At 43.7% G+C, this 72,089-nt stretch overlaps 1 protein-coding gene across 1 annotated transcript; it reads right to left on the reverse strand.

Moving 5' to 3' along the window:
- Positions 1-13,653: 13,653 nt before the first annotated feature.
- On the reverse strand, positions 13,654-38,358 carry TSPAN7 (tetraspanin 7). Its single transcript, XM_018043684.1, has 8 exons — positions 38,336-38,358; positions 37,925-38,153; positions 33,633-33,707; positions 30,771-30,866; positions 28,720-28,875; positions 23,269-23,352; positions 14,867-14,939; positions 13,654-14,618 (listed from the first exon to the last, which is right to left on the reverse strand). Exons 1-7 carry the CDS (start codon positions 38,356-38,358, stop codon positions 14,871-14,873), a joined length of 732 nt encoding a protein of 243 aa, XP_017899173.1. The 3' UTR covers positions 13,654-14,618; positions 14,867-14,870.
- Between the last annotated feature and the right edge of the window lie 33,731 nt (positions 38,359-72,089).

The following is a 72,089-nucleotide window of genomic DNA, read 5'->3' on the forward strand; positions in this document are numbered from 1 at the left end:
TGTGGTTGATTTCTTAGTGGTCCCCTCCTGCATGGGGCCTGTCACACTGCCGAGCCTTCAAATAATTATTGACTGGATATGAGTAGGAACTTGGGTGCTTCTAGCCTGTAATCTGAGGTCCTTGTCAGAGCTTCCTACCATAGATGGTTTCTTCTGACCATTTCTTCTCTGCCTCAGCCTGGTGACCCATGTCCTCCACCTATCCCTTCAACCTTGGGGTTCTCTGACCATTCAGTCCTCGCTCTTCTGGTCTACTCGTCCTCAGGAAAAATCTCATTGACTCCATATTTTCTGCCAGCAGTGACAAGAGGCCTAGCCAACCTCTGGAGTTCAACTCAGGCTCACCTGGCTTATAGTCACGGGTTCGTCAGACTTCTGCAGGTGGACAGCGTGGAGGCACCTCCAACTCAGCCCATCTGAAACCGGACTCCTTGCTGTCTCCCAGCCCTGTTTGTGCATTCCCTATCTCTGCCAGGGGCCCCACTGCCCTCCTAGTCATCCAAGCTAGAAATCTAAGTGTCATCCATGATTCTTCCTCACATATCAAACCCTGCCCATTTGAATCCCCTAGTGTCACCCTTCCCACCCCAACTCTCAGTGCCTTAGCTCCGGACAATTGTAGCCTCTTAACTAGCCTGTCTGACCTTAATCTCCTGCTTCTCAATGTCTTCCAGAATGATCAAATTTCCCCCATTCAAAACAGTTCCCCAGCTCTCTGTTGCCTACAAGGTGAAGTCCTCAATTCTCAACCAGTTGTATAAGCCCCAGAGAGCTCTGTGCCTCAGGACTCCCGCTGCACACAAAGCTGATGCTATCTGCTCACCCACACCACACCCACGCTATTCTTAGCTGTCTCTTGCTCCAAATGCCTGCCTCGGCGCCGACCTTCCACTTCCTCTTGACCTGACCAGCTCTGTTTGTCCTTTAGCACTGGTCTCTGGGCACTCTTCTTCAGGAAGTGCAGCATTTGTTTATATCTGATCCCTTGTGTTTCAGCCCCCTACTCCCAGCTAAGCAGTGCCCCATCCAAATCACTGTGATTTCACATAAAATGCAACTTTCTGTTTATTCACGCGATCTTTCTTTTTCTGTATCTGGCTTCCCACTTGATTGTGAGCTCCTGAGGACAGGGTTTGTATTTTATGCATCTTTAATCTGACATACATTAAGCACCCACTCTGCTGAATGAAAAAACAACAGTGTTTGTTTCTCCTCAGGATATAAACAATTGCCAAGAGTGATATATTGATGGAGCCGTTTATGGTGCTTTATAAATCCACCTTCTACTGCCTTACAGAACATATGTCTGTGAGTTTATGTAGGATAAAGATTTTAGAACTGGTGTCAATGCCATGTTTTATTACATATATTGGGTACTTGTTTGTTCAACTTTTTCTGGCTAAACACAGCATGAGAGAGTGGGAGGCGTGAACTCTGTGCCTGTTATGAAATGACCGTGGTATAGCTTAAATGTGTGTGGCAATAGGTTGCTTATATAATCAAATTTGTCTGGACGTTGCTTCTGGGATAAGAGCAAGTTGCCAAATGTTGAGGGGGTAACCACGAGCATAAGCCAGAATAAATCAAGTGGCTGTCAGGATAAAGAGGACTATAAAACTGGCAATGGAGAGGGAGAGAAAGCAAAACAGTAGTGCCTTGTATTCATGGGGCTGCTATCAGGGCTCCTGGGTCAGTATTTCTTATCAAGTAGTAACTCTAGCATCAGAATAGAGAAGAAAGAATTAGGCAATTTAATCTTGGTTTCAGGTTCTTAGTAAGGAAATATGATAAATTTTCAGATGCAGCTTAACATATAGGATGCAATTATCAGCAGTCTTTCAAGTCACTCCAAGTGTGAATGGGTTCTCAGGGGAACCTGTTGGTCAGCTTCTGTCTGCTTCTGCCCCCTAGTGGTTCATTTGGAGTTGTTGACATGCTTAACCTTGAGCAGTTTGGGGCACCTTGTGCAGGAAAGGGAAGACAGTTTTGCCTAGAAATGAGGAGAACAGTATCTCTGTATATAGACCCTTGCATTTTAAAAATTAGAATTTATAGAGTTTATTTCTTTTGTAACTATCCAGAAATCACCCACTCCTGAAAGCCTAGTTTAACCTATAAAAAAACAGTATTAACCCTTGCATAAGCCTGACCATGCCCTCAAAAAATATTGTGGCTTCTTGATTCTTGTAGAATGATTGACACATTGATTTTATTACCTGCATCTTGTCTAGAATTATTAATAGTTCATTGTTCTGCTTGATCTTCCTTCCCTGTTAATCTTTGTGAGATTTGTGGTTTGTAATCGTTTTGTAGCCAGCATTCTCAAATAATGTAGTTTTCATTTTATATTAATCTGAAATGGAATGTTATTGGGTATAATACCCCTTAGGAATATAATGAAAAGGACGCATTAATTTTCAGGGCAAGAGGGCTAATAAGTCCCCTCTCCCTTAAATCTGTATTAATTGCTAATAACTTTTAATAGAATGCGGTACATGAAGCTAATTTCGATTACTTCTTTTCAATGTGCAGCATATCTGAAATGCTTGGCCAGAATAAGAAAAGAAACTCTAGAAGGTCGAGTACTTAATATGCTTTATGATACTGCCGTTTGTAAATGAGCCCAAATTGAAAGAAATTTGGGGCTTCAAGAGGGAATGCTCGTGTTTTTAATTAAAGGGGCATGTAATCCAGAGACTTGAACATTTTATGAGCACACACGAGCAAAACTTCATAGGATATACTTACCGCAGGGGTCCCCAACCTCTGGGATCTAATGCCTGATGATCTGAGGTAGAGCTGATGTAACGAAGACAGGAATAAAGTGCAAGGCAAACATAATGTGCTTGAATCATCCTGAAGCCACCATCCCCTCCCCCAGTCCATGGAAAAATTGTCTTCCATGAAACTGGTCCCTGGTGCCGAAAAGATTGGAGACCGCTGCTTTATAGCATCATTATAGAAAACAAGCAAGAGGTAGCATAGCACGGCGGAGAAGGCGATGGCACCCCACTCCAGTAGTCTTACCTGGAAAATCCCATGGACAGAGGACCCTGGAAGGCTGCAGTCCATGGGGTCGCACAGAGTCCGACACGACTGAGTGACTTCACTTTCACTTTTCACTTTCATGCATTGGAGAAGGAAATGGCAACCCACTCCAGTGTTCTTGCCTGGAGAATCCCAGGGATGGAGGAGCCTGGTGGTCTGCCGTCTATGGGGTCGCACAGAGTTGGACATGACTGAAGCGACTTAGCAGCAGCAGCAGCAGCATAGCACGGTGGCTAAGTGTGTGGTACTGGTTCCAGACTGATTGAGAGTCCCAACTCTACTGGGTGACCTTGAGAAAGTTGCTTAACCTTCTCATTGCTTAGTTTATTAATCTGTAAAATGGAGATAATGAGAGTGATTTCTAATTCATATTGTTGCTGTGAAAATTAAATGGGATAAAGCCTTTAGAACAGTTCCTGAGATGAATATCATCAATCAACATTAGATATTTTTGGTACCAAAAGACAGTCTCCTTTTGCATGCCCATGTTCACTGAAGCACCATTCACAATAGCCAAAAAGTGGATGTGATCCAGATGTCCATCACAAGACAAATGGATAAACAAAATGTGGTCGACCCATACAATGGAATATTATTCAGCCTTATAAAGGAGGGAAATCCTGTTTCATGCTACAAGATGGATGAACATTGAAGAAATCAGGCTAAGGGAAGGCAAAAAGGCAAAGCACTCGCTCAGTCGTGTCTGACTCTTTGTGACCCCATGGACTGTAGCCTACCAGGCTCCTCCGTCCATGGGATTCTCCAGGCAAGAGTACTGGAGTGGGTTGCCATTTCCTTCTCCGAGAGATCTTTCCAACCCAGGGATCGAACCTGGGTCTCCCGCATTGCAGGCAGATGATTTACCGTCTGAGCCACCAGGGAAGCTCATGCTAAGGGAAGCCAGTCACAAAAAGACAAATACTGTGTGAATCCACTTACATGAAATATCTAAAATAATCAAATTTATAGAAACAGAAAGTAGAATGGTGGGGGAAGAAAAAAAGAAAAGATTTATTTAATGTGTGTAGCATTTCAGATTTACAAGATGAAAATTTCTGTAGATTGCACTACAGGGAAAATATACTTAATACTAATAAAATGTACACTTAATAGTTAAGATAACTTTTATGTGGTTTTCTACCACAGTTAATTAAAAAAAAAAAAAAAAAAACCTCTTCTGAACAAGAGTGATTTTCCAAGAAGCTGGGAAAGTTCTATGTCTTGATCTTGGTGCCAGTGATACGAGTGTGTTTACTTAGACAAAAATCATCAAAAACATGTTTATGATAGGAGTACTTCCTGTTTGTGTCTTACACTTCTATGAAAAGTTTAAAACAAGGATACTCCCTTCAGAGACTTAAGCTTGCAACCTCATAGCCAGGCAAAGCAAACAACTGCTTATGGAAACAGAGTTTTAAAATACTAACATCTACAGCAGAAATGACTATTCAGTCAAACAGAAATGACTGTTTGGCAAAGGAGGTAAGCTCAGAATTCAAAGAATTAAAAAAAAAATCTTTGCATAATGTTACAGCCAGAAGAAACTTAAGAAAATGTGGCACAAGGAAATGGAGAAAGAATTCTTGCTAATCTGTACGAGGATTTCATTCACTTTTCCAGTCACCCATACTTAGGGGAAGACTCAGAAGTCAGTGACACAAAATCTACCTTTTTAAAAATAACAAGCACTTATGATAAAATTTGCCTATTTAAAGTGTAAAATTCAGTGATTTTAGTATATTCAGAGTTGTGCAACCATCGCCACAATCAAATGTAGAACATTTTCATCACCTCAAAAAGAAACCCTGTATCTTTTAACACTTTTAGTTTCTCCCCAACATCCACGCCCTCATCCATCCACCCATAGGCAACCACTAGTCTACTTTCTGTCTCTGCAAATATGCCTGTTAATTACATTTATATAAAGAGAATCATACAACATATGACCTTTTCTGACTGGTTTCTTAGTGTAATGATTTTGAGATTCAGCCATATTGCAGACACATTTCTTGTGTGATTGTTCTGGCTAGAACTTTCTAAACAAGGTAGAAGAGAAGTGCTGATTCCTGGGATAAAGTACTGAGTTAAAACATTGTTTTTATATATTGTTGGATTCGCTTTGCTACTGTTTTGTTTAGAATATTTTTCCATGTTCTTTGGGATATTGGTCTGTAGTTTTCTTTAATATCTTGTTCAGAATAAATATAAGAGGAATAAGGAATAGGAATAGGAATAAGGAATAAGAATAGGTATAAGAGTAATATTGTCCTTGCAGAATGATTTGGAAATTATGCCCCCCCTTTTTTTTCAGGTTTATGGGATATTTTGTGTAGAACTAGTATTATCTCTTTCTTAAAAGTTTTGCAAAATTCACCAGTGAAGTCATCTGGACCTGGAGTTTTCTTTGTGGGAAGATACTTTTTCCCCTCCTGCACTCTATTATTAACTTACTGACTTATTTACCTACTTAATTTTTGTGATAAGAACATTTAAAATAAGATCTACCCTTAGCAAAATTTTAAGTAAACTGCAGTACTGTTAACTGTAGTCTCTATGCTGTTATTCTAGGAGTTATTCATCTCATCTAACTGAAACTTTTTATCTTTTGACTAATCCCTCGTTTCCTCCTTCCCCTAGACCCTGGCAACCACCATTCTACTCTGCTTCTGTGATTTTGACTCTTTTAAATTCACAATAGCGGTGATATCATGGAGTATTTGTCCTTCTGTATCTGGCTTATTTCACTTAGTATATTGTCCTCCAGGTTCATCCATGTTGTTGCAAATGGCAGAATTTCTTTCTTAAGGCTAAATAATATTACACTGCTTGTGTACATCACATTTCAAAATCCAAGCATCCAATGATAGGCATTTGGGTTGTTTCCAGGAATTGGCTATTGCGAGTAATGCTGCAGTGAACATGGGAGTACAGATAGCTCATTGAGATCCTGATTTCAATTCCTTTCAAAACAAACCTACAAGTAGGATTGCTGGGTCATGGTAGTTCTATTTTTAACTTTTTTAGGAACATTCGTACTTTTTCCCATAGTGACTGTACCAGTTTACCTTGCTACCAATAGTAGGCGAGGGTTCATTTTTCTCCACACCCCTGGCAAAAATTACTTCTTTAAAAATAATAGCCATCCTAATAGCTGAGATGATATCTCATTGTGGTTTTGATTTGCATTTCTTGGGTGATTAGTGATATTGAGCACCTTTTCATATACCTGTTGGTCATGTGTACATCTTCATTGGAAAAATTTCTATTGCGCTCCTCTGTCAATTTTTAAATCAAGTATTTTGTTTTTTTGCCATTGAGTTGTAGGTGTGCTTATATACCATATATTTGGGTATTAACCCTTTATCAGATTTATGGGTTGCAGGCATTTTCTCCCATTTCATAGATTGCCTTTTCTTGTTGCTTTGATGTACTCCCACTTGCCAATTTTTGCGTTTGTTGCTTGTAATACTGGTATCATATTCAAGAAATTATTGCTGAAGCCATTGTCAAGAAGCTTTTTTCTGTTTTCTTCTAGGAACTTTACTGTTTTAGGTCTTACATGTAAGTCTTTAATCCACTTTTTATTTGACTTCTGAGTAAAGTATAATAGTCCAGTTTCATACCTTCACATGTAGATACACAGTTTGCTCAACACCATTTATTGAAGAGGCTATTCTATCCCCATTTTATACACTTGGCACCTTTGTCAAGTATTAGTTGACCATAAGTGTGTGAGTTTATATCTTGGCTCTCTATTCTGTTCCATTGGTCTGCCAGTTCCACACTATTTTGATTACCACTTTTTTTTGAGGTATAGTTGTAAATACTATACAAGGTTCAAGTACACAATATAGTGCTTCACAGTTTTAAAGGTTGTACTTCCTTTATAGCTATTATAAAATATTGGCTATATTCCCTGTGTTGTACAGTATATCATTGCAGCCTATTTACTTTATACTTAGTGGTTTGTACCTCTGAATCCCCTACCCATCTTTCCCCTCCCATCTTCCCTCTCTCTACTGGTAAGCATAAGTTCATTCTCTAAGTCTGTGAGTCTGTTTCTGTGTTGTAAATAAGTTTATTTATATCATTGTTTTTAGATTCTGCATGTAAGTGATAACATGTGATATTTGTCTTTCTCTCTCTGACTTAGTTTGATAATCTCCAGGTACATCTGTATTGTTGCAAATGGCACTATTTCATTCTTTTTAATGGCTGAGTAATAGTCCATTGTAGACATGCACCACATCATTTTTATCCATTCATCTGTTAATGGACATTTAGGTTGCTTCCATGTCTTGGCTATTGTAAACAAAACTGCAATGTACACTGGGGTGCATGTATCATTTTGAACCACGGTTTTCTCTGGATATACCCAGTAGTGTGATTGCTGGATCACATGGTATTTCTATTTCTAGTTACTTAAAGAACCTCTGCATTGTTCTCCATAGTGGCTGTGCAAGATTCCATTCACTCCAACAGTGTAGGAGGGTTCTTTTTTCCCCACACCCTCTCTAGCATTTGTTTGTACACTTTTTGATAATGGCCATTCTAACTAGTGTGAAGTGAGGTCCTATTGTAGTTTTGATTTGCATTTCTCTAATTAACGATGTGGAGCATCTTTTTATATGCCTCTTGGCAATCTGTATGTCTTCTTTGGAGAAATGTATATTTAGGTCTTCTGCCACTTTTGATTATGTTGTTTATTTTGATATTGAGCCATATGAGCTATTTGTAAATTCTGGAGATTAACTCCTTGTCAGTCAAATTATTTGCAAATATTTTCCCCCATTCTGTGGGTTGTCCTTTTGCTTATGGTTTCCTTTGCTATGCAAAAGCTTTTGAGTTTAATTAGGTACCATTTATTTTTGTTTTTATTTCCATTAGTCTGCTGCTGCTGCTGCTGCTAAGTCGCTTCAGTCGTGTCTGACTCTGTGCGACCCCATAGACGGCAGCCCACCAGGCTCCCTCGTCCCTGGGATTTTCCAGGCAAGAACACTGGAGTGGGTTGCCATTTCCTTCTCCAGTGCATAAAAGTGAAAAGTGAAAGTGAAGTTGCTCAGTAGTGTCCGACTCCTAGCGACCCCATGGACTGCAGCCCACCAGGCTCCTCCATCCATGGGATTCTCCAGGCAAGAGTACTGGAGTGGGGTGTCTAGATGTATCAAAAAGGATCTTGTGGCAATATATGTCAGAGTGTTCTGCCTCTGTTTTCCTCTAAGAGTTATATAGTATGTGGTCTTACATTTAGATCTTTAATTCATTTTGAGTTTATGTCTGTGTACGGTGTTAACCTCAGATATGCAGATGACACCACATTTACGGCAGAAAGTGAAGAAGAACTAGAGAGCTTCTTGATGAAATTGAAAGAGGAGAGTGAAAAAGTTGGCTTAAAACTCAACATTCAGAAAACTAAGATCATGGCATCTGGTCCCATCACTTCATGGGAAATAGATGGGGAAACAGTGGAAACAAACTTTATTTTTCTGGGCTCCAAAATCACTGCAGATGGTGACTGCAGCCATGAAATTAAAAGACACTTGCTCCTTGGAAGACAAGTTATCACCAACCTAGACAGCATATTGAAAAGCAGAGACATAACTTTGCCAACAAAGGTCCATCTAGTCAAAGCTATGGTTTTTCCAGGAGTCATGTATGGATGTGAGAGTTGGACTGTGAAGAAAGCTGAGCGCCAAAGAATTGATGCTTTTGAACTGTGGTGTTGGAGAAGACTCTTGAGAGTCCCTTGGACTGCAAGGAGATCCAACCAGTCCATCCTAAAGGAAATCAGTCCTGAATATTCATTGGAAAGACTGATGCTGAAGCTGAAACTCCAATACTTTGGCCACCTGATGTGAAGAACTGCCTCGTTTGAAAAGACCCTGATGCTGGGAAAGATTGGGGGCAGGAGGAGAAGGGGACGACAGAGGATGAGATGGTTGGATAGCATCACCGACTCAATGGGCATGAGTTTAAGTAAACTCCGGGAGTTGGTGATGGACAGGGAGGGCTGGCATCCTGCAGTCCACGGGGTCACAAAGAGTGGGACACAACTAAGCAACTGAATGGAACAGACTAGATTGTGTTAAAGAATGTTCTAATTTCATGTTTTTTACATGTAGCTGTCTGGTTTTCCCAGGACCATTTATTTAGGAGACTGTCTTTTCTCCATTGTATAGTCTTGCCTCCTTTGTCATATATTAATTGACCATATGTGTGTGGATTTATTTCTGGGCTTTCTATCCTGTTCCATTGATCTATATTTCTGATTTTGTGCGAGTATCATATGCTTTGATGACTGTAGCTTTGCAATATAGTCCAAAGTCAGGGAGCCTGATTCCCCCAGTTCCATTTTTCTTTCTCAAGATTGTTTTGGCAATTCAGGTTCTTTTGTGTCTCCATAAAAATTGTAAGATTTTTTTGTTCCAGTTCTGTGAAAGGCCATTAGTAATTTGACAGGGATTGCATTGATTCTATAGATCGCCTTGAGTAGTAGAGTCATTTTGACAATATTGATACTTCCAGTCCAAAAACATACTGTGTCTTTCCATGTGTTTGTATCATCTTTGATTTCTTTCATCACCATCTTAATAGTTTTCTTATTACAGACCTTTTGCCTCTTTAGGTAGATTTATTCCTAGGTGTTTTCTTCTTTTTGATGTAATGTTAAATGGGATTGTTTTCTTCATTTCTCTTTCTGGTCTTTCATTGTGAGTGTATAGGAATGCAACGGATTTCTGTGCATTACTTTTGGATCCTTCAACTTTACCAAATTCACTGATGAGCTCTTGTAGTTTTCTGGTAGCATCTTTAGGATCTTCTATGTCATGTCATCAGCAAAGTGACAGTTTTACTTCTTTTTGAATTTGAATTCCTTTTTAGTCTCTGATCGCCATGGCTAGGACTTCCAAAACTATGTTGAATAAAAGTGGCAAGAGTGGACATCCTTGTCCTGTTTCTCATCTTAGAGGAAAAGCTTTCAGCTTTTCACTGTTGAGTATATTAGCTGTGGGTCTGTCATGTATGGCCTTTATTATATTGATGTATGTTCCTTCTATGCTCACTTTCTGGAGAGGTATTTTTAATCATAAATAGATGTTGAATTTTATCAAAAGCATTTTCTGCATCTATTGAGATGATCATATGGTTTTAATTCTTCATTTTGTTAATGTGGTGAATCACACTGACTGATTTGTGAATATTGAAAAAACCCTGGCATCCCTGGGATAAATCCCACTTGATCACAGTGAATGATCCTTTTAATATATTATTGGATATAGTTTGCTAGTCTTTTGTTGAGAAATTTTGCATCTATGTTCATCAGTGATATTGGCCTATAATTTTTTTTACTTTGTGGTATCTTTGTCTGGTTTTGGCATCAGGGTAATTATGGCCTCATAAGATGAGTTTGGAAGTGTCCCTTCCTCTGCAATATTTTGGAATAGTTTCAGGATAAATGTTAACTGTTCTCTGAATGTTCAATAGAATTCACCTGTGAAGCCATATGGTTCTGGGCTTTTTGTTGTTGGGAGTTTTTAAACCACAGTTTTCAATTTCAGTACTTGTAATTGGCCTATTCCTATTTTTTATTTCTTCCTGGTTCAGTCTTGGAGATTGTACCTTTCTAAGACTTTGCGTATCTCTTCTACATTTTCGTTTTATTGGTATAATAGTTGCTAGTAGTAATCTAAGATCCTTTATTTCTGTGGTGTCAGTTGTAACTTTTTTATTTCCGATTTTACTGATTTGTGCCTTCTCCCTTTTTTTCTTGATGTGTCTGGCAAAAGCTTATCAATTTTATCCTTTCAAAGAACCATCTTTTAGTTTCGTTGATCTTTTTTTTTTTAGTATATTGCATTTATTTCTGCTCTGATCTTTATGAGTTATTTCCTACTAACTTTGGAATTTGATTTTCTTTCTCTAGTTGCTTTAGGCATAAGGTTGGGTTGTTTATTTGAGATTTTTCTTATTTGCTGAGGTAAGATTTCATCAGTATAAACTTTCCTCTTAAAACAGCTTTTGCTGTGTCCCATAGGTTTTGGATACTTGTGCTCTCATTTTCATTTGCCTCTAGGTATTTATTGATCTACTGTTTGATTCCTTCAGTGATCCATTAGTTGTTTAGTCTCAATTAACAATACATCAGTGGATTAAGTCATCAACTTGTACACTTCAAGCCTGCTGCTGCTGCTGCTAAGTCACTTCAGTCGTGTCCCGACTCTGTGCAACCCCATAGACTGCAGCCCACTAGGCTCCCCTGTCCCTGGGATTCTGCAGGCAAGAACACTGGAGTGGATTGCCATGTCCTTCTCCAATGCGTGAAAGTGAAGTAGCTCAGTCGTGCCCAACTCTTAGTGACCCCATGGACTGCAGCCTACCAGGCTCCTCCGTCCATGGGATTTTCCAGGCAAGAGTACTGGAGTGGGGTGCCATTGCCTTCTCCGCACTTCAAGCCTATACAATATCAAATACATCTCAGTAGTCTATGCATGCTCAGTCATGTCTGACCATTTGTAGCCCGCCAGTCTCCTTTGTCCATGGGACTTCCCAGGCAAGAATACTGGAGGGGTTGCATTTCCTCCTTCAGGGCATCTTCCCAACCCAGGAATTAAACCCGTGTCTCTTGCACTGCAGGAAGACTCTTCACCACTTGAGCCACTGGGAAGCCCATAAAGCTGGAAAAAACTAATTGACTATATGTGAAAAGTCAAATGATAAGCTGAGAGAAAATATTTGCAATAAATATTGATACATGCAGGTAACGACAGAATACATAAAGAATTCCTACAAATCAATTAAGATAACTGAGTTTTTTAAAAAAGCACAAGACTTGAATACCTCATAAAACAAAATATTGGGAATTCCCTGGCAGTCCAGTGGTTAAGACTCCATGCTTCCACTGCAGGGGGCACAGATTTGATCCCTGGCCAGGGAACTAAGATTCCACATGCCACACAGTGTGGCCAAAAAATAAATAAAGATATCAAAGTAGTCAATGACAAAGTAAATGTTCAGTATTACTAATTATAATGTGAAGTCAAACTGAGATACCACCACACATTCAGAATGAAAAAAAACTAAGTCTGAGAATAACAAGTGTTGATGAGGATATGAACAAACTGGAACTTTACTGCTCTGTGGTGGGAGTTTGAATTGGCATAATGACTTTGGAGTAATGTTAGGCAATACCTTTTAAAGCTAAATATACCTTATTTCTGAACAAGGTTGAAACATAAATACTTTATAGTTTTAAAGTCAAGTAAATCTTTGTTAAATGTTTCACACTGAAATTATATAATGGTGAGATCCAAATTCAACCTAGAAAGTGTATAGATTTCTTGTTTACCAAAGTATAACAGTATTAGTATACTAGTGAATGCATAGTTTGCAAAAAGGTGAACCATGGATGGGGCTCTATTTAGAATTTTACAGAAAAGCCTCATTTTATTATATAACAAAAGAGAAATGTAAATGAAACTTTGAAAAGTTTTGGGCTATAGAGAAGAGATCTCTAATTCTCTAAAAAAGCCGACCTTTTGAAGAGGGAATATCTGAGGGTGTGGGTCAGATACTGTAAGCCTTTTAGGGTTTACTTCCTGTAGAGTTCAGACTAATATGTGGATATAGTTAGAACACCACCTCCATCAGAGAAGATCCACTTATTTGGGAAAAGATGAATAAATGCTTTTACTAGTTTTTAAGGATGATCCATTAAGGAATGGAGAAGGGAATGGCAATGCACTCCAGCATTCTTGCCTGGAGAATTCCATGGACAGAGAAGCCTGGAGAGCTATATAGTCCATGGGGTCACAAAGAGTCAGACATGACTGAGTGACTAACACACACACACACACGCATTAAGAAGGAAAAAAATAGACTGCAGATAATATATACTGTACCTATTGCTAAAATGCTCTTTAAATCAAGTATAAGGATTTCATACTTTAGTATTAATATAAGCCATGGCATTGGGACAACTAAATGGTATGATGTCATCTCTTCTCTAGATTGAGTTTATTCAATCCAGAGAAGAATGAAGGAAGGGAAGAATACATGATTGTTAGGAACAATAAAGGGGAAAGTAGATGTTCATTTCCTTTTTTAAAGTGACATTCAGACTTGAAAACTCTGAAATCTTTCTGCTTCTAGCCTGAAATATGAAGATTCTATTTTTACAGCCAACAATACATCCTGTTTATGATAAATGATTCAAGTTCCTGGAATGTCCATTAAAAAAAAATCTACCCCTTCAGTTTTTATACTGTTCAGTGCTATTTAGTGGAGTTGGAGCTTGTAAGGGGGGATGTGTCAGTGTGTAAGATGGTCCATCTTCAATCCCCTATGGTAGTGGTCCCCAACCTTTTTGGCACCAGGGACCAATTTCATGGAAGACAGTTTTTCCACAGACCAGGGGGAAGGGGGGGGGGATGGTTGGGGATGATTCAAACGTGTTACATTTATTGCATACTTTATTTCTATTATCATTACATCAGCTCCACATCAGATCATCAGGCATTAGATCCCGAGGGTTGGGGACCCCTGTCGTATGGAACAAAATGGAATAGAAATGTGTTTAAAAACTTTAAGAACAAGGCCAGAACACAGTAATTTGTAATGACTATTTATTAATACATGTATCACAAATGTTCACAATATCAATGCATTCTTGTTGGCATGCGAGACAGAGGCATTTTTTAAGATCTTTTAAAAATATCTTGACTTTTGTTCCCCCTTCACACTTATTTTTAAATTGATTTTGATGAGGTCCTCGACGTCTGTAATGTCAATGCAAAGAAAAATTATAGAAAGAAGTAAAATAACACAATAGCAATTAATTGGGGAAAAACAGAAGTAATTATTTCCTTCAAAGGAAGCAACAATACAGCTTTGTAACAGGGTTATACAGGTGCACTAAACCCTCTATATGTTCCCAGGCATGTAACAGCAAGGAGCAAGGAGGCCACCCAAAGCTCGATAATCTCCTTCGCGCATGACATATGCGCTTTTCTCCTCAAGGACAATCGCAAAGTATTACATGCCCTAGGCAGCCTGAAGAAGGTAGGAAAGAGCCTTAGTAAAAGGGAAAACCCAACCAAAGGAGATTAAGCCAAAAGAACAGATAGCTATCTGCTTATCTATATCTAGGGGGTGTGCAGCGTTTATCAATCATGATCAAGGGCTAACAGGAGCCTCCCACACTACATGCAGGGCCCAGCAGGGCCAGTGATGGTGTGGAGAACCAGTCACCTACAATGAGCTGCAGTTGGACCAAGTACAGATGGAGGAGCTGGCACGCACAGGGCCTTGGGTTGGGTCCCCCAGGACTAGATGCAGGGAACCTGGCTACACTCTGGCACAACAGGGCTTCACAAAATGGAACGCTAGGCACGATGCAAGCTGAAAGGCGGAGCAGAGGCTGTGTGGGAGTGTCAGCTGCAGTTGCACGCAGGGTGGGGTGGGGGTTAGGACAGGTGTATTATGTACTGTGCTCTAACATTCTTTGGAAGTCTTTCAAAGATTGCTGCAGTTCCTTTTGAAAACAGGTCTCTTATTCCGCCATTCTTGAAAGACTAAGAGAGAAATTAAAACATGTAAATGACACCATTAAGAAGGACTTAAGGTAACAAGCTGAAGAGAGCATGTTGATGTTTTCCACAATAGCAGTAATCACATCTCTTACCCAGCACCAGAGAAATGAGGCTTTGGCACATGGCCAAGTGCCACCGAGAACAAGGAGTGAAGTGACCGAGCAGTACCCTCATCCCTTTGAAAGGGGAGTCCAGGCCCCAAAGGGAGAGCCCTCCCCACCGCCACTCACCTCCTTACACCATCTCATATTGGTTGGCCGTGATGAACCGGGACAAACAGCAGGCCAGCAGCATGCCAATCAGCTGTTGGCAGAAGGAAAAAGAGAACAGGCTCTCAAGTCACTGAGCTAACACATTTCTTTGACCCGTCCCCCTCCACCCAGATATAATTTTTAACGACTGAGGGCTTTTGAACATGAGTGGGGAAAGGGCACTAGGGAAAATAGCCAAGCCTCATTTCAGCAGTTGGAGCAAAGACTTAGGAAGTCTAAGTGCCGGTGGAGGACAGCTAGAAAGTCTCGAACTGGCCATAATGTTACAGTTCTAGCTCACTTTGGCCATTGAAGAATGACTTCTGACATGTAAGTAATATTAAAATGTGTTCCTATGTTCTGAGAGTAATGAAAAAAATTAAGTTACTACAGCAAGGTAGTAGTAACTACCTGGCATTAGTATGGTAGAACTGAATGCCAGGATTGAATTTAGAACCATAACCACATGCATTGGGAAGCTATCTCAGCATAGGCTGATAGCCCAGCCATACCTGGCTGACAAGATAATAGTTCTTTCCCTGAGACAATGGGATGCTATTCTTGACTTGGAGAGTTTGCCAAGTAAGTAAGTCATGAAGTAAGTCAGTCATGGTTTGTGAGGTTGGGGGGGGCAGTGGGTTTGAACTTCTCTTTATCTCTAAACCATGTAGATATTTTAGGCCTAAATGGGCCCATCTACATCCAATGTCTACCCCCTGGTTTTTCAGTACAACCAATATCAGAGTACTTCCACCTTCCCAATCTTCTACCTACTTTGTGCTTTGACTTAACTTCTAACACACGTGAGTCTGATAAAAAGCTGTTACTTCACTGTATCTGTTCTGCTCACTGGAGACCACAGTTCTCCTTCCTGACTCAGGAAGATCAGCATTTTTGGACAGGACCCTGATTGTATGCTTGAGTCTGACCGTCTGCAGCTTCTCTTGGCCAGGTGAGGGTCACTTCTTCTTAAGCAATTGGTCATGTGTTATTGGTTCAGAGGTGGCAATGACCTTGAGAGACAGTCTAGTATAATGTCAGCTTCCCTGGTGGCTCAGCTGGTAAAGAATCCACTTGCAATTCAGGAGACCTGGGTTCAATCCCTGGGTTGGGAAGATCCCCTGGAGAAGGGAACGGCTACCCACTCCAGTATTATGGCCTGGAGAATTCCAGGGACTGTATAGTCCCTGGGGTCGCAAAGAGTCGGACACAACTTAGTGACTTTCATACACTTCTGTGGCCCCAGGACCACCCAAATCAGCATCATCTAGGAGTGGGGCCCAGAAACTGATGTTTTAACCAGACTTCTGGGTGACATAACCACTCACCCAGTCTATCTGGTCACCCTTATCTTACAGATTATACACTGGGTCCTACTATTGATCAAGGCAACACCCAAACTCTGTTCTCCTTCCTCTCTGCTCAACCCTGCAGGCTGCAACCCACCTGATTCCCTCTCTTGGTCAAATCCCAGATTCTTCTCTTCCTTTATCAAATGGAAATTGTGCTATGAAACATGCAGATTATAACCTCTGTCAGGTAAGGAAAAGTCACCACCTTACTGGACTCATTTTCTACCAAGACTCTGGCCATCGTTTTGTGCCACAAAATACACCATATTATGTCTATACCAAGTGGCCAAAGTAACCATAGCTGTAACCTCCAGAAAAGTGTTAGTTGTCAGTCATGTCTGACTCTTTGCAACCGCATGGACTGTAGCCAGCCAGGCTTCTCAGACCATGGGGATTCTCCAGGCAAGAATACTAGAGTGGGTGGCCATGCCCTCTTCCAGGGGATCTTCCCAACCCAGGGATCAAACCCAGGTCTCCTGCATTGCAGAAAGATTTCTTATCCTCTGAGCTACCAGAATATTGTGCCAAATGAGAAAATAAAATCCCCTCCGTGAGTACAAGGATTTTGAACCTTATAGTTTGTCTCTTTTCATTACAACTGCCATTTTTCAGGACCAACATACACCAGATCACACTTTAGATACTCTCAAAAATCAGATGCCAGCCAAAAACCAGAGGCACACTGAACACTTGGGAATACTGAGTTATTTAATTCCTAGTACATACCTGGGCAGTACTACCATCCCAATTTTCCAGATAAGTAAATAGGTTCAGGAGAGGTTAAAGAACACCCCTCAAGCCATACAGGAAGCTCACACAGAGTTTATGGCTCCAGCCTCTTCTTCTAACCAAGAAGAGCCCCCTTTCCAGCCTAGACCCTTTCCTCTCCAGACTAACTCCTTTGCCTCTCACCACCAGGGCTCCCTTCCTGCCTTACATTGTAAACTTCAGGGAGTGGGCTTTCAGTGGGCATCACTTTATTTGATCTCAAGTTCCTAGACACTCCTTTCTTTGTAAAGCTTATTAGCACTTCAGGTTTCTTTTTTTCATTGACCTCCTGTATGTTTTAGCACTTCCAGTGGTCAGCATGCCACCTCACAGTTTGCGATGCTCCTGCATTCAGTGGTTTGCAGCGCTCTCGGCCCCCATGGCAGTTCACAAGCCACCCAGCCAAAACATTCTGTAGTATGCATCAGTATTTCTTGTACCTAAAATGCCTGTTTTCAAGGGAATATAGTGTGTCCCTCCACCTTTTTACCCCCAAACAGAAACAGTATCATTTTTAAAGCACTGGACAGACTTTCTCACAGAAATAATACCTTTAAAAATATAAGTAAAAATAAAAGCTATTTGCTTTCAAACTGTATTTTGTATTTCTAGGGCAAGAACATACCTTTTCCTGTTAGTCCATGGGAGAAGACCGATTTTTAAAAATTATTTTTTTAACATCTACTAAGAAATTGTTCCTTAAAAAAGTCCTGAGCTGGGGTATATACAAGCTTTGTGAAAACAGTTTACATATATTGGCTTTTATTCTAGTTAATTCTGGTGCAAGAAAAAGTAGACTCTGGGATATGGTGGGTGTTCTGAATTATTTGCAGGGTTACTGATTTCACATTTGCTATAGTGTTTCATCATATTTGAGAGAGAATTTTGATCTCTCATTTCCCTTATCACCAAGTTAAAGGAAAGTGGGGAGGGGGACGAACATGCTATACTTAATACCATTTATTAACAGATTATTTCTAGGTACGTAACTGAAAGCCTATTAAAGGTAAAGACACAGGCTCTTCCTCAGTCTAAATCAGAACCAAATGCTCACTTGCCACTAGACCCAATTATTCTGTAGATAGAAAAATCCATCCTTATTTAGATGAAACCTTTACTTTAGGTTCAGTTCAGTTCGGTTCAGACACAGTTGTGTCCGACTCTTTGCGACCCCATGAATCGCAGCACGCCAGGCCTCCTTGTCCATCACCAACTCCCGGAGTTCACTCAGACTCACGTCCATCGAGTCCGTGATGCCATCCAGCCATCTCATCCTCGGTCATCCCCTTCTCCTCCTGCCCCCAATCCCTCCCAGCATCAGAGTCCTTTCCAATGAGTCAACTCTTCATATGAGGTAGCCAAACTACTGGAGTTTCAGCTTTGGCATCATTCCTTCCAAAGAAATCCCAGGGCTGATCTCCTTCAGAATGGACTGGTTGGATCTCCCTGCAGTCCAAGGGACTCTCAAGAGTCTTCTCCAACACCACAAGCTCAAAAGCATCAATTCTTCGGCACTCAGCCTTCTTCACAGTCCAACTCTCACATCCATACATGACCACAGGAAAAACCATAGCCTTGACTAGACGGACCTTAGTCAGCAAAGTAATGTCTCTGCTTTTGAATATGCTATCTAGGTTGGGCATAACTTTTCTCCCAAGGAGTAAGCGTCTTTTAATTTCATGGCTGTAATCACCATCTGCAGTGATTTTGGAGCCCCCAAAAATAAAGTCTGACACTGTTTCCACTGTTTCCCCATCTATTTCCCATGAAGTGATGGGACTGGATGCCATGATCTTCATTTTCTGAATCTTGAGCTTTAAGCCAACATTTTCGCTCTCCACTTTCACTTTCATCAAGAGGCTTTTTAGTTCCTCTTCACTTTCTGCCATAAGGGTGGTGTCATCTGCATATCTGAGGTTATTGATATTTCTCCTGGCAACCTTGATTCCAGCTTGTGTTTCTTCCAGTCCAGCATTTCTCATGATGTACTCTGCATATAACTTAAATAAGCAGGGTGACAATATACAGCCTTGATGTACTCCTTTTCCTATTTGAAACCAGTTCTTTAGGTTAAATATATGTAAATTCCTCAAGAACAGAGGTATGCACTGGGGCTGATGTGTTAAGGCAGGAGTATGTGGGCACAGGGACAAACTTCTGCTTTAACCCCCAGAGAGAGAGACAGGAAGAGGAGAGCTTGCTTCTTATGCTAAAAAAGCTTCAGGACGGAGATTCCAGAGCCACCTCTCCCTCTCCTCGTGGCCAGTGAAATGCCAAATCCCATACAGCCTAGGGAGTTTGAGATCAGATTCCTGGTATTTGGTCATCTAAGACTTTGTAATTAGCCTTCGTCTAATTGTTGGAAGTAGCATTTTATTTCTACCCCTCAGCCTTGTCTGTACTATATTCTGCTTTCTTTTGGGTCACGAAAGCCTCTGGGAGGACCTTCAAGAACTGAGAAGCCACAGAGGGAAGGAGAGAAAAAAGGCCCTCAACTTACAGAAGGCCAACTCTAGCTTTCTCAAAGCTTCCCCACAAAGAGAGCTCCGGTAACAGGGATCATGTCAACGGGGCTCTGCAGATCTGCAGGAACAGGGTGGAGGTCAAGGGGTGGGGGAGAGGGGCTGAGAGAGGGTGGAGTCTAGCTCAACCAAGACCAGGGCTGTCAGAGGAAATGGGGCAGGGGTATCTTCCCCTGCAATCACTGTGGGCACCAAACGGGCCAGTCCCTGATCCCTGAGGGGCAAAGAGAGGCCAGATAACAAAGCTATAAAAGACAACTTGCTTAACAATAGGTCTAAAATTTCAGTCTTCTCAATGCCTCCCCTGGTGGCTCAAATAGTAAAGAATCTGCTTGCAATGCAGGCGACCTGGGTTCGATCCCTGTGTTGGAAAGATCTCCTGGAGAAGGGAATGGGAACTCACTCCAGTATGCTTGCCTGGGAAATTCCATGGACAGAGGAGCCTGGTGGGCTATAGTCCACGGGATCCCAAAGAGTTGGACACAACTGAGCAGCTAACACTTTCACTTTTCATAATGCCTGTAGAGATTTTATGCTGATGGCCTAACTGGGAAAGTAAACAAAACTTCCACATCTTTAGGAACATGCCAAGGAATCTGATTTAAAACAAAACCATATAAATACTTTTAGAGACTGTTTCAGAGCCTGAAAACAGTGAATAGGTAAAAATCCTGTTGGCCTTATTTAGCCATGTCTCATCTCATCGAGGCTACTGACAGCTTTGTCTTGTCCTCGATACAGAAAAGATAAATAAGTCCTGGAAAAGAACCCTTGGTCCATAACAAATCATGGCAGCAGCCTGTGGGCCCTGGAGGAGGCCCTGCAGAGGAAAGGGTTGGGCAGGACAGGGGATGGATGGGCAGGACAGGGATGGGTATTTTTTGATGAGTACCCTTCTCCTTGTAATTTCACAGACTCAAACACTTTCATTATAAAGGCACAGACTGACTTCCATTTAGGTGCTACGTGAGTCAAGAACAAGGGTTCTATTTGGCCTAAATGTTGAATGCCACGGACCAGATGAGATCATCAGAACTGTAGTGGATCCACACTAGTCACCCAGCCTCAAGCAAGGCGCTCAACTCTCCCTTCTGGAAAACAGCTCTCCCATCCTTACTTAGGACTGTAACATTCTGTGCTTTGGGGGGATTAATCCAGCCTAACAGTTTCCAAGTCTAGTGAAGCTGATTACATCGGAGACAGAAGTGCTAAACACAGAGACCCCATAGCAGAAGGCCAACCAAGTTCCAATGCAGTATCACAAAGTAATATCAGTGTCTGGACTTGGATGCTTGGCTTCCAGTTCATGTCAGGCATGAGGGAGGCGATAACTCTGTGTGTGTGTGTGTGTGTGTGTGTGTGTGTGTCTGTGTGTGTGTGTGTGTGTGTGTCTGTGTGTGTCTGTGTGTGTGTGTGTGTGTGTGTCTGTGTGTGTGTGTGTCTGTGTGTGTCTGTGTGTGTGTGTGTGTGTCTGTGTGTCTGTGTGTGTGTGTGTGTGTGTGTGTGTGTGTGTGTGTCCATCCCCAAGCCCCTTCGAATAAAAGAGTAGCTGCCAAAGATGCAAGGGAGGAGGCACCCTATCAAAACACACTCAACTACCTGCTATAAATTAACAGGGCAGCAGGACCTGCCCATCAGGTCTGGACAAACAGGCTTTTCCTTGAGAGGGTAAAGGCACCTGGGAATTTGTGGAGAGAAGTATTTAATGCCTGCCAAACCCCTACTGTCCAAAACCAGCACTCAAGGTCTTTAAGTTAGCTAAGTTAGTTAACAGGGGACCGAGCACTCACAGGTCTGTTAAAAGGTTAGACTTCAGCTTAGTTTTCCTTGTCCACTATACCACATTTAGGTACATTATACCACACTTATGTTTAATTTCTCAGACATCAGGTGTGCAAGACCGGTTTGTTCCAACCAAGGACAGCATGGATGTCATGAGGAGAAGGGTAAGGAGAAGGTGGGGGCAAATGGGGAGTTGGGGGGCGGGGGCTATTCTCTTCTACCTACTTTGATCTCCCTGTGGCCTCTCCTCAGCAAAGCTCGCTTTATTACTGGAAGCTCAAGACATAGGCCAACATTTATTTGCTTAGTGTCACTCTGACACTTGTCCTAAAATTTCCGAACACATGTGGCTGAAGCTTTGGTGCCAGGTCAGTGACCAGGATCAGCAGGGCTGGTTCTTCTTGAACACGCATCTGCTAAGTGGCCACCATGGTCCCAGAGAGGCCCTGGATCTACTGGCATCTGGAAGCCCGCTTCAGCTTCCAGGTTCCCTGAGGCTCCTGGCACCATTCAAAGCTGCAGCTCCCAGTGCATCTGACTACCAAGAGCTGCCCAAGGCCATTCTTCTCCCTACCCCAAGGTGAACACGGCAGATCTCAAATCTCTGCACTTGACCAGCCATGTGGGTGAATGCTACTGCCTCTGTGATGCTCCTGGGTTTTGGGTTTTGTTTTCTTATCCCAACAACTCTGGAGTACCTTGATGAGACCTAAAGTCTCTGTGGAGAGAGAGTCTGTTTCAGGCTTCCTTGGGGCTTCCCTCTCTCACTGCCCACAGGGCCACAGAGCCAACTCAGTGAGCCCCGCATCAAGGGTTTCTCCTAGGCAGCACAGAAAAACTTTTTGACTTACCTCAGGCTAGGCCCTCCATATGCAAAAACTGCTAGGTTAATGTGCTATTCCTTGATGGTAAGTACACAAATAGGCTCATCTTATGATAACTTATTAAGCTGTATACTTATAATGTCTACACTTTTCTGTACATGCCATATTTCAATAGCGAAGTTTTAAGAACAAATTTGGGATTAAAGTGTATCTGTGTTGGTTCAGCAAGAAGGAAAGAGGTCTGGGGGCTGCAGGGGCAGGGGGATAGTAATTATAGTCTGGGAGGGCTGATGTAGAATTCAGGCAGGTAAAACCAGAGCCATGGCAACATGACTGAGGTGACATTAATTAGGCTTTGTTGGAAAAAATGATCTGTTCATCTGAAGAAATTCTGCATTATGTTTTTTGTTGTTGTTGTTAGGTATATATGCTCTATCATTTGACTGGGAGATCAGAAGCCCAAGGGACAACACACTGCCTGGTGGAGGTGGGCAAAATTTTAGATTTCACTTAACCATGTTCCATCCTTGAGTATATGTGGCCTGCTTAGTCTGCATAATTGCTTCTCTCATTCTTTTCTGGAGGCCAAGTGGAGATAAAGGGATATAACATTTCCTATATACAAATTCAGTTTCCTCTTAAGAAACAACAATCAGACCTTCAGATCAAAATAATGATCACAAGATGAAGTTGGCTACATTTTTTTTTGTTAAGGAAGAGATCTCATGTACAATTCCCAGGAACTAAGAAATCAAAAAGGGACAGGTCAACCAGCAAAAGAGCCTCTCCCCTCTCCCCCCAAATCCAAATCAGCCATTTGATGTTTGGAGTTGTTTATGCTCCAATTAAGGCAGTACTTTGTTCAGCTAACCTCCATTTGACCTACAGAAGAAACGAGTTGTTTTTCTGGAGCTAGTCATTAGTTGAACTGTAACCGATATTCCCTCGATGGCAAAACTTCATTTAAGCTGAAAAAGGAAAATCAATAAACAGATGACCTGAGGACTAATGAGCAAGGAGTTCTGACCCCATCCATCAGCTTTTCCCCAGGCACAGGGAGGCCGCCAGAGAATCTGTACACCAGGAAAAGTGAGCAGGAGACAGAGGAAAGGCTAGACCCGACCACGGATTACCTGGGAGAATGCAATCCCAAAAGCCACTCCAGCGATGATTCCCATGTTGGTCTCCATGAAACTGGTCACCAGATCATAACAACCCTGAAAACACAGAGACACAGTCTCAGAGACATGTTTTATCCAGGCCAAATGGGCCTGGGTTATCTTGCCACACTCACACATACACCCCAATCTTCATTTTGCAAATACAATGAAGAATTTCAAACAAACAAAAGGAACAGAGGGTGGTACAACAAACTCCCAAGTGACCCTGCCTCTAACATCCCAATGAACATATGGTCAGACTTGTTTCACCTCAATTGCTTCAACACTCACCCCCCTGGCTGGAGTATCTAAAAGCAAATCCAAGATATACGCTTTCATTCACAAATGTTTCCATCATAGGATGAAATTGAACAAGAAAGCTGTAAGATCTATGAGACCAACACTGTAGGGATACAGAGGCAGATTTGAACAGATGAAAAAGCATCCCACATCCCTGACCAGGAAAGCTCAGCATGATAAACACAGTTACTAGTATTTTCACAACAAATGACCAAATCGTAGATACAGTGAAATCTGATTAGAAGGAGGTGGCTGAATGCCTGACAACTTTATGGCACTTTAGGGTTCTTCATACAAAGACTGCTACTTTTTTTTTTTTTAGTAGGGAAAAACCGATGTTCGAGAGTCACTTTTCCACAGATTTACTATGTGACCTTGAACAAGTCACTTTCCCTCTCTGTCAATAACCTCATTTGTAAAATGAAGTGAGTGTCCCTTTGCCATCCTGTGAAGTCTCTGCATGTTGTAATTAAGCTGCTGCGTTCCCCAGCTGTGCTGTGCTCAGTAGCATCCAACTCTTTTGCAATTCTATGGACTGTAGCCCACCAGGCTCCTCTGTCCATGGGATTCTCCAGGCAAGAGTACTGGAGTGGGTTGCCATTTCCTGACCCAGGGATTGAACTTGGGTCTCCTGCATTGCAGGCAGAGCCCATGTTGTGATTAAAACCAACACCAATTTTACCAATTTCAATTCTTTAGTTTAAAATGGATAAAATTCCATTTCTTTAAAACAAATGATCTGATTTTGATTTTTTGGAGAACTGGGCCAAATCAACCAAGACTTCTGAAGTGATGTATTCAGCTTTGGAAAACATGGTCTTTTTCCAGTTCTCTGGAAAAGGGCTTCAAACTTGAATGCATGAAGCCTGTGAAAAATCAAGACATTCATTTCAAAAGCAGGGTAAAGAGGATTGTAGTTTATCAAGAAAGGCCCACTGAATTGTAATAACATCTGAAGAACAAGAACAATAAAAAACATGTCTCCCATTTTTTAATTCAAAATGTAATCATTTAACATTTCTCATGGAGCCTAGGAAAATCCCATCAATGCTGTATCTTCTAGTAAGTGATATTTTATGATTAATATTCTGTTTGCAAAGAAAGATGCATTCATTTAGCAGCAGTGCTTTGACACATGTTTTCAATGCAATGAACAAACTATGCTCCTCAGTTACCTGGTGCAAATTTGAGGGCCAGGGCAGGGCCGGGGGGCAAAGGAAGTGTATTGTTGCTCATGGGAAGTTTTGAACTGTGATTCTCTCTTTATAGGAGAAGCTTGCTCACTAATTTCATTTCTCCTAGTGAAATTATACATCACACTCTTTTCCAACAGGTATCAGAAAGGAGGTCAGTTCAGGTTAAGAAGTCAAATAAGAAGAGAGGTAGATATTCTGCTCATAACAGCACTAATAGCACTTTCTCAAATGGCAACAGCTAAGATAGTGGTTTTCTGTGCTGGTCATTGTTCACTGCTGTATCTCTTCCCCACAGTGATGTGAGGGAGGTGGGGAGATGAAGCTCAGACCACCAGTGTTACATCAGCTCAAAATACAGAAGCACAAGCCCAATAACAGAAACCAGACAGAAGTCCTGTGGTCTATTTTGTTACTCTGCAAAATAGTTTGGAATAGGTTTGTTTTTGGAATAGAGTTTTGTTTTGTTTTTTTTTTTTTTTGCTGTGAACTTCACTTCTACACATAAGGGGAATATGTTTTCCTAAAGTATGATTTCTTCTCCATTCAGTCAGTCACATTATTTTTGATAAGTCCATTCCAACCAGTAAGGGAAACCAGAAAAATGAAGTAAGGGCTTTGCATTAGCACAACTGTGGCAAAATCATTCCTTTTAAATCTGGCTCCTCTAAGTGGGGCTTTCTATGAGCAGCAGCAGTATTCCTGGGGATTTTGTTAGAAATGCAGAATCTGAGGCCTCAGTCCAGACCTACTGAATCAGAATCAGATCCTGGGGTCACTCATTTTTAATAACTTTTCACAAATGTTAACAATACCTCTGGATGTTTCACGTGCCCATTACAGTTGGAGAAGCACTCTTCCCTAAGTTCCCCTACTACTTTTCACTCCAAAGAAAGAACCAATTAAATTATAGCAGTAAGAGAGTTAGTTAAGATGAGAAGATGAAAGCGATTAGCTTCTTTGTTGTTTAAACAACACAAGACCCAGGTTGCAGTAAATGCTTTCTGTCTCCAGTTTTTTCTCGTCATTCACTCTGTGGACCCACAAGCCCATTTCCTGGGACTTGGCCTAGCTCTGCCCAAACTGCTTTGATCCTAAAACCCCAGTGCATGTTTGCCTTCTACCTTAAATTCTCTGGGAAACCACGATCTTATCTGCCCATAACGATCTCATTTCATGTCCTAAAATGCAAGCCTGGTTGTCTAGTGTGAGATCCAGCCACAGAGACCTGCTAAGTGTCCTAAGAAACATCCAGAAACAGCACAGGTAATTTGCTCAGCCTCTCAGCAAGTCTAAATCAACGGGGTCTCTGATGGGAAACACCTGGAAGTGGCAGGCTTTTCAGTAGCAAGAGTAGACGGCTGCTCCCGGGTAGGCTCTGGGAGGAGGCATCTCAGAATAACTTTCTGTCTTCCTCTTGCCCTGGCAGCTTTAAAAACTGGCAAGAAATTCCTAGGTGGAAGGGGCTTTGTCAGTGCTATTAGCTAACTGAACCTGTAGACATTTCATCACCGTGTGTAGCAAAACCAAAACTGTCCTCAAGACAATAAACATCCTGCTTAAGTGTTCTCACCTCTTGCCTGCTCTCTTCCAGGGATTTGGACAAGACCATCCCACCCCATATGCATCATCGCCTTTAAAAAAATATTTATATGTTTATTTGGTGCCATTGGCTTCACTGGGGCACATGGTCTTTAGTTGTGGTGTACAGGCTTAGATGCCCCATGGCATGTGGGGTCTTAGTTCCTCTCAGTTCCCCAACCAGGGATCAAACTCCTGTGTCCTGCATTGGAAGGCAGATTCTTAACCACTGGACCACCAGGGAGGTCCCTCACCCACCTTTTATAGATAAGGTGTCAAGAGACTCAGACCCGGGAAGTAATTAGTCTGAGAAGTTCAAAGTTCAAGTGGGTGTTCAATGAGAATACCTAATGAAACTTAAACTAGGCCAATTTCAGTTGTCACTCACTTTTTCTCCAGAGAGGGAGTCAGATAGGAGAGTAAACAGGAAGTGAGGGGAAGTACCTCTTCGAGGTATCTGAGATGTTCAGGAAAATGTAAAGTAGGATTGGGGGGATGGCACTGAGAGCGAGGTGAGTTTGTAGGTTATCAGTAGAGTGAAAAAAAATGCTCCCCAATCTTTCTTTCTGGAAATCACGGTCAGGATTAGAGAAATGCACTATAGAAGCTGCCTCTAAACTTGCTTTTGAATACAAACAAAAGACCCTGGCTCCAAGGACCTGCTACGTCATTTCTAATGAAAGGTACAGTGTGGTAGAGTGCAAGACAGAGGTCATTGTCATGACATTGACACCGCGGCCACCATTTAACATGATGGTTAAAATGGTCTTGTGCTTACTGTCTACCATACACTGTGCTTTAGACACTTTATCTCACTCAATCCTATCAATACTAAGGGGGCAAGAATTATTCTCTCCATTTTACAGATGAGAAAAGCGAGGCTGCAGTAACTTGATCAAGATCACACGACCAGCAAGTGGCTGAGCCAGAACTTAACTGCAGTCTGATGCCAGACCCTGTGGTCCTGACTTCGAAGTCCTCAACTTTCACAAAAATAGTTTGAGTGAAGAAAAAAAAATTTTTTTAAAGGCTTTTCTCAAGAGTGATGACTGCTGTATCTGCAAAGGATCTCCTGAAGCTCTGCTGCACCACTATCTCATGGCCATAAAGCACATCTTGCCTTTTATACATTGGCGCATCCACTGAGGGCCAGGTCAGCTCAGCACTGCATACAATGGCAGCATAATTACAGTTAGGTGATTAGTGGAGGCGTCCAGGAAGAAACCGGGGGTCACCTCACTGTCAAGAGGTGAAGGCGGCCTCAAAAATTCCAGTCAGAACAAATGTCCTCTTAGCTCAGACAAGCAGCTGTCTGTACTGAACATCTTACCTCACCACATTGACAGAAAATAAGCCCAGAATGACACATTGAGCTTCTAGAATGGCAACAATGCCTTGTAGCACTCCTGCTACAAGTATCAACATTACATGGGTAAAGTATAGAAACCATCTTTCTACATTCAAATCTTGAAAGGATGGCTATTTTCTGTGAATCATTCAGTAGTTGGCCCAGATCCCACAGGATTTTGAAGATCTTCACCTGACCTTAGTAAGAAAAGAAAAAATTTACCTGATGGTGGCATAACCACAGGTAAATGCAACAGTAGGGTTTTGCTCCCTTTTGTTTCACCAAAACATATTTCCTAGGTGGCATTTCTCTAAATCTTTAAAAATAGAGACGGCCCTCACACACAGCTGTGCCATGCCCTCAGAATGGAATACAGAATTGATTTTCCTTTTCCTCTGACTACCTAAATTTCATTTCCCTCATTTCTACTATGTACGAACTTTCAGATTTCTCTTGGACAGCTTTTTCCTCTCTCTAATTTCTTTCGGAGTCAGGATGTTGACAGTGAGCTGAATTGAAGTCGTTGATTCCTTTTCCTATAGCAGTGACGTCCCTAAAATCAAGCCCGTCCCCCCTCCTCACAGAACCACATGCTGTCTGTCAACTCGACTCCCTCCTTCCGCTGAGGACTGGCACCCAGCTGGGAACAATTTCATGTTTTGAAGGTATATAAAGCAGAAGACAGACACCCAGAAAGAAGAAAGGCAGTGTTCCCTGACATCAGCATCAGGGTTAACAGGAGCCACTTGCAAACCCTTCCTAACTACGCCTCAGAGAGTCTCGCTGAGGAACAGGAATGCGAGGCGAGTGGAGGCACAGCTTTCTCCTTCAGAAATGGGCCGCCCAGGGCCTCTCCCTGCCCAGAAAGAACCACAGAGGAAGATTCTCGACTCTCTCCAAGATGACCATTTCTAACCTATCTGTCATCATTTCACAGAGACCAAAAAGCCCTCTGCAGATGTTCACCACTGAGTCCCATTGGGGCTGAAGGGGAGCGAGTACCTTCTGGTTCACTTTAGTGGCGGCGACAGTCAGGTTGTGCAGATCCTGGGGGTTGCAATCGGTGTCATTCATGCAGCAGCTCGGGGGGACGCCGTGCTCCAGGAAGTAGGGGCTGGTGCTCCAGTTGGTATAGTTCTGCACGCCACAGCAGCTCAGCTGTTAACAGGGAAAGGGAAAGAATTAAGGGCGGCACATCACAGGCACTGTGGTCTCCGCACCGAGCGCCTTGCAGCTTTTAAAAGAAAAACAGGGGCCCAGGTCCTAAGGCGACAGGCACAGCTTTGGTGAGCCAAGATGTGCTGAGGCACCGCTAACAATTCTACTTACTGACCAGGCCATGTGAACTCAGCGAAGGAAGTGAGTTCTAGATGATGTCGTGTTGGTTTCCTTAGCACCTCCACAAAGCCAAAGAGCTGCTCTCTGGGCTGGCTAAGCACCAAAATGAGCTAGCGTGTGACTGGGTGCTGCTAAAGAGATTGATATAGAGATCAACTGAATCGAGATGGTCGATGGGGAGCTGAGACAAAAATCTTTTACAAAGCTCTCCCCAGGATCTGCACTAACAGGTACATAAGTGGTTTAGAGCAGAAAAAGACGCACATGGAGGAAGAGAGCTGGTGTGGGTAAACCACAGGCCCCCAGCCACCTGGTCTTGTAAATCAAGTTTTACTGGGACACAGACATGCCTATGCGTTACATGTTGTCTGGGGAGGCTTTTGTGCTCCAAAAGCAGAACTGAGTGGCTGTGACGGGCTGCATGGCCTTCAAAGCCTAAAATAATTCCTGCTTGACCCTTTATAGCAAAGATGTGCCAACTGCAGACACAGAAGATAGGGAAGCACATGGGGCAAAACATATCATCAGTTGGTGAATCTGGGTAAAAGGTGTTCAGCTCCTTGCACTATCCTTGCAATTTTTCTAGGTAGATTTGAAATCCTACCAAAATAAATAACCAGAAACGTAAAAAATAAGAACGTCTCTAGGTGATCCTGATGGGAAGGCAGGCTTGAAACAAGCCAGGTTTGTTTCCAGACAAGAATCACCTACTTTCCCCGTATCCTCTGTAAAGATCACCATGCAGCCTAAACCATTCACATGCGTGCAAGATCCCCAGTTTCTCTGAGATCTCCCCACCCCCATGCCCACTGTAGCCCCCTAGCCCACGAATGCAGCTCAACTGAGTTCTCTGCCCAGCCTCAAGACACCATTTCCAGAAGGCTGGTCTTACGGAGGCAACTCAAAGTAAAGTTGTCCTACACTCACTGTCTACCTCCTTTCCAAGGCCTAAGATGTTTTTAAAAATTATTTTTCAGTTGAAGGATAATTGCTTTACTGATGCTGAAGCTGAAGCTCCAATACTTTGGCCACCTGATATGAAGAGCTGACTGATTAGAAAAGACCCTGATGCTGGGAAAGATTGAAGGCAGGAGAAGAAGGGGACGAGAGAGGATGAGATGTTTGGATGGCATCACCGACTCAATGGACATGCGATTGGGCAGGCTCTGGGAGTTGGTGATGGACAGGGAGGCTTGGCGTGCTGCAGTCCATGGGGTCGCAAAGAGCTGGACACAACTGAGCAACTGAACAACTGCTTTACAGAATTGTATTGGTTTCTGCCAAACATCAACTTGAATCAGCCATAAGTATACACATGTCCCCTCCCTTTTGAATGTCCCTCCCATGTCCCATCTCATCACACCCTCTAGGTTACTTCAGACCCCCTGTTTGAGTTCCCTGAGTCATACAGCAAATTCCCATTGGTTACCTATTTTACATATAGCAATTTTAAGGGCAAACTAGCTCTGCTGTCTTTGGGATGCTCACATCCTTACGGATGAAAAGCAAACCAGACAGGAGTGCTCCTTGACACTAATTACCTGGATCACTGGACCCTGAACAAGTACTGTATGTCCACTCTTGGAAACAGAAGTGAGCCGAGAGGTGGGGAGTGGGGATCAACCGCAAACACTGCCGGTCCAGTGTCACCAGCAGCCCACAAGTCCCCCAACCTCGCAGGCAGTTGCAAGCCCCACCTCCCAGCTGGAACTTACGCTGCGCTGCACATGGTCCACTGCCCGGCTCCTCTCGTCGTTGCCGTTGTAATTCTGCATGGCATCCGTGTAAGTCCTCAGGAAGGTGTCCTTGATCTAGGCAAGAAAATGAGGGATGGGGTTCCAGTCTACTACGGTCCAGGTGGACACAGATTTATACCAACTTACACCCCCAAAATAGCCTCTTCTGAATAAATGTAGGCCAGGGAGGGGATGCCCTGTTTTCTGAGACAGAAGAGCTCAGAAAATCCACCAAGAGGTTTGTTAGCTCAGGAGTTTAAACAAATTGTTTCCATTACCCCCAATTCAGAGGAACCCTGCCTAGTTAAATGAGCCACTGAAAGTGGTCAGATTCAGAAGGGCTCTGATGGTTTTTTAGTTATTTTCTTTGAATTGGTTAATGACTATCCTTCTTTCTAAGACTTTTTCTGCCCTTTCTCAGAAGAATGACAAAGAACAAGCCATTGGTGGGACAGGGGTCAAGGGGAGGCGGAAAGACTGATGTTTTGACTCAAATCAGATCCCTGGTCTACCATACAGGAGTGAGGCAAAACCAGCTTTCACTTACCTGTCTTTACTGAAATAAAAAATAAAGGCTAAAGGACATGGACTTTACTTGTTAATAAATGGTTAACCAAACCCTTTCTCCTCTGTGAACACATTTGACCTTGGGTTAACTTTCATGTTCTGTTTCCCTGGAAACCTACTGAAGGCGGAGCATCCAAGTGTGTTACCAAGCAACCCTGCTTATGGTTAAAAAAAAAAAAAAAAAAAGGCCCCCTGATTGGTGAAATGACTCAGGCCTGGAGGAGAGCAAATGACAATTATTACCTGGCAGGAAGCTTAGGGCTAAACATGGAGACTCTGCTAACAAGGCATGTTCCTTGCTGAAATACTGGACTCTATGCCCGTGGGACAGTTACAAGAGATAAAAAAAACTCCACAGGGAGTTCCTAGGTCAAGGAGGGCAATTTTACTGCCTGTGCCTTGTCTCTTAGGCAAGGGCATGTCTACACAGGCTTGAGCCTGGGCCATTTTGAGGGCTCCTGATGAAGAAACCACCCACTGCTGCCCTGCCTGCAGCAGTATTTCCATTACTATGCCCTTCGCAGTCAACACTGCCAGGTTGTGACCTAATCTCATCGTATGTGTTTGCCTATGTGCTCATCATGTGTATTTCACATTCATATGTGTTTGCCAAACTGAAGCCCACTACTTGTGGCCAAAGAGTGGTGTTGCAACCCCCAGCCACCCCTTTCCACTGTATTTTTTTTTTTTTCAGTGAAAAGAGTTTAGGCAGCTGAGGAGGTTCAGGTCCTACATATCAGGAACCGTGAGGGGTAAAGCCCTACATGGAACGCAGTCCCAACGGCACACGGGAAGGAGCTGGCCCTGGGGTTCACAGGCATTGGGGGCACCTCTTGGGCTATCAAGGCTGTGACTTTATCAGTTTTAGGTCAGCTGAGAATAAGAATGGGGAGTCTAACTTCAGATGCAGCACCCACATGAAACAGTTCTAGAAGTCCACCTTGGCATCTGAGAGGCCATATCTGGTAAAGACAAAAGCAGGGCTGTAGGGGAAAGGCACAGACAGTGCCTAAGGAAGGCTCACCAGACTCGGTCAAGCGCAAAGGCAGGGCCTGCGAGCAGCTGATGCCAGACTTCAGAAGCCCCAGTAACATGCCACCTCGCTGTCTTTCTCACCTCCCTCTTGCTATTTCTTTCCATCCTAACACAGGTATAGCAGCTTCTATCTTTACTGTTATCTACAGCAGGGGTCCCCAACTTCTGGGCTGCAGACCGGTACCTCCTGTCAGATCAGTGGCAGCATGAGATGAGAAAGTAACTGCACAATAAATGTCATGTGCTTGAATCATCCTGAAACCACCCCCCTACCCTAGGTCCACGGAAGAATTGTCTTCCACAAAATTGGTCCTTGGTGCCAAAAATGATGAGGACTCCTGGTTTAGAAGGGACAATAATGAATTTGGGGAGGGGGGTTAGAACCAGAATTTACTGTAGCATATACACTTTCTGACCTCTCATCAGTATAGACATCTGAAAAGTGATACTGCAGTGGCTACAGATCGTATGAGAGCATCCCATCTCTGCATTAGCATCTCTACATTTGTCTAGAGCAGCCTCAGCAATGGTACGTGGAAAGATGGCCACACGTGACACAGGACAGCTGGCAGTATCCTTGAAACGAGCAGTTATGATCACAAAACAGGATTCAGAATGATTTTCCACCAGCTGTAGAAGTCTCAAATTTTACATGTAAATGGACAACAAAGTGCAGCTGTAGGGGTTTTCAACCATGACTGTCTTCTCTCCTTTGCCCCATGCCACCAAGCAAAGCCACAGGGCTCTTCACCCCTGGGGTGTAGATTTTACCCTGGTGGGCAAGGGGCGCCCCACAGGGACTCTGGGGGGGCAGACAGGAGAGCACAGGCTGCTCTGGAGAAATGGAGCACTTTGTCTTTGGCAAACGACTCATCTGGTTTGCCTTTGCCCTCTAAGAAATCCTGATATACAGACACACACTCGTGCCTCGCTGCAGAGGCTTTTAAGGTATTTAACCTATATGGAAGGTCACTGTTTTACAACAAGCCAGAGAATCCTTTTATGTCGCAGCTAAATAAAGAAACAGTGAGGGTCAACAAATAAGGTTTCAGATTTGGTGAAATTCCTGCATGTAGAATTTTCTGGGCATTTCAGCTCACAGTAGGTGGCATTTGGAAACTAGCAAATATCACTGGAGATGCCAGCTAGCCTCTCTGTACCCTTTACACATTCCAAGAGGTTTTGAAAGTCTCCCCCCAGAGATCCTTGAACTGAGTTCTCCACTTGGTGTATACTCACCTCATGACGAAACACGAACCCTGAAATGCCAGCCACGAGCTCAGCCAGAAACACCAGGGACAGAAACATGGCGTACTGCAAGGCAAGCGGACATGGATGCCGTCAGACATGGTGGGAGCGAGCAGACTGCCTCTCTGGACTAAGTCCCTCCTTGGCAGAGGGAATTAGACAAGTTGTTCTATTCCCTGGGTGGAAAAGTGGGAAAACTCCCTTCGCCAGATGTCCCCACATGACCCTCCATGTTAGCTTGCCTCTATTCAATACATATAAGCATCTGGGGGCACATGGGCCGAGGACAGTGCATCCAGGGACCAACATCAGGCCTCTCAGGTTGGCTCTACCGGGAGAAATCTGGAAGGGCGTTTTACAACTAAGTATCCATTACTGTGACTCAGATAGCAAAGAATCCACCTGCAATGCAGGAGACTTGGGTTCAATCCCTGGGTCAGGAAGATCCCCCAGAGAAGGAAATGGCAACCCACTCCAGTATGCTTGCCTGGAGAATCTGAATGGACAGAGGAGCCTGGCGGGCTACAGTCAATGGGGTCATAAAGAGTCAGACATGACTGAGTGACAAACACTTTTACTTTTCTCATCCGCTATTCTTCATGTTCGGCTCCTCGGGGTAGAGTGTGCTGGGGGAGGGGGGCGTGAGCCCTTTATACCACATTCTTCATCAAGGTCACTTGGAGTCTGCAAGTTGAGAACACTCCCACCACCTGCCCATTGCTGGCCGCTCATTCAGGTTTTAAACTGTTTTGATGGCTAGAAAGCCTTCTTCCCCTTGGCCACAGTGGGCCTCCTTGTAACTTCCACTGGTTGGAGTCGGCTCTGCCTTCAAGAGACACCAGAACCAGCCCAACTTCTCTTCTATGCTACAGCCCTTTGCGTGAGAACCCAGTCACGGAGGGACCCAGCTGCTTCTCTCCCTTCGGGCATCCCCTCCCATTTCCTTAAGCACATCTCCTATAAGTGGCTTCAAACCCTCTTCCTTTGTCAGAACGGCCGGGATATGCACAGACGACATGACATCCTTCCTTGCTCTGGCCTGAATGCAGCCCTTGGAGCGATGGGCCTCTTACCTCTCTGTTCTGCGGACTCGATAGCCTTTTGAAAAGCAAATCGGCTATGCTACTGACAAATAATGTTTGCAAGCATCAAAAACCTTCACTGCTTCTTATACATTTCATGCTTCTTGTACTTTCCAAGGTGATTGTGTGTGTGTGTGTGTGTGTGTGTGTGTGCGTGTGTGTGTGTGTGCGTGTGCATGTACATGAGCATGTGTGCCCAAGTTCAGGGATATTACACGGTACTTATGAGACATTAAGGCTTTCCATTTTTGTGACTTTGAAAAGCAGATAAAAGGAAAGAGAATTGATTCCTTTCCTACGAGGCATATGTCTTACAATCTGCTTCTTCTCATCCTGAAATGAAATACACCAGTCCCGAATGTTGGGAATGGTCCTTGGTGATGCCCTGGAATTTGGGTACCCTGCACATGGCCATATTGCTTACTTGTAAAATACACATCTGTGCACAGGATCATAAATTATTTTTCTCTGCTAGGGGCATCTATATTCAAAGGAGGAAATACAGCCTTAAAATGCCAGTTAGTCTCTCTGCACGTTGAAAGCACAGGCACTACCAAACACACAGTAATGAAATGAAGGCTCCATGTATACAACTTCCTCTCTCAACTTGGTACAATGCACAATTAGAAACACCTTTTACTCTAGGGAGAGTCTCACCCCAGGCCTAGACTCCACGAGACAGTACTGTGAGAGAGTAATTGTTAGGAGGCAGGTGGGAGGAAGAACTTTTGACTCTGTGGTCAGAAATCCTCCTGGATTTGAGTCCTGGCCATGTTGTAGAGTAACTGTTAGGCAACAGGCCACTGCTCTGAGCCTCCATAAAGTAAAAACAGTTATTTTTAGTTGTTTTGCAATTAATGAGGTTAAATGAGGACTGTAAAATTCTAGAGAGACAGTTAATCGAGTGACTTCTGCTTTGCTCAGCTAGATCAGCAGTTTCACGTCCCTGGGAGGTTCTCTGCTTCTGGAAGCTTCCAGAGAAGAGCTGTTGCTCCTTCAGAAGGCCTACTGGGGAGAGCCTGCATTACATTCAGGTGGTAGGGTTCAAGTTCTCTCCAAATGAAAATACTGCAGTACAAACAGTCCTGGCTTTGGAAAGAAGCTTCTCTGGGTTCCAAACCCAGGTCTGTGCATAGCTGGTGAACCTGCACAAGGATCACACACACCTCCAAGTCTTTATCACATAATATGAAAATACAACCTGCACTTTACAGTGGTGGTGAGGAATAAATAAAATGTAGTACGCCCACAGGACAACACTGAGCAGGGAACAGGAAGCAACCATCCCCCACCCCCAAACTTCTCTACTCCCCAAAAGGCTTGCTTGTCAGTAAGCTCACAAGTGTTAGGAGAAAATGGAAGCGTGGTGTGAAACCACCTTCAGAAGAGGCCAGAGATGACTGTTTCATTGTTGCATGCCCTCTTCTGCTTCAGTCATAGTCTTTAGGGTGGAAGAAACCTTGGTGATTTAGTCCCATAGCGTTCTTTCATAAATGGGGACAGAGGCCCAAAGAGGTTACGTCCTTGCCGTCAAGACTTAAGCCAGTTAGTGTCAGGGCCTGTCAAGGTCTCCAAGTCTCTTCCCTTCTTGTCTGGACAGGTGGATTTGCAGAGGTCTCTGCCTCTGGAATTAATTCTCCCCTTGCTAATCACTGTACCCAGGAAGAGGGTCTCAGCCCTGGCTATGCAATAGCGCCCCCTGGAGAGCTTTCAGGAAAATATGCAGCCAGACCCTCACCACCATAGATTCTGGTTCCATTGGCTAGGGGTGGGTCCCTGGCAGAGCTGCCCAGGTGACTTAGACATGGATCAAAGTTGAAGACTACCAACCCTAGACCAAAGGAAACACTAGTGCCTGTAAGAAGTGAAGGTTGACTCAGGGGCCTAGTGGAGGTGACAGCAGCAGAAGTGCCTCAGTATGGTCTCACTACAGCTTTTCCACCAACCTGGAGATCAGTGGTGTCCAGGGCATCAGCTTCCCGCATGATCTGCAGGGCAGAAAGTGGCCAAATCAAGCACAACCTCCATGAGGCTGTCAACAAAGAGACTGGGAAGATGGGTCCTTTGGAGTGAATCATCTTCACACCCATATCTGTCACTAGACAGTATTAAGGGTTACTACAATCTAGGGCTAAACAAGAAAGGACAGGAGACACAGCACTCATGGATTCTCCACTCTCCCCTTTCAGAGAACAAGAAGTCTGAGAGACATCCTTTTAAATAAAGTTGTCTTTTGAGGAGAGCCCCTTGCGGCCTTTTATCTATCAAAAGTATTGAAAGTGTTAGTAACTCAGTTGTGTCCAACTCTGCAATCCCATGGACTGTAGCCCACCAGGCTCCTCTGTCTATGGGATTTTCCAGGCAAGCATACTGGAGTGGGTTGCCATGCCCTCCTCCAGAGGATCTTCCCAACCCAGGGACTGAACCTGGGTCTCCTACATTGCAGGCAGACTCTTCACCATTGGAGCCACCAGGGAAGTCACTTTTATCTATGAAAATCTTCCACATTAATGGGCAAGAGAGTAGAGAATTAGGCAACTGGTCTACCAAAAAGTTGAGACTTACAGTAACCATCTTTCAACAGCTTGCGTTACTCTTTGGGAAACATCACTGCTGTGCTTGTCCTATTACCAGGTCCAGGTAGCCAATACTTGGTCCCATATCAACCCTCTATTGAGTGGGGAAGCTCTGGCTTAGTTCAGCTCCCACCACATGGAGCCAAGGGATGCAGATGTAGAGGAGAGCACGCCCGTGCGTCCAAGCACAGCCAAGCTCAAGGAGGCAGAAAAGTATTTTTCCACTGGGAACTTGGGCATGAAAGGATGCTTATGTTCAAGATACTGCCTCACCCACCAAGGCTGCATATCACATGCTTCAAGAGATTTCTAAGACTGAATTCAAAACTAGAACAGGGCATCTTGCTCTAAATGGCTATAAATGGCTTATTGGAACTGCTGGCCACTGCTTTGTCATCATCTACCTCGAGGGACCAGGACTGGATTTTTTGTGCCAGGCTGTGTCTGGGCTTGTCTGTCTCTCTAGAGGACTAAAGGGTAGGTTAGGTAAGAGTCTGGACTAAAATTAGAGTCAATGAATATCAAGGTCTCGTCTGGGGCTTCAAGAAGGGCCACTTCGCTTTCACGTGATTTGCATTTTCACAAAAGAGAATCCGAAAGCAGTATTCCATTGTGACCTACTCACCAGTTTCAGCATCCATGGGCTGCCACGGCATGTGGCAAAGCATCCAAACAGGCCAAACACGACGATGGTGGTGCCAGTGCCGATGAGCACATAGGGGGCATTTGTGGAGTTCTCGGCGATAAGGGAGATGTAGGTGCCCAGAGTAAGTTTGCCCCAGACTCCAACGGCCAGCAGGATCACCCCCGTGATCTGAAAAGGGCAGGAGGGAGAAGGGACAGTAAGACTGCTGCTGAGAGACACGAGAATCAACACCGAGCAACATGGCCAGAATCTGCAGACTCCAGTTTCCGGGGAACAAGCAGACACTTGCTGTAGGAGTCCCTGAAGCACTGGGGAAGGCCAGAGCCCAGAAGCCAAAGCCATCATACAGGAAAGACACTGTGATTGCGGACAATTCAATCTGTCCCTTACCCAATCACATAGGCAGGTACCATGTTAACTGGAAGTCAAGCCAACATTCAAGAACTTAAAAAAAAAAAAGGCTGCTTAACACATTATTGGACTTCCCTGGTAACTCAGTGGTAAAGAATCCTCTTGCCAATGCAGGTGGTGTGGGTTTGAGCCCTGGGGTGGGAAGATCCCCTGGAGGAGGAAATGGCAACCCACTCCAGTATTCTTGCCTGGGACATCCTATGAACAGAGGAGCCTGGCGGGCTACAGTACATGGGGTTGCAAAGAATTGGACACAACCGAGCAACTGAAAACCAACAACACATTATTGACGCCACAGGCGTTATCTTCTGTAAAAATCTCTCGGTCAGGTCAATGATGTGTTTAAAAGTACATCCTAATACAGGTCTGGTCTGAGAGCTGCTGCTCAACACAGAACTGGGCACGACCACAGTGAGAACATCAGCTGACCTCTTCAATGGCACATGTGTTTATGGAATACTTTAAGGATATCCTGCATGATGTTTTCAAGAACAAGGTGACCTTCTTTGACTATCATGACAAAAATCTCTACAAAAGCAAAATACTGAAAGTATTTCTGAATCCCTATTGATGTGCTGCCTTATTTGTGATATTTCATTCATTATAAAACAACAGAAGAATCTGAATAGTTCCTGGAGTTAGCTATAATACGATTTGTCAAATTGCTCTGATTGGCCCGAAGGAAATCCCCACGGTGTACTAAACCACAGAACCGTCCATCAGTCGGGCCCTTCCTTCAGGGCATAGACTTGGGGCTGTGCACCATGTCTGACTCTCCAACCCTTGCAGGTCACGCACCCTGGCAGCCTTAGCTACTGAAGCCAGCTGCTGACTTTGTGTCTCTAGCTTCCCAGTCCGCCTCTCCCTCAGTATACCAACAGCTGAGCAGCTCATTTGAACGGACATCCGTCCAACTGCCACCACTTCTGACATCTTATAAGGCTTGAAAAGAGGCCTGAGTATCCATGGTAGCCCTTCTGCACCTTCTCCCACCCTATTCCCTGATGACCGACACCAAGGGCCCCACAGGAGATGCGGCTTTGATCCCTGGGTTGGGACTGAAGGAGGGCATGGCAACATACAGATTCTTCACTTTACTAAATCTACTACCACTTGTCAAGTGAGGAGGCAAATAATAAAAAGAATGAACTAATGGATGGAAGTAGAGATGATTATACGGAGTGAAGTAAGTTGGATACAGAAATCTGCCTGCAATGCAGGAGACCTGGGTTCGATCCCTGGGTCAGGAAGATCCCCTGGAGAAGGGGATGGCAACCCACTCCAGTATTCTTGCCTGGAGAATCCCATGGACAGAGGAGCCTGGTGGACTACAGTCCATGGGGTTGCAAAGAGTCGGACATGACTGAAATGACTTAGCAGGCAAGCAAGCACAGATAGGTAGACAGATAAATATCGAGTGAGGAGGCAAGATAAGAAACTGAAGAAAATCTGTATGAAACAAATAAATACCAGCCTCTCCAAGGTTTCCCCTGTCAATTAACATACCGTTCCTTAATGTCTGTAAGTGAACACAGGCTACACGAGAATCAAATGCCTGGACCAGTGGATCTCCAGGACTTTCCCTGTTGACACTTCCTTCTGCAGTTTGGAGCCATCAAGCTCCACCATCAGATTGTTTCTCTGTGCAGGAAAAAGAACAGACCCTCCACCTTTCCCCATATCATCTGACAGTGGGCTTTGGCAGTTTGGGGAATGGGATCAGTGGAAACAACAGCAGCTTGGTGAATCTCCCCTACCCCTACTTTGGAGAACCATCACCATGAAAGATAGAAATAAAATCTTTAAAGTAGAAAAAGGTCAAGGAATTTGTGTTACTTTTATAAGGTGAAGGAATGTGATACAATTTTGAGGAGAAAGTGTTTGACACTAATATTTGGGAGAAAACGGCCCAATGGACGTCTACCGCCTTTGAAAAGTCAAGAGGGATGGCCTTAGTGCGTTAGGAAAACCAAGAACACATTTGTTGTCAAGAGTTGCAAGTCCTCTGCTGACACCTGGTGGTTGCTAAAGAAAGTACCTCCCTTGAACACCTTTTCTGCCACTCTAATCCAAAGGGAAACAGAATGCTTTTCGTCCACTAGAATCAAAATAGAAGATTCAACTCTTCTCCTTAGAGGTAAGATTGCAGTGAACAGTAGGTAGTATGGACGGTGCCATCTTTTATTACTCAACGCTTAGCACAGTGCCAGGGTTAGAATAAATGCTTAATATTCATTAACAAACACATTTTCTTTTTCTGGGTCTTAGACCTCTATTTTATAAGAGTCTTTCACATGCCAAACAGTTACAAAACTTTTCCATCAAGTAAATACTGAGAGGTAACTTAAAATGAAACTAAAGAGAATCTTTCTCCCTTAATTCCCTCTTTGGCATTAAGTGCCTGAAGATGTAAATATTAACAATGTAAGTGTAATGAACAAAACAAAAAATCCCATTAAATTAGCATTGTTTAGACTGAATATGCCTCATCCAGACACCTGTGATTTCATATGATTGTCCCCAAAGATTTAGTTACCCTTCATGCATACACTGAGTAGCTGTATTCTATATACTATTATTGCCAGTTATCATTGGAACATGATGGCTTTAAGGCAAGTGTATACTACTCACCAAGTATAAGAGTTTGATATTATCTTTCACTTCTGTGGCCAGGGATTTCATGAAGTTCATTTAATAACCTAACAAAGATTATATGCAGTATGTCAAGGTTAACACAAATCCTGATTTTAAGACAAGCAGTATTAACATTTTTATTCCTTTTCTTTCAAAAAATAATTTCTGCAAATGTAGCCATTGAGTATAAAATGTCTCCTCATATAATATCAACTTGTTAGAATGTTCATATAATGTCAATTATACAAATAATCCTCTTTTAAATTTTTTGGCAAAAGGACTATTTCTGCAGACCTCCAAGTGTACCTCTTAAAGACTGCCACTGGGCGCAAACAAACACAACAGTGTTAAGGAGAAAGAGGAAAAGCATAAGCAGACAAGGGAGGGAAGGGGTTAGGTCGAAATGGACCCTGAAGTGAGTTAAAACTGTATTTGCTAGAAAGAGTGGTGGTGGACTTGGAATGAGCCTTGGAAGAAGTTGCCAGGTAGTTGTAGGGGAAAAAAAAAAACACAAGCAAAGGGCTAAAGAGGCAATGCATGTGAGCGTGTGTTGAGTCATGTCCGACTCTTTGCGGCCCCTTGGACTGTAGCCTATTAGGTGCTTCTGTCCGTGGGATTTCCCAGGCAACAATACTGGGGTGGGCTGCCATTTCCTTCTTCATGGGATCTTCCTGATCCAGGGATTGAACCTGTGTCTCCTGCATTGGCAGGTGGATTCTTTACCACTGCACCACCTGGGAAGCCCCATAAAACACAGCAAACGAGCACTTACTTACATCTTTCCTACTATAATAATGCTTCTTAGCAAGAAAAAGAAACATACTCTAGGATTTTCTTTCCTTTCTTTTTTTTTTGAGCACACCACAGGGCATGCAGGATCTTAATTCCCTGACCAAGGATCAAACCTGTGCCCTCTGCATTGGAAGTGTGGCATCTTAACCACTGCACCACCAGGGAAGTCCCAAGATGTTCTTTCCTTGAACCCTGCTAACACACACAGCAACACTCACGCCTACATGTGCCTTGGTGAGCACCCACCGAGTACAAAGTAAAGAACAGGTTCTCTTGATCTCTCTCTTATGCACTGGGCTGCAGTGAATAAGTGGGTTCAAAGCTCACCAAGGCAATTTTGAGTCTCAGCTCTCAAGAGACCTTAAATTCTGAAATCAAGCAGCATGTCACTGACTTGGCTTTCTCATGGAACTTTTGCTTCCTTCTCAGAAGAATCAATTTGCAAGAAGCCAATAGCGCAGCCAAGGAGGGGACAGATTAGAGCCGAACCCACGCCGAGTGGCCTGGTGAAGGCCCCGCCACCTCCATGCTCCTGCATCGACCACAAACAACGAGGGCAGGCCTGGCGCCCACCAGCAGCAGCCAGGCTGAATCTGGTCTTTTTTAACTCCCAGCATCTCATGGTGGCTCAGTATTTTCTGCGTGCCTGCAACACAGCTCAAAATATACGGGGAGCGGAGCACCTCCTGCTACTACTAATTTAGGCTTGGTGAGGAGACTGAGAAAACTGTAATGGCAGCATCAGAGAAGGTAGATCAGAGCTAGAAAAGGTTTGGTGTGATCACATTACTTGAAAATTATAGTGAAAGAAAACCATAGATGGGTTTGCCACTGTACCAAGGGGTGTCTGAAATGCTCCGGAAGAGACTTCCTGAGGTTTATGTTCATCTTGAAGTGGATACAGAGGGGGAACACATAGCAGAGAGGAATGAGCCCCCTTGCTTCTGACAGGTCAGCACTGCGGACACTGGGAAGTCTCCTCACAGCACCCTCATCCTCAGAGAGTGGCCAGGGACATAGCAGTGCCATCCACTTCACATACCCAGAAGCCTTTTTTAAAATTGTTTTATTTTTAAAATTTTTATTGGGGCATAGTTGATTTACAGTATTGTGTTAATTTCAAGTGTACAACGAAGTGAGTCTCTTATACATATATCTACTCCTTTTTTAGCTTCTTTTCCTATATAGGTCATTATAGAGTATTGAGTTCTCTGTGCTATACAGTAGGTCCTTATTATCTATTTTATATATAGGATTGTGTATATGTCAATCCCAGTTTATATGCCCACATGTATATGATCTCCCAATTTATCTCTCCTCTACCCTTACCCCCCAGTAACCATAAGTTTATTTTCTGCATCTATAACTCTACTTCTGTTTTTTTGATAAGTTCACTTGTACTCTTTTATTAGATTCCACATGTAAGTGATATCATATATTTGTCTTCCTCTGACTTACTTCACTCAGTATGACCATCTCTAGGTCCATCCATGTTGAAAATGGCATTATTTTGTTCGTTTTACGGCTGAGTCGTATTCCATTGTATATATACACCACATCTTCTTTATCAAGAGGCATTTTCTTGAGCCTACTCCCTTTCTGCATGCAGACCACAGACCTTCTGAGTCAACTGTAGCCACTCCTCTCGTGCCCATGAAAGGCTGTGCTAGGTTTGGGTTTGACAGAGTAAAACCCACATATTTTCTTTTTCTTTAACTACACAATATACTAAATAGGAGTTTGTGGCATCATTAGGATAATGTGAAGACGCTCATGTAGAAGGCGGGGCTCATGAGCCATGTATTATGAAATTAAGGGGAAAAAGATAACAGAAAATTAAACTCTAGAAGCACAAGCTATCTAGAAGCTGCCCCCTTCCCTAAGAAGCTCTATGGGATAGAAAACACAATCTAAAGCTAACAGAAATGAACAGGCAGAAGAGACTGTGGGCAGAAATCTCAGCTAGGTAGCCATTTTAAGTGAAAGCCACAATTCAATCATCCCAGAGGTTTATAGGTTAATTCACTCTACACGACACCCAGATATGGGGAAATGTTCTTCCCCCATTCCAGATGATTCTGTAACTCAGGAAAAAATGCCTGACACAGAAACTCCATATACATCATCAATAATGAAAACCCAGGTCCTTGGAAGTTAGGGTTTAAAAGGAAAAGTATCCAACCAACTCTGCTTTCAGTTCACTTACGCGTGTGTGTGTGTGTGTGTGTGCTGTGAGAACGGCGGGGGAGAGCAAGTCTTTGCAGTTTGCTGACCTGGTTTCAGAGAGATGGATAAAGCAATCAGAAAGACAGAGAAGCCAGCAGCTTCACCCATGAGCTGATGGAAGTTTACTTAAGTGTGAAGAAGTAACAGTGTAAAGCTGTCATATTTACAACTTAAGCTATTATTATGAGTTATTTGTATAAATGTTTAATACGTTCAAATAGACTAAGGACCAGGATTTACTGGGGTTTTTCAGTGGGCCTGAGGACTCACATCAGATGAGCAGCAGAAAAGAGATTCAACATATTTAAAAGGCAGGTGAGTGCAAGAGCTCTAGAGTTGGGGTTACAATACTAGCACTTCAGAAGCAGTTTTGTCACTAATAAGCTGTGTGACTTTGGGCAGATTGCCTAACCTTTCTGGGCCTCAGTTCCCCCTTCAGTAAGATCAGGAGGTGGGAAAACCTGATTGCCGGGGCTTCCTCCAGCAACTACACTCTGATGGAACAAGTCCGAATTTCAAACTTGACATGCCTATTCTCTCTGAAATGCATTTTTACATGTGCCACTGGGCAAATAAGCACCAGGAAGTTTATTAGTTCCTCCCTGTGACTGACAAACCATCAGCTGTGGGGACAGGAAAGTCAACTCATTTCTGGATTCAAGGCTAGTCGACTGTTCTGCCAGCTTTCCAAGGTGACAAGTGCTTGCTGGGAAAGAGAAAAAGGGTCATGCACTGTAGTTATACCCAGACATCCAAGAATGTGTAAGATCACCAGCATATCAACAAGCTTTACTTTTTATATGAAGATGACACTGTCATCTTAAGAGAAATAAGATATATGCATTGTGCTATTTAGGAGCCTGGTGGGCTCCAGTCCATGGGGTCACACGGACTTAGTGAGCAAACAACAATTTCTTTCTAGGCAAGTATATTAGCCAATTCAACCCTGTGATCTGTCACTTTTACGTTTACATGTGCTTGGGTGAATGTGTACATGTACAGAAGAGGACACACATTCTGTGGCAGGGAGGTTAGTGGTATCATTAAAAAGATTTAGGGAAGTTGTGAAGAGGAAGATAGAGAACTGAGATGCTCTTAAATGCTGACTTGTTAAGACTGAGTTTGAAGGCAGCTGTGGACGTGGGACTGGAGTTCGGGAGGGAGCCCGAGATGCAGATGAGAGCTGAGGCTGGAAGTGACACTGAGGGAGGGGTGTATCTCAGGAAGTGGAAGCAGACCACACTGGTCAATAGCTTTTACCAGGGGCCGGTGTGGCTGGGCTTTGTGCTCAGCCCGGGGGAGTCCAGCTGGGGACTGGCTCATGCAGGTGGCTGGCTGGAGACCAAGCCATCTCTCTAATGTCCTAGAGACCCAGAAAGTAGTGGAAATGGATCAATAGGGTCACAGTGATTTCTGAATTAAAAACTGGGTCTGAACACATTAGAGACACCTGAAATAGGCCTATTACAGAAAATCAGGGCTCTGCTGCTGCTCAAATCATAATAAAGACCACTTTATCAAAATACAGCCTTTTACTAGCTGAAAAACTCACCCCCTTCGAATGCAGCCCAAGCAGTTCCACCTGATACTTACTTCCATTATTCAACAAAGGGTCATGGGAAATTTGCAAACATGTTATTAGGGACTCTGTATATCCCATTAGGAAATGATAAAGAATGGGCAGTCCTGAATTGGTTTCACATTTCCTGGATATTATTCTAAAAGATTCTGGACTTTAGGTCTCCACCCTCTTAAACAAATCTCTTAAGAAAGGCCCCAGAATAAAAAAGAAAATCCTCCATGTTTATTAGCACATTGAGAAACATTCCATTATATCAGGCAGCTTTTTCTGAGCCTCTTGGCGTGGCTTTTTATTGGTAAGTATTACTGTTTCTGCAAATGTTTAAAACAAACTGAGGGCTTTTATTTACACTAATAGGAAGCATCTTACTCTGACTTCCAGGCGCCAGGAGCATGTAAAAAGAAGTGAGCAAACCAGAGGTTAAGACTGTCTGGATGTAGTTCAGACCTCTGGTTTTGCCAATGACTCAGATATTTAAATAGATGGCATATAGGTGAATGCCTGTTAAGAATGAGGGCCAGCACTTACAAGGAGATTTAAGTGCTTAGAAATCAGGACCAGCTGCAGAGCTAAAATGACAGAAGCTCAATGTTGGGGGGACTCGCTTTATGCCACGCCTCCTCCATGGAACCCCCAAGTTGATCTCACTCATATTTAAAGTCTGCTGGGCCAGTTCACACACAGAAAGGCGGGAGAGTGGCAGGAGTCCCAAACCGTAGCCTCCTTAGCAAGGGCCAACCAACCAAAGGAAGAGCTGTGGGCAGACACCATGTCCCCTCATCAGTGCTCTGAAAATAGGGATCAAATTCCATGCTAATAAGAAAAGATATTTTAAAAGAAGTTCACATCGGGGTAAGTGTATAAACAAGAGCTACAAGTCTATTATTGATGCGTGTTGACAGACAGTTGGTGCTGACCACGCATTTATCTCGTATTGTTGTATTGCCCTGTATTGCCTTGCATCTTGTTGTATTGCCCTGTATTGTTAACTGTGTGTCCATCAAGATTCGAAGGGTCTTATGGGAGGAAATAAGGTCCTTTACGTCCTTTGTCTCCATCAAAGCCTCACCCACATCCTGCACCTGATTTTCCCAGACAACAGGTCAATCAGACATTCTGTCCCAAGGCCTTGGGAGTCACTGCATGGGAATGAAGCCAGTTAAACTAGTCCTAACAATGATTCCTTAAACACGACCCAGAATGCCAATCTGTGACCGAAGAGCACACGTCTCTCTCTGGATTATGTTGTTGAGCAGATTTAGCTTCCTGGGAGTTCCTTTTTTTTTTTTTTTTTTTCAAAAGTAAAAACATTCTTTGCATAATTTCTATATGAGATCATCATCTTTCAAACATCTACACCTATCCATGTGCCTTATACATACAGGTAAAAAGGAAACAGAAGACGCTGGAAGTCAGTCGGTGAAGAAATCCCTGAGAGCCTGTGCTCTAAGTGTTGATGGGGGTGGAGGCGGTGGGGTGTTAGAGGGAACTCATGCCTCTTTGCAGGTGAAATTGGATAAGACATCATGCCAGATGATGTAGTATTAAATGAGTAAAAACATCATCTGTGGGAGAAATGTGTGTGTGGTATTCAATAACAAGATTCTTACACCAATGATGAGATAGTGTTGTCCTTTTAGTGGTCCTAACTTCCTCCTGAGATGATTTATGGGGGAAGAAAAAACCCATTTCTATTAGTGATTTAAGTAACTTCCAACATCAAATATCTACACTGCACACACCAAGTAAGACACACAGAGAGGGGCCTTCCACTGGTGGCCCAGTGACTAAGACTCCACACTCCCAACACAGGGGCCTGGGGTTCGATCCCTGGCCAGGTAACTAAGTGCTGTATGCTGTGACCATGAGTTCACACACCACAACGAAGACACAGGCAACCAAATAAAGAAATACTTTTTAAAAAGACACCCAGGAAAACTTCAGAAGTGGAGCAGGATACTGTGGGGGAGGGGAATTAACCTCAGTCATCTCAGAAAAGTACAAAGAAGACACTTTGCCATCTCCAGCAGTATTACTTAGGCTACGCCACCATCTCCTCTGTCTCTCCTTGCCTCCAGCTTTGCGCCCATGCTCTCTTTCCAACCCAGTCGGGGTGATCTGTTCAAACCGAAGTCCTTTACTCAAAACTCCTCCCCTTCCAATTAAAAATAAAATTTTTAAAAATTCAACAACAACAAAATTCTTCCACACATTCCAGGTTTCAGAACCAAAGCCAATGCTCTCAGCCTGGCCTGCAGGACCCTACTTGACCTGCACCCCTTGATCCTCCTCTGACAGGACCTCCACCGGCTCCTCCGTGCTTACCACACTTCAGCTCCACAGGCCTCTTTGCGGCCCCCACCACTCCTGACCTGGTTCCTGCCTCTGAGACTTTGAACTTGCTCCTTCCTCTGCCTGGACTTCCAAGATCTCTCATTCAAGTCTCTGCTCCTTGTGGGCCTTTCCCAGATGACTCTTCAAGTGAGAACCCTGGCCTTCCAGCGTTCCTCATTTCCTCCTTTCCCTGCTTTATTTTTCTCCACTGTACTTACCTCCTTTGAACACTGCTGAATTTACTTTTTTTTTTTTTTGGTCATACCGAATGGCACGCGGGATCTTAGTTCCCCAATCAGGAATCAAACCCGCACCCCTGCAGTGGAAGCGTGGAGTCTTAACCACTGGACCTCCAGGGAAGTTCCTTAATTTACTTTCTTAGTCTGTCTCCCCAAAATGAATGCAAGCTCCGTGAGGGTTGGGAATTGGGCCCTATTTTATTCATGTAGCCCCAGAGCCAAAAGAAATGCCCCACTCATAGTAGGTGCTCAGTAAATAGTTGTTAAGTGATTGAATATAAGATGACAGGCAGGTGAGTGAGGGGAAGCTTTGGAGGCCATGAGATGGGTCGGCACTAAGGAAGCCATGTGGTGGACTTGACTCTTACAAGGCCCGGGGAAGTTGCCGGGAGATACAATTCAAGTCTTTGGCCCATTGGCTTCTTATCCAGCACATTGCTTCATCCGTGTCTGCTTTTGACCACAAGGGGGACTAAGTGAGAAAGCATGGAACAGTCCCACCTAAATCCATCACCACTAATGGAAACATAAATCAAAGCCTAGCATGCTGTAACTCCACGACTATAACTGATGATTGAGTTGAGAGAATAAGCACTGCTTACACCAGCAAGATTTCTGTCTCTTTTAAAAAGAAAAATGTACTATGGCAGGGGGTGGGGGAGACAAGCGCTTACTATGTGCTGGGCATGAGCATGAGGCTAAGCGCTTTAATGCTTTATCTAGCGCAATCCTCCTAATAACTCTATGAAACTAGCCTGAGGTGGTCACCACCAAGTGGCAGAATAGGTACTCACAGTACTGGCCCTCAACCATTGCCTTCCCTGCACGTCCTCTTAGGTGGCCTGCTCAAGTTTCTTTCTCCCAAACTCTCCACACTTAACAAAGAAAAGCTCACAAGCCAGTATCCTGCATCCTGGCACAGAGGCCAGGTTGGATTCTCAACCCTGAGAATTTGGCTGCCAGAATTAAAAACTCAAATCCGCAGGCTGGTTTCCAATTTATTTATCTAAAAAATGCTGTCCATTATTTCTCCCATTTCAAGCAGGAAAAGCTAGAGAAATGGAAACATGTTCTGTTCCAGCTACAGCTTGATACTTTAAAAAACAGGAGACAAAAAAAAAAACAAAAAAAACCAGATGTGTATATGGGAATGAGCCAGAAAGGTTAACAATCACAAACATCAGATACAAATCTGAAGAATTAGTAAAGCTTGACATGCAAACAGAGAACCGTAGCATGTGCTGGGGAAAGTTAAGGTACTTTTGGGTTTGGGTTTTCCCCTAGAGAAGAGGAATGAGAGACCATGGCTGAAACACACATGAGGAGAACCACTATGGAGCTGTGGAGTCATCTGATTTTCAAAGTAGGTGTAACCCAAAGCGATGGGCTGAGTCACCAGCTGAGGTAGCGGTATCGTATCTGACTGCCCTACAGCCCGGAAGGGAGATGCGATCAGTCCTTCGTGAACTAAGGGCACAGTTCAGAAATATACTTAACTGGGTGTATGGGCCTGTGATGAATGGCATTTGCTGAGTAGGTGGTGCAGTGGTAGAAAATCTGCCTGCTAATGCAGGAAACACAGGAGGCATGGGTTTGATCCCTGGGTGGGGAAGATCCCCTGGAGGAGGAGATGGCAACCCATTCAAATCTTCTGGCCTGGGAAATCCCATGGACAGAGGAGCCTGGCGGGCTACAGTCCATGGGGTCGCAAAGAGTCTCAGGACTGAGCACGCACACACTGTGCCCTCTATATAGGGTTGGCAACCCATTCAAATCTTCTGGCCTGGGAAATCCCATGGACAGAGGAGCCTGGCGGGCTACAGTCCATGGGGTCGCAAAGAGTCTCAGGACTGAGCACGCACACACTGTGCCCTCTATATAGGGTTGTCACATTTACTAGTCATCTGTTTTGCAGATAAAAAGCAGGCTGTGAAAACTGAGGCTCTGAAAGGTTCAGCAATGTGCTCAATCAAAGCCACAAAGCTAAGTGGTACAGGCCTGAGTTAAATTCATCTCTGTCCTACCTCAAGGCAGTTTCCCAACCATCACCATCTCTGCCTCCTGTGTGGGCCACCTTCTAGAGCAGGGGTCCTCTTGACCCAATATTACCCAGTCCTTGGTCCTCCCCTCTAGGTGGGTAAGCAATGGAAAGACAAGCCTGGTTTTCTTTACACTGCCCCAGTGCACCTTAAGAGGGCATGATGAGAAAACCAGCTTTCTGAATCAATTTCCACGAGCTCTTTAGGCAATTTCTAATGTTCAACATGCAGGAAATATGGGGAAAGGCAGGGATGGGAAGAGATGGAACTTACAGACTGCCCCTGGGAGCAATGGTCTTCCCGTTCTCCTTTCTTAGGGCCTGGGCCTCCCTCCCCTAAGCCCCCTACTGGGCATGTTCCAATGGATGAATGGGGCTGCATTCCAGATTACTGATACACTATTTGTGTGTAACTCAGAATGCATTTTCTGTTGGAAACTGTATTAGACCTGGTACCTGTGTTAGTAGGCCAGTCCTCAAAGATCTCTATTTAAGCCAGTAATGGGGAAAGTTAGAGGGAAAAAGACTGTTGTCTCCAAACAAGTCAGTCCTATGGATGGGAAGCTAGTAGCAAATGCAGAATTGCCTGAAAGTCATTCTGAGCCTGCCTAGTGCCCTGGAAGCCTTGTGCTTTTCCTGGCTGATTACCTCCCTAGATTTTCATACATGAATGAACAGTACCTGCAGCAACACAGGAACCAGAGCAACCACTTTCCCAGACTCCAAGCAACCTTTCCTTCCTTTTTTTATAAAGAAGTCGTTTTAGTGTGTGTGGACCTTTTTTTTTTTTTTCTGGTGTTAGTTCTGAAGATCCTGTAGGTCTTCACAGAACTGTTCAACTTCAGCTTCTTCAGCATTAGTGGTTGAGGCGGAGACTTGGATTTATTGTGATGTTGAATGGTTTGCCTTGGAAATGAACTGAGGATCATCCCAACCATTTTTAAAGTCTTTATTGAATTGGTTACATTATTGCTTCTGTTTAATGTTTTGGTTTCTTGGCCGCGAGGTATGTGGGAATCTCAGTTCCCCAATCAGGGATCGAACCCTCACCCCCAGCATTGGAAGGTGAAGTCTTAACCACTGGACCACCAGGGAAGTCCCACAACATTTCCTTTGATCTGCAAGCATAAATGCTAGGCCACATACTTCTGTCACATGAAGAGTAAGAGCAATACGTGCTCAGTGAAATGACATCACAACTAACATGAACTGTATTCTTTAAAAAGGGGAAATGGCACTTGAAGGAAGGTTTGATTATTCTAATCCCACCATCTTCCCCAGGCAAATAGGCACACTCTCCACAATTTCTCAGCCAGGCATTCCTGGCTGGCTTTCAGCATCAGTGAAGCTGGTTAAAGATAAATGTACAAAGCTACAGAGGCAATCCTCATACTTTTCACACGGAGGAAAAGACTCTTTCAAAAACCTGACATTGAAAGTTAAAAAAAGAAGGTGTCCAATAAAATGCTACTAGTAATGGTGTATTGCATCAGAAATCTTTTCTCTCTAAAATAAGTACATAGCTTCTCAGAAGAGCTGTGTGATTAGGACTTGGTTATATGTGGACAAATACAGCGCCACTATTTACCCGAAGCTCACCCCTGCCTGTCACAGGCTGCTTCTGTGTGCTCGACCCTCCTGCCCCAACATTGCCCAACCAGGTCCTCCAGACCCTTCAAACACAACTAAATTGCCCTTTCCACCCAGAGGCTTTCCCTGATGCTCCAAGATAGTAATCATTTCCTTAACATGATTAGGATTCATCACCTATGTCATATGACTGTCATTTCACTGGGTTGGTCAAAAAGTTCGTTTGGGTTTTCTATACCATGGTAAGAAAAAACCAAACAATTTTTTTGGCCAACCCAGTACCTTGCACCCTAAGCTTCTGTGAATACCTTCCCACTGAAGGTGGGAATCCCTTCCCACTGGAGAGGAGAGGTTGCAAGCAGGCTACCTGGTCAGCCTCACTTTAAACCCCCATACTCCACACGAGCTAAGGACCAACAACATTCCTTCCTGGGCGCCAGCAGAACATTCTGCTGGCGACCAAGTCACTGCCCCATTTCCAGCCCAACCCCAGATGTGCCCCTCGAGTGTTAACTATGACATTGAGCACTTGCTTTCGATGACTAAATGTGATCAGAGAGAGTGCTTTCATAGCACAAGCCTTATGGAGGACAAATCAACAGGCACCTGACCTTAGCCCTGAGGTTGCTGAGAGGGCCTGGGATGCGAGAGGTGGGTGGGGGTCTGGACAAATAAAAAGGACTGAAGACACACCGACAGTCGGGTGTGGTACCCGCATCAAATGTTAATGCTTGCCTCCATGTTGTGCTTAGAAACAAACATGACTGCTGGGGGCTCTGGCAAATGAGCTGTTCCGAAAAGTCACCAGGCACCCCAAACTCAGTGGCCACTAATCTAAGTTCCCTCTTTCCCTGACAGTCACCAACTACCTTCTTTTGAAAAACAGGCTTCCCATATATGGGAAAAGACTCTTTTGAGTAGATATATGTATAACTGATTCACTTTGCTGTACACCTGAAATGAACATAACACTGTACACACGCCAATAAAAATTTAAAAATATAAAAAAACTTTTTAAAGGCTTCCCAGAAAAAAGCAGAGATTCTTCCCCACTGACAGAGAGTACTGGTTGAAAGTGACTGCAAGGAACGTGTAAGGGACGAGATCAGCTGAGGCCCCCATACTCCACACAAGCTAAGGACCAACAACATTCCTTCCTGGGCGCAGGGGAAGCTGTCAGATCTTCTATGTTGGCACTCAACGTCAAGAGCCATTGAAGGCTTGGCACACACTGTGAGTGACTGCCTTGCTGCCCAGGTGGGCCAGCAGGCACCATGGGTATATTGTGACCTCTGAGACCAACAGCTGTTGTTATTTTTGCTAAACTTTTCTTACAACTCGTCTGACCTCGCATTGTTCAACAAGAAAGTATCACAAGCCTGGACTGCCAGGTTGCAGGGAAAAGTGTTACCAGCCACCTGGAGCAAAAGGGAGGGGTTTCCTTGAGGGCCCTGGGCACCCTAGGGGGCAGCTCTGGGGGCAGGTACCAGGGACGTACCCTTTCCCTCCTCTAGAAGCAAGCGCTCTGGCTTGCGCCTCCGTTGTACATTTGCCACACTCTTCTCCATGTGTGACAAAAGCCTCCCTTGAGAACACCACCTAAGGCAAACATCCAACAGAGATCGAAGGACACTGATTTCAAATCTGTGGAGGAGAGAATGTGAGGGGTCCAGAGTCAGGTCAGGCGACCTCTGACACGACCGGCTGTGATGGGGGTAAGACCATGTCCCCATGCCTCATCTTATCTGAGACTCTGAACTTGCTTTTCCCTCTGCTTGGACTTCTAAGATCACTCATTCAAGTCTCTGCTCCTCCATGGGCCCTTCCCTAGTGACTCTTTAAAGTGGGAACCCTGGTCCTCCAGCATTTCTCACTCCCTTCTTTCCCTGTTTTATTTTTCTCCACTGTGCTTATCTCCTTTGAACGCTGCTTAATTTATTCTTTTTTTTTTCCACCACACCACACAGCATGCAGGATCTTAGTTCCTCAACCAGGAATCAAATCTGCACCTCCTGTGAGCTGGGCAATGCACTGATCAGCCTGGCCTTCCTCAGGGAACAAAGGAGAGGGGCTGCAATGCAGTCTACCCTCTTGGCCTCGCTTTAGATGCTCTATAATGTGTGCAGCACCAGGACATTCTGGGGGAAGAAAAACCAAGTCACTGCCTCTTAAGAGACTGCCATCACCAGCACAAGCCTTTGCCCAGAAGAGACCCTGGGGTCACCTCAGTCGGGCAGCCAGAACCAGCTTACATGAGCGTTAAGTCCTGACCCCTAACTGAGGTGCCTGGTGGGGAAAGTACACCATCAGCAACTCCCAGGAGATCAGATCCTGTCCTAAGCTCCTCCCTCAAAATGTGGCTTGGGCCCTTGACCACACCTGAAGCTCACTGCCAAGGGACCTCAAATAAATGAAGACACAACCCTAACATAACATGTAGGTTCCAGAACAGACTCCACTCAATGGACCGAAGCCATTCTCTATTAGATCTTCCAATGGGGTTGGCGGGCTCCTGCGGACACCCTCATGCCTACACTGCCCCTATCACCACAGTGGGTTAGAACCCAGCCCTCTTCTGAGGGTGTTGCCAATTCAGCCGACAGTGGCTCCCAGGACTGCAGCCGGGACTCTGCCGACACGAGGATGAGAGCTTGGCTGCCGGGAGAGAAATGGGCAACTGTGGAGAATACTGCACAGGAAAAGGCATCCCGCTGTGTCACAATCTGTTAACACAACCATTTGGGAAGATGCAAGAGCCTGAGGACCAAGTACATATGAAACAAGCACCTTCCAAAATGCTGCTAAGTCGCTTCAGTTGTGTCCGATTCTGTGCGACCCCACAGATGGCAGCCCACCAGGCTCCCCCATCCCTGGGATTCTCCAGGCAAGAACACTGGAGTGGGGTGCCATTTCCTTCTCCAATGCAGGAAAGTGAAGTCGTTCAGTTGTATCTGACTCTTAGCGACTCCATGACTGCAGCCTACCAGGCTCCTCCATCCATGGGATTCTCCAGGCAAGAGTACTGGAGTGGGGTGCCATTTCCTTCTCCAATGCATGAAAGTGAAAAGTGAAAGTGAAGTCGCTCAGTCATGCCTGACTCTTAGCGACCCCATGGGCTGCAGCCTACCAGGCTCCTCTGTCCATGGATTTTCCAGGCCAGAGTACTGGAGTGGGGAGCCATTGCCTTCTTCCAAAATGCTAGAGGGTATTAATTTTTTTTAAGTAAATGATACAGTGAGAAAAAAAAGGCAAACAAGTCTGAGGTTGCACCAGGGGCCCCCATTACACCACAGGGATAACATAATATTGGCATCTGTTGATTCTTCAGTCATTTAAATCGCAAGAGCCCAAACTAACCTACATTGATAGTGATATAAGAGTGATTATCCACAGAGGGGATGAGACTAACAGGAGGGGGTGATAGAGATGATCTTTATCTTGATTGTGATGTGGTTTGAGGGAGGATTGCAAAACACAAGGAGAGAAAGAGTAGGGAAAGAAATGGTGTTATATCATCATTAGAGACAGCAGGAGGAAGAAAATGGCTCTTGGATCTTACGTAAGTAGTAACATTAAAATATCACCTCATGTCTGAAATGTGCTTTGCCATCTCGAAAGTTTTTTCATTCAGAAAATTCCACTGAATACTCGTAACAACCCCATGAGGCACACACAATTCACACTGCCATTTGCAAGATGAAGGAGCAGGTGCAGAGAAAATTAAGTGTTCACCAAAGTCCCACATTCCGTAAGGGACCAGTTCAGTCCCTCAGTCGTGTCCAATTCTTTGTGACCCCAAGACAGAACTAAAACCCAATGCCCCGGTTCAGAGGCCAAGTCCTTTTGATTATACCATATTAGTAACTTTTATAAACTAACTTGCCTGACACTTAGTTTAATTCATTTTATTTTGTGTATCTGACTTGGGCCTGAGTTGGTTCTCCAAACATGAAGTTCCTCTGAAGGGAGTTTATTAACAACATCACCCTAATGTATAGGAATCAGGGTTGACAACCTGCTGTCAACTACAGAACTCCATCTCTGCTGAAATCCGGTGTCTAGGGCTCTCGAGTAGTCAAACCCTGAGAATAAAGACTCCAAAGCAGAGAGTTAAAATAAAACCTATTCAGTAAACACTGCTACAACCACATCAGTTCATAAACTGTAGTTTTGATGTGTCTTGAAAGTTTCCAAGTGTCCATCTTGTCATTTTTTTTGTCGTGTCATATAATTTTATTCTTTTTTTTATATTGAAGTATAATTGATTTACAATATCATGTTAATTTCAGGTGTAAAGTGATTCAGTTTTACATATGGTGGTGTTTTAGTTGCTAAGTCATGTCCAACGCTTGTAACCCATGGACTGTAGCTCACAGGCTCCTCTCTCCATGGGATTTTCCAGGCAAGAATACTGGAGTGGGTTGCCATTTCCTTTTCAGGGGATCTTCTCAACCCAGGGATCAAATCTGGGTATCCCGCATTGCAGGCAGATTCTTTCGTGACTGTGCTACCAGAGAAGCCAGTTTTACATATGTATGTACACACACACACACACACACACACACACACACACACACACTTCTTTTCAGATTCTTTTCCTTTATGCTGCTGCTGCAAAGTCACTTCAGTTGTGTCCGACTCTGTGTGACCCCATAGACGGCAGCCAACCAGGCTCCCCCGTCCCTGGGATTCTTCAGGCAAGAACACTGGAGTGGGTTGCCATTTCCTTCTCCAATGCATGAAAGTGAAAAGTGAAAGGGAAGTCGTTCAGTCATGTCCGACTCTTCGTGACCCCATGGACCGCAGCCTACCAGGCTCCTCTGTCCATGGGACCCTCCAGGCAAGAGTACAGGAGTGGGGCGCCATCACCTTCTCCTCTTTTCCTTTATAGGTTATTACAAAATATTGAGTACACTTTCCTGTGCTGCAAGGTAGGTTCTCGTTGGTTATCCATTTGATATATAGCAGTGTGTGTGTGTCAATCCCAGCACTTTGTCATCTTAATAGCTTGCAAGCAGTAGTGGTAAGGAACCGATCCACTGTGTTTTACATTTCCAGTAGCCCCCAGTATGGCACCCTGCTTACAGTACCCACTGAACAAATGCTTGTTTTATCAATAGATTTGGTATCTTTTCAAAATTAACAGGGTTAAAAACAGAATCCTGTGACACAAAATTCTGTATCACAGAAATGTACTTCATAAAACTCGGGACAAATTTACTATGATGGTTTGTATGTTAATTGTGTGTGTCCTCTCCCTTTAATCCAGTGGGAGAATAATTGACAGAGTGTAACCAAAGGACTCTAGCTAGTGAAACCAACCTGTCAGAAATTCTGTGTTAGAACAGCAGTGAGGATAATTTTTCAAATGTTTGCATTTCTAGCTGAGCATCATCAGAAGAAAAGCTCTAGTCAGGACAGCCCTTTTCAAACTTCAATGCCTATCTTTTCCTCGGAGCATCTTAATTCTCTCTGAAGGTCAGATGGCTTTGGGGTTGAGTTATCTTTAAGACACACATCAGTTTTGTTCTTTCTAAGTGGAGCACACAGGGATGTAAGTGACCCTAGTAAAGAACTCTTGAGTTGCGACAACCTGCTCTCCCATGGGTACCAATTTCTGGCAACAAATATTCTGGAAGTCAAGAGAGCAAGGATGTTGCAATGGTGCCAGCTCACTTGCTCTCTCTGAAAGGTGAAATTTTTAAAATCGAGTAACACCCCATTCAAATTGCACTTGAATGCAATGATTTAAAATTTACAGACATTTCAGTTCAGAGGAATGCAAATAATTACAGCACATAAATCACATCATTATGTGCTTAAACTGTGAAGCCACTGGAGCATCTGATCTTTTAAAATTATACTCCTTTTGGCAAGCACAAAAAAGCTCATGCCCTCCTTTAAGACAATCTGGAATTTCAAAAACTTCCAAGCAATGCTAAGTGTGAACTCCTTTTCTCCAGCTACACCCATCACTCTCATCTGGTTTCTGACATCTCTGGTTGAGGACCTCCATTTTGCACACACCCATCCCTTCCCAATCCTTCCACTCAAAGCTACTGCCACCTTAGGGAAAGAGTAAAAACAAATGTGTGCTCAGTCACTCTGTCGTGTCTGACTGTGACCCCATGGACTGTGGCCCACGAGGCTCCTCTGTCCATGGAATTTCTCAGGCAAGAATACTGGAATGGGTTGCTATTTCCTCCTCCAGGGGATCTTCCCAGCTCAGGCATTGAACCCGCGTCTCTTGCATCTCCTGCATTGGCAGGAGGATTCTTACCAACTGTGCCACCTGGGAAGCCCAAAAACAATGCCATCTTCACAAAACCACACAGCTCTACATGTTCATTTCTATGAGCCAACTGGCCACACCAAATTTACTAATAAGATCCACAGCCACATTCCATTCTCCACAAAATTGTGGGGCTTTTGCTTTCATTAGTGAACATGCAATATAAATGCTATTAGAGCAAAAGCTCTATGGTCCTGTGTCTATATTTTTTGCCAGAAGACTTTCCCCAAAGCTTTACAGGCTTCATTCGAAAACATGCCACCAATGGCCAGATGAATGACCAATAGTTATAAGCTGCATGAGCTGTTCGTGAATTTTGGAGACTAATCAACCCCTTATTGGTCATATTGTTTGCAAATATTTTCTCCCATTCTGAGGGCTGTCTTTTCATTTTGTTTATGGTATCCTTTGCTGTGCAAAAGGTTTTGGGTTTAATTAGGTCTCATTTGTTTGTTTTTACTTCCATTACTCTGGGAGATGGATCAAAAATATAATTGTTATGATTTATGTCAGAGTTTTCTGCCAAGATGTGGTACACATAACACAACGGAATATTATTCAGTCATTAAATGAATGAAATGCCGCCATTGGAAGCAACATGGATGGACTTAGAGAGTGTTATACTGAGTGAAGTAAGTCAAAGAGAAATATCATATGATATCGCCTGTATGCAGAATTTTTAAAAAATGATACAAATGAATTTATTTACAAAACACACAGACACTCACAGGCTTAGAGAACTAGCATGGTTATGGGAGGGGGGCAGGCAGGGGGAAAAGGATAGTTAGGGAGTTTGGGATGGACATGTACACACTGCTATATTTCAAATGGATAACAATAATGACCTACTGTATAGCACAGGGAACTCTGCTCAGTGTTAGGTAACAACCCAAATGGGAAAATAATTTGAAAAAGAATTGATACATGTATATGTATAACTGAGTCACTTCACTGTACACCTGAAACACAACGTTGTTAATCAACTATACTTCATTACAAAAAAGATTTAAATTAAAAAAAAATTTTAAGTCCATAGTTTTAAGTCCATTTGACCAATAAAAAGTCTGAAACTTGTCAGTTCAGTAACTTGTTGCCAGGTGACAGACACGCAGGACTCTAAGTTGAACAAAAATTGGGCAGACACCAGAAAACACAACCCTACACTTCCGAGCTCTTCACGTGTACAATGGCTCTATTATTTCATTAGGTTGATGAGTGGTTGAAACAGACAATATGGCTAATGTACTCAGCAGCCATTCATGCCTGATAAGCAGGAAATGTTAAACAAAAATCACATCTATTCCATTGTTATTCTATTAATATTGACCTTATTAACTCTTTCAAGTATTTCCGCAGCCATGAATGCTACCAAGAACCCGGACTGCCTAGAATCCTTTTACGTTTCGAATTGCCCCTTGGAAGCGTCTTTCATTCTGTTAAGCATCTAGATAGTTATGAGTCCAGAAGTCTGCTCTGGCTTTTAGGATTAAAAAAACAAACCACATATGGTTTTTGCAGCTAGAGAATACCCATCTCCTCATTTTCTGCATGGCCAAATTTCTGCCTTCTTGAGAAAAGGCTTGTTTTCATTCATTTTCAAATCTGTGCTAACAAGTTGTTTTAACCTGAGCTCTTGGAACAGGCACAGGGTCTGGCAGCTCCTTCCACTTCAGGTCTGCTTGGGATTCTTCTGCAGGGATCCTGGTCAAGGGGGGTTGGACTCAGCCAGGCAGCAATGGGCTTCTAGGGCAGCAGGACTAAAAGTTCCTAAAAGAACCAGCATCTCAGGAGATGCCACACATCAGGGAAGCAATGAGCCGCCAGAGCAGGTTCAACCTGGGATTGTCAGAGGATGAGTGCAGATGACCGGGGTGGCTTCACTACAACACTTGAGGTCAGGACATTTCCTAGCCCTCTGCCCTCTCCCCCCCGGATAGCACATTAGAAGTCACCTATGTCAGCAGGGAAAGAGTGAAAGGCTGGGGGCAGCGGTGGCCATGAGAACAGGCTCAGGGGCAGCTTTCCTGGGTTAGAATAATCATGTCTATACCACTTAGCATCTGAGAGATTTGTTTCAAGTTACCCAAACGTGTGGCAAGTTACCTGTGTGGTGAGGGGTGATAGTACCTCCTTGACTGCGCTGATAGGAGGATTGAGTTAAGATGTATAAAGCACTCGATGTACTTACCTACTGCATCAGAAGCTTTCAATCAATGTGAGCCATTATCTTCATCAACATCATCACCTACTCCAACTCCCACAATTTGATAAATGAGAAGACTGAGGCCCAGAGAACCAAAATGTTTGCCCAAGATCACACAGCTAGTTAGAGGCAGACACCAAAAAACAAAACACAGAGCCAAGACTAGAATCCAAGTCATTCATCAATCCATCCAGACACCTTCAAAGTGTCCCCTTTAAAGGCCTCTAAACAATTTCTTTTACAGAGGAGGGTGTAAGAGAGTTTCTGGAGAACATGAGTCAATTTATCAGGACTATGTATAGTGATAATATTTCATTTACTCTGAAATTAAAAAACCATCAAGAAATTACAAATGTCACAAATTAAAATATCAGGGCTGTGTACAGTGATACTATTTCATTTACTCTGAAATTAAAACATCATTAAAAAATTGAAAACATCACAAATTTAAAAAGGATTACCGTATGTAAATAGGTGGTCAGTGGGAGTTTGATATATGACGCAAGGAACCCAAAACCGGTGCCCTGTGACAACCAGGAGGGATCGGGTGGGGAGGGAGGTGGGAGGGGTCACATGTATACCTATGGCTGATTCATGCAGATGTACGGCAGAGACCATCACAATATTGTAAAGTAATTATCTTCCAATTAAATTAATAAATTTTTTAAAAAGACACATTGAATTAGTGAAAACCAAGCTATGGGCATACTGTATGAAGATTTCTTTTGATGTCAGTGTGATTTCTCCCCATTCCCAATCACTGTCCTGCAGTCACAGAAGGCTGTAAAAATAGATTATATATCGCAGAATCCAAGTCATCATATATCGTGTCCCACTCTTTGCTACCCCATGGACTGTAGCCTGCCAGGCTCCTCTGTCCATGGAATTTGCCAAGCAAGAATACTGGAGATCCCTTCTCCAGGGGATCTTCCCAACCCAGGGATTGAACCCAGGTCTCCTGCATTGCAGGTGGATTCTTTACCATCTGACCACCAGGAAAGCCCATGTATCACAGAGCACCACCAGAATAACAGTGCTGCTGCTTAAATTCAAGGTCAGAAGCATCAGAGTTTCTCAGCAAAATGATCCCCTAAATAGGTGACTCGGAATAATTTTAACCTATGCATCACCCTATTGAATCCAAGTCTCTCTCCTATGCATAGTTTACTGAGGTCAGCGCAGTCTGAGAAGAAGCGGGGTGTAGTCTGGGCTCCACTCATTTTATCGCAACCACTGGAAGCATCCATCCTACACCGAGAGCAAAATTCATACCACAGGAGTGACAGAAGCGTGGAGCATTCCTGGGATGCTGTGAACTCTGGCGAGTTACCTCATTGGTCTTTTACAGCAAAGATACCAACCATCCTCTCTGCCCTCACTTCTAAGGCATTCACTACATTTCATTCATTACCAGGAAAGCAAAACTGGCTTAAATTCCCAATTTTTCCTTCTTAACCTGTGCTTTGTCCTCTTGTCACCAAGTTTTTTCCTCTCATGCCCAGCATCCTTCCCAACAATTTTCTTTTCCTTAGTAAAATCAGGGAAACTCAAGTTTATTTTAGGCTACATCTCAATCCCAAAGATGTCACAGACACGACTGAGCAACTGAACTGAACATCTCAATTCCACGTTTTAGCATGGAGTCCTTTCTCCTGAGACTTAGCAACCAACCACGTGGCTGGAAATGACCCCCGCTTGCGATCTTTTTTTGTATATTCCTTTGTATTCGTTTGAGCCAACAGCCTCAACTCTATACCTTGCCTCATACACTCTCTGCAACCTGAAAAGCACTCCTTCCTGCCTATCAATATTCTAGCCATCCTTTAAAGCCCAACTTGAGTCATAATTTCTCCCAGGGTTTAAATCCCCTACATTTAAATCTGACATTTAAGCTCTAGGAAGCTGCCCTGTCTTTGCCCTCACAGAGTTAGTAGCCAGGGCTGCACACCATGTCCAACCAAGTCAGGGCACACAGTGGGGAATCCTTAATACTTTTCTTCAACAGGCCCTGGAGAGTAGGGGCAGTGGTTTCCTGGGAGCCCCAGGACTGACATAACAGTCAGCTGGCCCACTTGGGGCTGGGGCAGTCCATTACCTCTTGAGGGGCCTGCAGCATACCCAATCCTGACATGTCCTCTGCCTCATGATAAGACTCAAACCACGGCAACAGGAAAAGTGGGTTTTTTTTTTTTTCCCCATCACTCAACTGTCACAATGTAACTTCCCAGGTGGTGCTAGTGATAAAGAATCTGCCTGCCAGTTCAAGAGAGGCAAGAGAGGTGGGCTCCACCCTTCTGTGGGGAAGATCCCCTGGAGGAGGGCACAGCAATCCACTCCAGTAGTCTTGTCTAGAGAATCCCATGGACAGAGGAGCCTGGTAAGCTATGATCCAAGAGGTTGCAAAGAGCTGGACATGACTGGAGCAACTTAACATGCACGCACGTGACACCCTAATGTGTGACCTTGGGCAAAGCCCCCCATCTCTCATGTGTCAGTTGGGGATCACAGACTTAGCTCATGATAGTCAGGATTACGTGAAATAGGGGCTCATAGGCTTGAGATTCTACCTAAAAGCTAGAAAGTGTTAAAGAAATGTACTGCTCACTGTTGTGACTTAACCTCCAGAGCTGAGTCCTCCACAACTCTCAGGCAGATCTTCTACTTAATGTAATTTGAGAAGCATGAGGTGGGATCCTGTTCTAATCTTTCCTTCCCAGATAAATGTCAGAGTCCCTGAAATGTCACTTTAAAAGGCATATTTCATAGTTAAATTTTGGCATTAAGGGAGAAAAAAATACCCTTAACAGGCAATAAAACAGCAATTCATCTCAAAGTGCAAGTGATCTGATCAAGTCAGTCTTGGCAAGGGGGTGGAGAGAGCTTGTTCAGGAGAGACTCACTGGAAGAGTCTCTTATTCCACACAGAAAATTCCAGGGCTTCTCCCTGAACAACAAATGCTGCGGACAAAGAGCTCTGGGGATAGGTGGTATGCACGTGTGCTCACTGCTCAGTCATGCCTGACTCTTTGCGACCCGATGGACTGTAGCCTGCCAGGCTCCTCTGTCCATGGGATTCCCCAGGCAAGAGTACTGGAATGGGTAGCCATTCCCTTCTCCAGGGGATCTTCCCGACCCAAGGATCAAACCCGGGTCTTCTGCATTGCAGGCGGACTCCTTTCCGCTGAGCCACCTGGGAAGCCCAGGGGAAGGTGGGCCTGCAGTCAAGCCAGCTTTATCAGATTGGAGCCGATGTACCCTTGAGCACCACCTCACGGAGCCAGCTTCCATCACTCTAAAAACAGTGATAAGATGTGATCTTGGGAATGGCCCATTTGTTCCCATATTTTGTTCGTAATGTTTATGAGTTTTCAAAGGGGGATGGGGAAAGCCGGAAGGAACAGAAGCACATTGAATGTGGAGCCAGCAGAGAGCAGGGGCTCAAGAAATTAGAGCTTTCCTTACCTTACAAAGAGAGCTCTCTAGACGTCCAATCCTGGTAAAACAAGTTTCAATTACCTTTCAGACTTTCAAAATGCAAAGACAATCCAGTTTTGATACTGGCATATTTAAACCTACTTCTATTTTTCCTGCCTTCCTCCCCATTCCCCTTCAAAACTCATGAAGGTATGTTAACAGCAAAAAGTGAACCAGATCTGTTCATTTTTGCCTGGGTATATATTTAAAAAAAAAAATCCCCAGTACAGCTGAAGTTCCTAAAAGAATTGGTCCGACAAATACAATCAGAAAATCAATGACTGTCATATAAAATCACTTCACAGTGATTCCTGTGAGGTGAAATATTCTCATCCCTCAAGAACAAGAATCATGTGAGAAGAACTGAGAGGTTGGGATTAGTATAGACATACTATTGAAACCATGATAAGTAATGAGAACGTGAGGGGCTTCTCTGGTGGCTCAGATGGTAAAGAATCTGCCTGCAATGCCGGAGACCTGGGTTCAATCCCTAGGCCAGGAAGATCTCCTGGAGAAGAGAATGACTACCCACTCCAGTATTCTTGCCTGGACAGAGGAGCCTAGTGGGCTAGAGTCCATGGAGTCTCAGAGGGTCAGACATGAGTGAGCACAAGCACAATGAGGACCTACTGTGTAGCACAGGAACCCCCACTCAGCACTCTGGTCACCTCAATGGGAGGGGAATTCAAAAAGTAGGCGATATATGCATACATGTGGCTGATTCATTTTTCTGTACAGCAGAAACTAACATTGTAAAGCAACTATGCTCCAATACAAATTAAAAAAAAAAAAAAGAGCAAGGATCACTGCTCAGAGATGAAGGAAAGGTGGAGCCTGAACTTGAAATTGCCAAAGCAGGCCCCACTGATGATGCGAGTGGGTACTTCCTCACTGAAACCAAAGCAGCAGCAATAGAGCCATCCACTGAGAACTGCACTGTAAGAGCAGGTACTATGTTTGACAACAGTAAGTCAACACGCAGCAGAATGCGCCATGCCACAAGAAGGACAAACACGTGCCCTGTGGGTACAGAGAACAGGAAATCGCTTCACGACAGTTAACATTTAGGCTGGTGCCTGCCAGATGGAATAGACTCTGACGGCAAGGGATAAGCAGGAGAGAACATTCCAGACAGGAGGGACTATACAATCAGTAGAAAGGGGCCACCCTGCTCCCCATGGCATGTGAGTGCTGGCTTAATGTGCTGGGCTTCCTGCTCTGGCACTCAGGCGGGCAACCTTGGATGTTACTCAATTTTCTAACACCCAGTTTTCTTTTTCCTCAAAGGGGGATGATGACAGCCACCTGGGAGGGTTGTTAAGCAGATTAGATGAGATAATGGGCCTAACAATCAACACCCAAGCAACTGCAACTGCCACTGTTCCCATTTCATTCTCCTCCTAAAGACTAAATAAATATGTCTTTGAGGATACTTTCTAGATGTGGCTCAGAGGAGCTTGCTAGAACAATTCCTTACCTATGCTCTGGGTCGGAGGCCCAGGGTATTGTACCACTCCCACTAGGAAGGCCCCGCCTATCACAGCATGAACACCAAAGGGACCAAGGCCTGCCCTTTCCCCAGAGAAGGTCCCGGCCTGCTGGTCACTTTACCCTCCTACTGGGTTCTAGGGAGAAGCGGCAATGAACCAAAGTGCTTACAGTGTTGTGTTGCGGCCCAGCTTTCTTATGAACTGAGAATTAATAGAAAAACCAATGTGTTGTAACTGATAAAAAAAACCTTAAGTCCATGAGTATATCCTTCACCTCAGAGAGTACAGTGTGGCCATGATTTAATCTGTCTTTGATGATTTAAGACCTAGCAGTGCCCCAGGTTATATAACTAAGACTGGTTCTGCACACTGGAGGTTTTGCAGGATAGAAGAGGGGCCACTTGGAAAAGCAAGTTGTTGGGAGAGTGAAAGTGTTAGTTGCTCAGTCGTGTCCAATTCTTTGCAACAGTATGGACTATAGCCCGCCAAGACTCGTCTGTCCATGTAATTCTCCAGACAAGAATACTGGAGTGGGTTGTCAATTCCTTCTCCAGGGGATCTTCCCAACCCAGAGATCGAATCCAGGTCTCCTGCATTTCAGGCAGATTCTTTACCATCTGAGCCACCAGGGACTCTATTTATGGGAATGGGAGACAATTTGAGATTCATCTCACAGTCAAGGGTTTCAGACTTGACCACGATCAATCTATGTAAGAAATTAAGATTTATATCGAAACCCTGTATATACAATGTAAATGAGGGTTTCTCAAAGCAATACTTACCCTCACTCTGAGCATGGATCCTAGTTTTCTACTCTACTGAAAACCTTTTTTAAAAGTAGCACTCCTTGTACCTCAGAGGGCCTCCTGCCCTCTGTGTTTTTAGAGAGTGCACCACATAGAGTTAAGGACAAAAATCCATACAATTTCAATTAAAAAATAGAAGATCAGAGGCTGCAGCATTTTTCCAGAATTGGGGAGTGAGAGGGGAGAGAGGTTCAGCTCCCAAAGGTGCCCAGTTCTAGGGAGCTGCCCTGTTTTCGCCCTCACAGAGTTATTAGCCAGGGCCCCACACCATGTCCAGCCAAGTCAGGGCACACAGTGCGGAATCCTTAATACTTTTCTTCAACAGGCTCTAGAGAGTGGGGGGAGTGGTTTCAAGGGGGGCGGGGGGCTCCAGCACCAATGTAACAGCCACCTGGCCCACTTGGGGCTGGGACAATCCATTACCTCTTGAGGGGCCTGCAGCATACCTTAATCTTGACATATCCTCTGCCTCACAATAAGCCCCAAACCACAGCAACATGAAAAGCTTTTTTTTTTTTTTTTTGCATCACTCAACTGTCACAAATGTGTGTGGGAACCCTAAGCACACCAGAGGAACTTCTCCACAAAGAATCATGTCTCGATGAAGAGCCTACTGTGCCACGGGCCAGCTGTATGGCCCAGTCCACCATCCAGGGAAAATCAACTGCTTGGAACTAGACAAAACCATTGGCAGCCATCGATGCTGGCAAGCAGCCACGTGCACATGGAGAGATTTCCTATCAGCAGGGGCTTGCTCTCCTGTGGGGAAAGATGGCAGCGTTTCAAGAGGCAACCGGGAAGGAAAATCTGAGTTCAGCGTCCCCAACCATAACAATCATAAAGCAGTGCGGGAAGGAAAACAAGCTCTACTGAACTGGGCCACCCTAGGGACTCAGAATGGAATTGAGGCAATGCCCGTCATGACGTTTCTAAGCTTAGGACCGAAGGTGCAAGATTACGTATCTCTTAGATACAGACACCACCTTGAACATGTAAAATGGAAGCCAACTGGGGAAGTCTTAGCAGAAGCAAATATGTGCCATAGTGTCTGAGGTTTAAAGCCGTATCAGAATAAGTGGATTCACGGGAACTCATGGGTCACAGGAATTAAAAACTGCACTTTGAGTTTTGTTTGTTTTAGTTGAAGTATAAGAGACTTACAAGCACTTCTGGAATTTGACAGGAATGAAATCTGCCCATTAGGATACCCAAAGGCCAGTTTGCAGGGTAAAGCAGCAGTAAGCTGAGATCACAGGCAGGACACAGGAACTCCCAGTTTGGCCAGCTAAGGAAAAACCTCTCAGAAAGTCAGGATGCAACAATGATGTTGAGTTATGAAGGGGTAATTTCTTACAGGCACACACTTTGTGACAGCTTGGCAATGTGCCCTGGGATGTTTCTACAACAGGACAATAGTCTGATGAGAGAAGGAATGGGGAAAAAAATCCCTGCCTGGCCCTCATCCTGACTATTGGTCACAAGGGGTTACAGGACCTGGGAGACCCCCGGCCTGGCACATTCCAGCAGGTGCCTCAGCACTGACCTCAATATTGGTGTCATCAGTGGCCTTAGGGCTAGAGTTCCAACTTTTTCCACATTGTTCTACTGTCTTTGTGTTAATTCTCATCCAAACATAACCTTGGAGATTTGCCTGGTGGTCTCACTGATCCTGAGTGTTAAGACATTTGACTGGGAACAGCAACAACTCTTTGGAACAGAGGTTAATCTGCAATTTTAAATGTTTCCCTACCAGGAAAGGGTGAATAATAGCTATTCTGACTCAAAGTCAGAGTACTGGTTATGAAACAACTTGAGCAAGAGGAAAAGAAAACAAAAAAGAAACAGCTTCTGTCTTATGGCTAAGTGGCTTGACTCATTCAAGTGTGGAGGGGGCAGATATTCTTAGTTATTCTAATCAACAGCAAGAGGGTTTTGCACAATTTGCCTCAAATGTGGCCTGAGGCTAGAGTACAATGTGTAGAAGTTTGGAAAATAACCTCCCAATCAGCAAGTGTGTGCATGATAGTAGGTAGGGCTTCCCTGGTGGCTCAGTGGTAAAGAATCTGCCTGCCATGCAGGAGACACGGGTTTGATCCCTGGGTCAGGAAGATCCCCTGAAGGAAACAGCAACCCACTCCAGTATTCTTGCTGGGAAATCCCATGGACAGAGGAGCCTGGCGGGCTATAGTCTGTGGAATTGCAAAGAGTTGGTCACAACTGAGTGACTAAGCGCGCGCACGTGCACATGCGCGCACGCACACGCATGCACATGCACACACACACACACACACACAAGTGGAGCTTTCAGTAAGGAATTTTCCAAGTTTTATCTGGAAATGACTAATTGAATCCTTGACCAGAAATTGGAAGGCTTGCAGTGAAATTTGTGGGTGTACTAGTCACCATCTAAGGCCTGTATACCCCTCTCTGGAGTTTGCAATGGGGGAGCCACACACTCTCTACCTCAGTTTCCTTATCTGTTAAATTGCTATCTAAAAAGGTAGCATAATACAAGGTTCTGCAAAGGATTAAATAGGGTGACACAGCGTGGAGCATACAGTAAGTTTTCAACAAACATTAAGTATCACTTAATTAAGTATCAACAAACATTAAGTATCACTTTTCTCAAGGTTTCCAAAGCCTGCTTTATTTTTCTTCTCTTTCTGGCAAGGACATTTCTAAAGTGAAATATCATTAATTTTCATCAATAAAGGATGGGAAGTGGTGTCAGTTTCACAAGTGATTTAACCAGAGACCTGCACCATCTTTCTCAGGGAAATGGAAATAGTTCAGAAACAACATCCTTTTCTGACATTGCCTCTGCCCCCGAAAGTCGTGCCAAAATTCAACAAAATTTAACAGAAGAGATAGTCCATGACAGTTTATATTCTTTAAAGGCGCCTCTCCTGGAAAATCCTTCCTCCACTCAAGTTTGAGTACAAAATTCAAACTAGGTCTTGGGGCATGTTTCCTTTAAAATTAATCTAAAATTGGGACTGCCCTAGTGGGCCAGTGGTGAAGATGCTGCACATCCAATAAAGAGGGCACAGGTTCAATCCCTGGTCAGGGAACTAAGATCCCACATGCTGCATGGCATGGCCAAGTAAAAATAAAATAAATACAATTAACCTCAAATCGATTTCATTGACTAGATTAATTAGCTCTTTTCCAGACTTTGGGGTTCAGGGTAAAGATGTCCTTTATTTTTGTAGTGGGAAATCATAAATCATAGTAGGTTGCCATTTCCTCCTTCAGGAGATCTTCCTGACCCAGGGATCGACCCTGAGTCTCCTGCATCTCCTGATTCTTTAATGCTTGAGCCATCGAGGAAGCCCCAGAAATCACAGAAGGACCCTCTGTGGAAGGTTGCTATCAAACCAGGAAGATCTGAGAGGGCAGTAATAGAAGCTGCATGGAATCCAGTCAGCAGATATCAAAGTTCCAGGACCAGACAGTGACCCCTGCCTGGATGTTCATGGTGCAGTCAGAACCAGGGCTATGGCCCTGCCTGCTGGACCACACCCTGCTTCTCTTGTGGCCTTTGTCTGAGGTAAGTGTCCTCACATTTGTTCAAGTGAGCAGAAGGGCTCACTTCCCAGACACCTCCTGACCACGGCTTCTTATCAGCTTATATAACAGGCAGTTGAGGGTTAGCAGCATCAGACAGCTGAGGTTCAAGTGCTAGTTTTTACACCTCTGAGTCTCAGTTTTGTGATGTCCCTGGCCTATCTCACAAGGCACCAAGAGCCTGGAAAGAAGTTTTATGAGGACCCTCTGGATACTGTAAAGAGCTGTGTCGATAAATGTGAGGCCCCTCATGAAGGGAAGTGTGCAAGAAGGCAAAAACTCTGGATGCTGAGAATAAAGTCCCTAAGCAGACAGAGGAATCAGGAATGCTGCTATCATGGAGACTCTCTCCTGCCCATTCCTAAAAGCGAGCCAAGGGACTTCCCTGGTGGTCCAGTGGTTAAGACTCTGCACTTCTAATGTAGGGTACACAGGTTCGATACCTGGTCAGGGAACTATGATCCCACATGCCACAGGCGTGGCCAAAAGATAATTTTAAATAAAAGTTAAAAAGTGAGAATGACTCTTTCTAAATATTTTGATTAGCATACTTTCCAAGTATTAACCACCATGAACTAGGATAATAGTGCTATCTGACATCAATCTTTTCCTAATATGACTGAACTAGTTCTGACATAGGCATCTGTAAGTCATCTCTAATATAATAAAATTTGAAGGCAGGAGTTAGGTCACAAAATTTAAAAATATATATATTAGCAAAGAGGTAGATATCTAAAAACCCAGAATAAAAGATCCTTAAACATGATAAGCATTTTAAAAACAAAACAGCAATACAAACTATAGGTATTAAATATATGTTTCCTATGGTCTGCATGAAAGTGAAAGTGTTAGTGTCTCAGTCATGTCCAACTCTTGGCAACCCCATGGACTGTAGCCCACCAGGCTCCTTTGTCCTGAGGATTATCCCAGGCAAGAACACTGGAGTGGGTTGCCATTCACTTCTGCAGGGGGTCTTCCTAACCCAGGGATCAAACCCAGGTCTCCTGCACTGTAGGTAGATTCTTTACCGTCTGAGCTCCCAGGGAAGACTACTTTATCCAAATTGAGAAAGTCCTGGGGAATATAAGAGGAAAACAAAACCTAAGAGACCGGAGGGCACTAACTCATAAGTAAGAAATGCTCCATTAGCTATATGACCCAATAATTAGTTCACAATGACATGAACAAAATATCCAAATTTCAAATTCCATAACAAATGGATAAAGAGAAAAAAGTTTTTTTTTAAAAATTCAGAGAATATACTTTTTTTGTGAATGTGTATGTTGAAGAAATTTCTCATGATGAAATTCACCATCTAGATTTACTCGGAGAAGTAGCTGAATCTCTACCTCAGCCAACACTGTAAATTCTATACTAACCAGTTAACAAAGGTTTTCTGATGCAAAAATTACTTCACTAAAAAACATTAGAAGCACTTTTAAAATTTAAATTTATTACCATCTATAGGAGTACTGGTCCACTTTGTAACCACCATTTGTGTACATAGCTTCTATTATTGGACTATGTCTCTTAAAGCCAAATTCAGGTATTATCTAACTTTGTAGTAAGGTCTTATTCAAAGGATGTACTCAATAACTAGCTGATGGTTGAATGAATGAGGATGACCTGCTTCTTAGAAAACTAAAATACATCTTCTCCTTAACAGTTTAAACTGAGCTGGCTTTAGCATCAGCAAATCGTTAAAGATCTCTTTAAAAAATTTGTTTATCACATGCAAATACAAGTGAACTTATTCTACTTTGCTCCCCAAAACAAAACCAAGACCAAAAAGATAAATGTTTTAAGAAGGCACGTTCAAGAAAATGTCTTTGCAAAATTCTAATTCAAAAAGATACATGCACCCCTATGTTCATAGTAGCACCAATTACAAAAGCTAAGACATGGAAACAATCTAAATGTCCATTGACAGATGAATGGATAAAGATGTGTGTGTATACATACACACACACCACACACAAACATATATACATACAATGGAATATTGCTCAGCCATAAAAAAGAATGAAATAATGCTTTGCAGCAACATGGATGCAACTAGAGATTATCACACTAAGTGAAGCAAGTCAGAAAGAGAAAGACAAATATCATATGATATCACTTATATGTGGAATCTAAAAATACAACACAAATGAACCTATCTATGAAACAGAAACAGACTCAGATATAGAGGAGAGACTTGTGGTTGCCAAGGGGGAGGGACGGGGAGGGAAGGATTGGGAGTTTGGGATTAGCAGCTGCAAACTATTATATACAAGATGGATAAACAACAAGGTCCTGCTATATAGCACAGGGAACTATAATCAATATTCTGTGACAAACCATAATAGGAAAGAATGTGAAAAAGAATAAATTTTGCTATACAGCAGAAATTAACAAAACATTGTATAAGAAATCAACTGTACGTCAATAAATTTTTTTTAAAAGAACAAAACAATGTCTTTGTAT

The sequence above is a fragment of the Capra hircus genome (assembly GCF_001704415.2).
Source record: "Capra hircus breed San Clemente chromosome X unlocalized genomic scaffold, ASM170441v1, whole genome shotgun sequence".
NCBI classification, from domain to species: Eukaryota; Metazoa; Chordata; class Mammalia; order Artiodactyla; family Bovidae; genus Capra; species Capra hircus.

What these genes read in the sequence shown, in the direction of transcription:
- TSPAN7 (XM_018043684.1), bottom strand. Translation starts at nt 38,358, where the DNA reads ATGGTACCTGCCTATGTGATTGG. An exon ending in GTACCTGCCTATGTGATTGG is followed by an intron (nt 38,154 to 38,335) that starts GTAAGGGACAGA and finishes CGTGTCTCTCAG; the next exon opens with CAGCAGTCTTACTGTCCCTT. An exon ending in TGGACCATGTGCAGCGCAGC is followed by an intron (nt 28,876 to 30,770) that starts GTAAGTTCCAGC and finishes CCCTGTTAACAG; the next exon opens with CTGAGCTGCTGTGGCGTGCA.